At 35.1% G+C, this 71256-nt stretch overlaps 5 protein-coding genes and 1 pseudogene across 12 annotated transcripts; 2 read left to right on the forward strand and 4 right to left on the reverse strand.

Annotated features, from left to right (window-relative positions):
• Nucleotides 1-7968: 7968 nt before the first annotated feature.
• On the reverse strand, nucleotides 7969-11090 carry LOC137839045 (uncharacterized). Its single transcript, XM_068648173.1, has 7 exons — nucleotides 10938-11090; nucleotides 10303-10866; nucleotides 9134-10213; nucleotides 8828-8944; nucleotides 8441-8632; nucleotides 8305-8362; nucleotides 7969-8081 (listed from the first exon to the last, which is right to left on the reverse strand). Exons 1-7 carry the CDS (start codon nucleotides 11088-11090, stop codon nucleotides 7969-7971), a joined length of 2277 nt encoding a protein of 758 aa, XP_068504274.1.
• A 1357-nt stretch (nucleotides 11091-12447) lies between these two features.
• On the forward strand, nucleotides 12448-19316 carry SNI1 (negative regulator of systemic acquired resistance (SNI1)). 7 transcript variants are annotated; one of them, XM_068606691.1, is made up of 17 exons: nucleotides 12475-12761; nucleotides 13307-13454; nucleotides 13700-13766; nucleotides 13934-14027; nucleotides 14129-14197; nucleotides 14294-14377; nucleotides 15148-15219; nucleotides 15967-16036; nucleotides 16114-16163; nucleotides 16394-16609; nucleotides 16696-16766; nucleotides 16873-16942; nucleotides 17462-17527; nucleotides 17650-17802; nucleotides 18440-18576; nucleotides 18862-18968; nucleotides 19045-19316. In XM_068606691.1, exons 2-16 carry the CDS (start codon nucleotides 13337-13339, stop codon nucleotides 18932-18934), a joined length of 1410 nt encoding a protein of 469 aa, XP_068462792.1. In that variant the 5' UTR covers nucleotides 12475-12761; nucleotides 13307-13336; the 3' UTR covers nucleotides 18935-18968; nucleotides 19045-19316. The 7 variants fall into 7 exon arrangements, 6 of the variants coding, with proteins under 6 accessions (XP_068462789.1, XP_068462792.1, XP_068462791.1 ...); XM_068606692.2 differs by lacking the exon at nucleotides 12475-12761 and adding an exon at nucleotides 13093-13167; XM_068606688.2 differs by having other exon boundaries at nucleotides 12448-12761; nucleotides 18862-19316.
• A 676-nt stretch (nucleotides 19317-19992) lies between these two features.
• On the reverse strand, nucleotides 19993-24078 carry LOC137806514 (Peroxidase superfamily protein). 2 transcript variants are annotated; one of them, XM_068606693.2, is made up of 4 exons: nucleotides 23777-24078; nucleotides 23035-23224; nucleotides 22470-22670; nucleotides 19993-20803 (listed from the first exon to the last, which is right to left on the reverse strand). In XM_068606693.2, the coding sequence occupies exons 1-4, from the start codon at nucleotides 23881-23883 to the stop codon at nucleotides 20225-20227; spliced, it is 1077 nt and encodes a 358-aa protein (XP_068462794.1). In that variant the 5' UTR covers nucleotides 23884-24078; the 3' UTR covers nucleotides 19993-20224. The 2 variants fall into 2 exon arrangements, with proteins under 2 accessions (XP_068462794.1, XP_068462796.1); XM_068606695.2 differs by lacking the exon at nucleotides 23777-24078 and having other exon boundaries at nucleotides 23035-23506.
• Nucleotides 24079-32383: 8305 nt separating this feature from the next.
• On the forward strand, nucleotides 32384-44763 carry LOC137806517 (Apoptosis inhibitory protein 5 (API5)). The gene is made up of 17 exons (XM_068606697.1): nucleotides 32384-32742; nucleotides 32904-32999; nucleotides 33104-33265; nucleotides 33728-33827; nucleotides 33912-33977; nucleotides 34886-34983; nucleotides 35075-35149; nucleotides 35248-35397; nucleotides 35567-35632; nucleotides 35716-35781; nucleotides 36730-36840; nucleotides 41773-41862; nucleotides 41942-42048; nucleotides 43348-43462; nucleotides 43549-43614; nucleotides 43698-43798; nucleotides 44229-44763. Exons 2-17 carry the CDS (start codon nucleotides 32913-32915, stop codon nucleotides 44422-44424), a joined length of 1656 nt encoding a protein of 551 aa, XP_068462798.1. The 5' UTR covers nucleotides 32384-32742; nucleotides 32904-32912; the 3' UTR covers nucleotides 44425-44763.
• Nucleotides 40037-40953, reverse strand: LOC150028669 (uncharacterized; annotated as a pseudogene).
• A 1-nt stretch (nucleotide 44764) lies between the features above and the next one.
• Nucleotides 44765-48587, reverse strand: LOC137806515 (glutamate receptor 2.7). The gene is made up of 5 exons (XM_068606696.2): nucleotides 48283-48587; nucleotides 46768-48041; nucleotides 46180-46486; nucleotides 45687-46084; nucleotides 44765-45477 (listed from the first exon to the last, which is right to left on the reverse strand). The coding sequence occupies exons 1-5, from the start codon at nucleotides 48542-48544 to the stop codon at nucleotides 45031-45033; spliced, it is 2688 nt and encodes an 895-aa protein (XP_068462797.1). The 5' UTR covers nucleotides 48545-48587; the 3' UTR covers nucleotides 44765-45030.
• Between the last annotated feature and the right edge of the window lie 22669 nt (nucleotides 48588-71256).

Below are 71256 nucleotides of genomic sequence, written 5' to 3' on the forward strand. Positions count from 1 at the left end.
CTTTTGTTGGTAACGTTGTCCTATATATCACATTTGTTTGAAGAGAAAATTAATTTGTAATCAAAATCTGTAGTAATTTTCGAGACAAATATCAAATTAAAGGCAGAGTTTGGTACATAGAGAACATTGCTAAGATCAATTTTTTTATTAAAGACAACCGTGGCAGAATATTCAGCCAGAACATGATGACCATTCGACAGATTTATAGGAACAGGTTTAATAGGTTTATATGAGATAAAATTTGATAAAGAAACATATACATGATCAGTGGCTTCTGAATCCAGAACCCAACAAGAATTAGTTTTGATAGAAAGATTACCTGTTGAAGGTTGGTCAGTCACTTGGTGAGTTGAATGTGTGGAGAAAGATCCCACCTGATTCACTTGTGCTGGATTAACTACGTTGTTGTCATCAGTACTACTTCTACTTTGCTTGAAAATGTCTGAAAGAATCTAGTACTGCAAAGGAGTGAGGGTAATCTTGTCTTCTTCTTGACCTTTTTGACATTTTTCAGAAGAAACATCATCAATAGACACAATACTATTAATCTAACTGGGTTTTCCACCATTGAAAAATTTATATCCAGGTGGGTAACCATGCTTCTTGTAGCAATTCTCAACAGTATGTCCATTTATACCACAATGAGTGCATATTTTTTTATTATTGTTATTTTGTATTTCCTGTTGTCCTTATTGGGAAAGCCATTTTTTCGAAAACAAACTTTTTCTGTGTGACCAATCTTACCATAAAAGTTACAAGTAATAGAAGCAGAACTAGGGTTGCAATTAACACTAATATTACTAACAACACTGTTAATATTATTGGTGACCAAGGTATTACTAACCAACTGATGTTCTTGTTGTACCACCAGAGAAAAGATCTTTGATATGGGAGGAATAGGTTCCATCAAAAGAACATGAGACTTGATGTTATGATATTGTTCATTTAGCCCACGAAGAAACTGCGTTGCCTGATCTTCAAACTTTCTCTTATTGAGAAGAGTCATAACAGCACAATAACAAGAGCAATTTGTCTTATAGGCACAAGTCGGGTTAGGTCTAAAATTTTCAATTTCATCCCAAATAATACGGAGCTTAGTAAAATAATCGGTAACAGATTGATCTCACTGACATAGGGTAGCAGCTTCCATTTGCAGATCAGAAATTCTAGAAAGATTACCTTGGGAATATCTAGTTTTGAGGTCGTTCCACACATCAACAGCCAAATTCATCCAAATGATGTTCTTCCTTATCGGAATAGAGACCGAATGCACTAACCATGACTCCACCATGTTGTTACAGCGATCCCATGTTACATAAGTAGGATGATCCTTCGATGGGCAGGGATGTGTGCCAAGGACAAATTCAATTTTATTTTTCGCACTCAAAGCTGTCATGACTGATCTACTCCAGGAATGGTAATTCGTCGACACAAGAACTGGTGATACCAAGCAGATTCCAGGATTCTCACTAAGATGCAAAGACAGATAGGTTTGATCATATGTGGATTGATCAGTCGTTTCTTTTGTCACTTCTGCCATGCTTGTTGGGGAAAGAAAACTTGAACAAGATGAGATGAAAACGAAAAACAAGAATCAACAAAAAAAATGAACAAGAATAAAGGAGATATCAAACGAAGAGCTCTGATACCATATTGAAAGAGATAAAAAAAAACAGAGCGGAAAAGAGAAGCGCTTCCTTTAAGATGAGTCGATGATTATATGGTGCAAGGATCATTCCTGCAACTCAAAGATTAGCCCAATGCAGTTGAAAAAATAAAGCACAATTATAGAAGGAATAGAAAACAAAAAGGGAATAGAAACCCTAGAAAAAGAATGAACGTAACATAATTGAAGCAGAGGAAAAAGAAAGTTGAACGTAGAGAGAGAAAAATTTTATTCATCTTATTATGAAATTGGGTACAAGAAAGAGAATATATAGCAAAGGTGTAAAAAGAAAAAGTGGGCCTGAGAGCTACATGCATGCAACCCAACAGCCCAAGAAGAAAAAACATAAAATTTATCAGTTTTGGTGTTGTTTTGGTGCAGTTTTGGTGCTGGTTTTACTGGTTTTATGATGTACAAATGCTGGTTTTCTGCTGCAGTTTTGGTACTGTTTTTTGTTGGTTTATGCCGTATAAATGTTGATTTTATGCTACAGTTTTGGTGTTGGTTTGGTGTTGTATTGATGTTGTTTTTGCTGCAGTTAAGGTGTTTTTTGATGTTCTTTTTGTTGCCTTGGCTCTGTTGTTTTCAGGTTTAGTAGCAGGGTGTTAAGCATAGTTTGTTTGATTGTGTGTCCTTGTTCTCTGTGAATGTTTGTAGTCATCTGTTATGTAGATGATCTCTTTAGTTTTAGTCTCTTTCTTGTTATGTTAAAACCAGAGCTAAAGGAACCTAGATCTTTATACTTGTTGTTTTGTAAGCTTTCTTTGTATAAGGGTTGAGACACCCCTGAAATGTTCCCTTTAATTCATTTGTCTGATAAAAAAAAATAAAAAAATAATGACAAGTCAAACTTGGGGAAAGAATACTGGAAATTCACGAGTTATAAAGTCCTGCATTCATAATAAAGGACCAAATGAGTAAAAATTACTCAGACTCATTACATTAAATTGAGTTAGGAATGTAGTCTTAGGCCTATCTTGAGTCAAAATATTTTTATAATGAAAATTTCCTAAATTTTTTTATATTTTATAAAGAATGACAAGATTTTCAATTATTATGGAATTGTTATTTGTTATAAGTTCTGACCAATTTTGTTTTATGCATTTGGTTTGGCAGTGCTGGTTGTGGCTGAGTCTTTATTAACTGTGAACCAAATATATGCGTAAGTTTGGTTGTTTATATATATGCCAGTTTATAAAATCTATGATTTAGTTGTTCACTTTGCTGACGTGGCATGGTTCAATTGGTCAAGATCTCCATGTTGCTTCATTTTTATTGTTGTATGTAATATAATGTACTTAATTAGCTGAATTATTATTGTTGTATGTAATATAATGTACTTAATTAGCTGAATTATTTTTTCATATGACCATGATAATCAATAAAGGAAGGTACAAAGATACAAATAAAAAGGATAGTTAAAGCAAGCCTTAAAGGGTGTCACTCGACGCTCTTTTCTTATCAACATTCAAATTTAAAAATGTTTGGTTGTCTAGGAAAGCAAAAGCAAGAGAAGAATGAGGATTGGAAGGATTACACATGCGACATATGATGAAAAAATGGCAACCAAACATGGTTTAATAAAACACAAGAGCATTCATTCTAGACCTCCAATGCCTTCTAAAAGTTTCGTATGTCCTCAATGTGGCTTAGCTTTTGATATCCAACAAGGTTTAAATGAACACAAAGTGATTCATAATCTTGGTAATACTGGTAATAAAATATGATGTTTTAGATCGTGATTTTGATCTTGATCAACCACCACCTAATTATTGATTTCTTATGTTATTTTATATATTTAATCTTTTATGAACATTTTGAATAAAATTTTCATTAATAGTATTGATTAAATAAAAGAAAAGGGTGTCACTATGTACAAGATCATTTGGAGCTACATGTTTTTGTTTATCTAGCCAAGACCCTTTTTTATTGATGTCAAAAGTTGTAGAAGATGGTGTCCAAATTCCAATCTGCAAAACAAAAGTTATAAAGAATGATCTCAACTCAATAAGGACATCTGTGAATATTCAACAAGTAGGAAGCAAGGTATACAACTTAAATATAGTTGTCATTTGGTGTTGCCATTTATCTAATAATGTTAATGTTCAACTTCTTGGCCATCACACTTTTATACTGCCAGTTTTAGTTTTCATTGCTTGTTAAAAGTATCTTATCCTTTTTGTTCCAAAGGTTTCTTCAAATAGCAGGTAGTGCGATCGAGTTACTTTGTGTTCTAAATGTGCATCCTGTTCATGAAAACAAACCATAATTTAAAAATATTATTCTTCCATAATTTCTTCATTTCATCATTACATAATACTGTGTTAACGTTGACATGATGTTCTACATATAGTTGGATTGAAGCTATCTAATTTTTCATTTTTATAATGTACAAGAGAGTATGATCTTGTTATGAAAACACTTTATAAAACATAAGAAAATATATAGTGTTGTATTATCTGGTGGATGAGACATTTGTCTCTTATGTTATATATTGTTAAAACTAAATATGCTTTGTAACTTTCAGCATTTAACCAAAGGCCATTTCTTTTAACACAATATCAATTTTAAGGCATCCTATCATTTTTAAAAATTTCCAAAATTATCCTTATTTCGAATTTGAAAATACAAAATAATAAATAAAATTCAAAACTAAAAAAATACATTTCGGACAAAAAAATACGGAACACAAAATTGAAAATGCATTCTAAATAAAAAATTCCAAAATTCAAAAATGTGTTTTGGAAATCCAAATCCAGAATATTTTTAGATCAAAGGTTTCGAAAGTAATTTTTATCTACACCTTCCTTTTATTTAAGATTATTTTCATCATTTTTTAGGGATATTTTTGTTATTTTCAATAGCAGATTGGTACATGTTAGAATTGATATGATGCAGGAAAAAATTGCCTTAACCAAAATTAGGCAGTTTCTCCCTGCACCATATCATTTAAAACATGTACCCAACATAAATTTTAAAACCCAACATTGCTCTTATCTTTTTTGAAATGCTACAAAGGAGTGTTGTGGTACTGTGGTGTGCCTTTTGAAGCCCTTATCTTTTTTGAAATGCTACAGAGGAGTGTTGTGTTACTGTGGTGTTCATTTTGAATGGAAGTGGTGGTGGTGTAGTGAGTTGCAACAGTGGCAATGATGTAGTGATTTTTTTTTTTTTTGCAACAGTGGCAATGGTGCTCACTTCTCCTCCAGTGACAGTCCTTCTCTCTACGCAGTCATATTCCGCTTCGTTGATACCATGCAACAAGCTCAGTGGTTCATACAGTGTTCAGTGCATATGGGTTGGGTGCAAATGCAGTGCTATTGGATGCCTAAATGAAAGTAGGGTTTGATATCATTAAGGACAAATAAGTCTTTTCAAATAATATTATTGGGTGCAGTATTAATTGATATGGTGCTGGGAGAATCTGCCCCAAAATTATATTGTATTAAGTTTAACCAAAAGTTCAAGCCTACTAAGAGGTAGCCCATGTAAAGATAGACATGGGCCTACTATCTGCATTATAGGCCCAACCTTCAATGATTCTATGACAGATTCTCCCTGCACCATATCATTTTTAACTGGCACCTAATCACGCATAGGAAAAGTCCAATCTACCCTTAATGAATCTGAAAATACCTTAAAATGTGATAGGCACCCAATGTCATGCACCCAACCCTATTCTTCTTCTTCTTCTTGTTCGTTTGTGCTTGAAGAAGCAGCAGCCGCAGCCACCGTCATCCAATGTCGTTTCCCTTGGTTTGCTTCACCATCAGTAAGCTTCATCATCACAGGCAGAGCAGCAGCCGCCACGGTCAGCTTCTGAAGTCGGAGGAGGAACCATCGTCGAAGAAAGGTACTCTGTCATGCATACCAGATATTTTTATCCGTAATTCATTATTGAGTTCCGCACTTTTTTATCCATAGGTCATTATTGCATTCTGGATATTTTTATCCGCAGTTCAAGACTGGGTTTTGGATTTTTTTATCCGCAGTTGGGCACTTGGCTTCCGAATATTTTTATCCACAATTGTGGAATGGCCTCTAGATATTTTTATCCGCAAGAGGCATTTGACATGCGGATAATTTTTTTCGAAATGTTGTTGTTGTTCTGCGGATATGGTTATCGGTATTAGTGTTAGGTAGTTTAAGGCACTTGGCTTCTATGGAATTTTTCATTTGGTTTTTTATACTATGTGTTATAATTTTTTATATATGTTGAATTGAATGTTATTTTGTTATATATGTTGTAAGATGGTGCGGACTAGAGGTGGAGGTAGTTTTAATTTGGACCGTGTGCGAATAATTGCATTAGTGAGAAGAAAACGGGGTGGTCCTAGTACTTCAATTCCAAATGAAAATTTTGAAGATTATGTTGAACAAGAAGAAGTTGAAGTTAATGATGAAGGCTACCCAGGAGGGCCATTGGATAAGTCCTTACTCGTTAATTATGAACATCATGTAGCGAAACAATTGTGGGATGGTTTGGTAAGTAATGAAAAATATTTTTTTTTGCATTTGGTATGTATTTATTTATTGATGATATATGTTGATTATTGTAGGATCGTGGTGAGCTGAAGGTCGTTTCACATGGGAGGAAGATAAATAAGTTAGGAGCACCTCATGAGCGCATACAGGTTGCTGTAGAATTGTCTGGCTTAGGTGGTCTGCTTCGTGATAGTTATGAGAGTTTAAACTGAGGACTGCTATGTGCTTTTGTAGAGAGGTGGCATGCAGAGACAAACAGTTTTCATTTACCGGTTGGGGAGATGACCATCACTCTTGATGATGTGTCAAATTTGTTGCATTTACCCATTGTCGGTCATTTTTACACGCAGGAAACCTTAGATTCAGATTCGGTGAATGATTTATTGGTAGAATCCCTCCGTGTTGACCGTGGACTTGCATCTGAAGAAACAAGACACTGCCGGGGAGCTCATGTGCGCCTGAGTTGGTTAAGAGATGTGTATGAAAACGCATGTTCAAGGAGGCAGTGGACTGTGGCTGTCAGAGCTTACTTCACCTTGTCGGTTGCACTATTTTTGCGGACAAGAGTGCTACATCAGTCAATGTGTTTTATCTTGGGTTTTTTGTTGATTTGAGGCTTACCGGGGGATATTCTTGAGCAGCAGCTACCCTAACTCACATGTATGAGCAGCTAAGAGATTATAGTTATGCAAACACTAAGCAACTAGCTGGTTATGCGACATTGTTGCAGGGGTGGATTTATGAGCACTTCCCGACTATAGGGATGAGACGTATGCAAGCACTGTATTTTGAAGACCAACCTCGGTGTAGGCTGTATGATGCTGGAAAAGGTACTTCAATTGTTGTTGTTAGTTGGATACATGACACCAGCTTCCATTCGGTTTTGTCCATACAACGAGCACAGGGAAGAACGTTCATTTGAGTGAATTTCCTTATTCTGTGGTTATTTGAGGCTTGGAAATTGGACACAATTGCACATGCCAGAACGTGTTCTGCGTCAGTATGGCTATACACAGATCATCCCTCGCAACCCATCTGTACTTGGACATGGTCATCCGGATACAAATGAAATGGACCGTCGATGGTTACATTTCAATGATTGTCATACATGATTATGCCATAGCACCTCATCCTGGTGCTTGTGTTGAAGAGTACATGGCTTGGTTTAGATCTGTATCACATCCATATGTGATTAATACGAATGAGGATGAGCGTCCTGTACCGGTACCCTCAGATGCACGTGATCACGAAGCAGTGCCAAGTCATCCTGGGGAGTCACATCCTGCCTGGTATGCTTCTAACCTTGTTAACGTATTAATTTGTATTATCTTTTTCTAATAGTATGTCATTCATGCTTGTAGGGTATTTTTCGTAGAATTACAGAGACATTGCAACCATTACTTAATCATGGCGATGTCATGGAGGGCAGCCCTGTTTGGGAAGGCATACAAGCAGCCATTATGTTAGCATGAGGAGCGACTGATGATAGAGTTGTATATGTCAGGAGACATGCACGTAGGAATGTTTGACAATGTATTAGGATAATGTATTAGGATTTCTTTTTATGTAATATTTTTATCCATGACAAAGTATTTGAAACTTATCTATATGTTTCAATATGGATTTTAATATTGTTATTAAGAATGTTTTCGATTTCTGCTTCATGCTACTGACAATGTTTTAGTAGACACCTCACTCACTTCCGGACATTGACATTCGTAGACACCTAACTGGCTTCCGAATATTTTTATCCGTAGACACCTCACTCTCTTCTGGATTTTTTTATCCACAGACAACATTTTGACTTCCGGATATTTTTATCCGTAGACAAAATTTTGACTTCCGGATATGGCCATCCGCAGGCACTTCACTGACTTCCGGATATGGCCATCCGTATGCTCCTCATAATTGTGTAGAACAGTTCCAAAAGCTATTCAACATTGCAAATGTACTGAATACATAATCATTGCAAATGTACTAAATACATAACCATTGCAAATGTACATTCAAATACGCTAAACATCCATAAACTTAAACATTAAGTATCTATTACAAATGTTATGATTACAAATATCGTCTAATGGACATTAGTTGTGTATAAACTTGTATCCAGCTAGTGTAGTATGTTGACCAAGTTTGGGTCGTAGGATAACGATGTGATGCCCACAATATATCCGTAGGTGGAACTGGACAACCATCTTTGAGCTTGACCTATAAAGGTAATAAATATAAGGTACATAAATCCTAATTTAGCAGTACGAGAAAGTTTTTTATTGGTTTAGTTTATACCTGCACAAAATGATTTCCGTGGACATGCCCAATTGCAATGATTCGGTGATGACGGAAGTTACTTGGTGTTTGGGTTCTTAAAGGAAAAATACTCAATGATTGCAACATGGACAAAGAAACAAGAATGACATTATACCGATTTGCAATAACATATCCCATGTCTGGAATTGTCATCCACTTATATGTTCCTGCCTGCAAGTACAATTGAGAAACAAAGTTAAATGAAGAAATGCAATGTAAAATTGAAATGATGTTAGTGGTTGGTACCATAGACATGTGCTCCACTAGAAGTGACTTCTTCAAGTATTCATATCTATCATCACCACCAAAGAGTTCAACATATTCTTGTCTTTATTCACTTAGTTCTTTTAACAAATTCATTCGAACAATAGCCCATGACTCATCTCCCATTCCCAATTGGGCAGCAACAACACGGTAGCCACAATGGCCATCAGCCTTAACGTCGACAACATCAACAATGTATGGATGATACCCTACAGGGAACTGATCAAGGAAAGGAATACATTTTGCTGGTACAATTTCTGGTAAACTTTCTTCATTAGATTTTTTGCTTGCACAACTATCATGTTGTGAGTGTAAGAAATCCACATGTTCAAAATAAGAAGGGATTCACTTAGTTGATCTCATGAATTTGGTAGGACGAGACATCTTTACAGCACCTTTTGTTTTCACCTTATGATTTGGTGCGTAAATAGATATCTTCTCTGGAAAGACAATCTCCTGCAATTTACTTTTGATGTTAACCTTACCTGCAACATCCAACTTTTTGAACAGCTTCGCGATGACCTCAAACTCTTTATCAATTGACAACTCAGATGAAGATTGTTCAGTTGCATTGTCTTCAAAGATTAAATGAGTCCACATCACATGTACTGATTTAAGTGGTATGCTACCAACACCAAATGAAGCCAATTGACACGCACAAGGAAGACCATGAGTACATGTAAGACTACATTCACACCTACTTTTATCAAACCCCATTGATTTAACCCTATCAACCTCTTTTGAAATAAGGTTCAAAGCATATTTAGACACAAAACCTAACAATTTTTTGTAAGCTGTAACCTTAAACCGATGTCCAACCACATGCAAATTCTTTTGGAATGAAGTTTTGATTGTATTATGTTGTAAAATAATCATCTTATTGATGGAATCCCAACATAAACATAAATCCTCCATCGAATTCAGAAGAACTCTCTTTAGGCTCCAGTGTGCCGCCTTAACTTTGTTACTTGTTGTGTTTCCTAAGTGCATCACCTTATCTATCCATGCCTTGACAATTTTTTCTTTATGTGGACGTAACCATGTATCCATCACATAATCAACAAATATAGGCCATGGAGAACAGACAACTCGAAGAGTATTGACACGATCTTCAAAGACCTCAACAATATCACAGTCCACAACAGATCCCCACACTTCCATTACTTGATCCCATGCCTCTCTTGGATGCACCAACATTTTACATTTTGCTTTCACATTTTTATCAATGTGAAATCGACAGAGCAAATTATAAGCTTCAGGAAACACCATTCTAATTGCATTCATTAAGGCAACATCTCTATCACATACTACCACCCTAGGGCATGAATCAACTCTCAAAAACAACCCTTTAAGTCTGTCAAGGGCCCACAAAAAAATATTTTCCTTTTCTGCTGCTAGTAAACAAAATGCAACGGAGAAAGTCAAAACTGTAGACGTAATCCCAACAACCTCAAGTAACGGCATCCTATACTTGTTCGTCTTGACGTACTATCCATTAATGTGACAATATTAAATGAGTTCACCAGTTTTACTGAATCTGGGTGTGTCCAAAATATATCTTGCACACTATTCAAGACCTCATCACACCTACACCAATGCACGTACCTGTCTCGCTCCAGTAACAACATCAGTTGTTGCATTTCTGTTTTATGACCTCGTTGTGATCTTCGATGAACAGTGATTGCATTATAAACCTGCTTAATCGTCGTCACATTCTTCTTATTTCTCTCTTTCATGGTTAGTAAAATATTTATTGGTTTCACCGAAGTTTTAGTCATATCCTCATCCATAACCTTTTCCTCTATACTTAACCTTCCAGCATACGGATGACCCACCATTGTCTCTGCCAAGTCATGATTGTGAGAACCACAAATTAATTCAACCATCCACCCTTGACGACCTTTGACTAGTTTGCCTCGTAATCGGAAAGGACACTCACATTTCCTACTTCCCGTTCGACTGACATCTACTTCTTTTCTATATCGTTTGTATTTACATCCTCTCTCACAACCTAACAATACGTAGGTCATCCTTCCTCGTTGGCCCGTCCATGTATCCGACCTTAATATAACAATAACAAACCCATAACTATAGCCAACACTTCTCGCCCACTCTAACAGTTCATCTCGATCACGAAATACCTACAATAACATATGCCAAATTTTAAAATAATTCATAAAAAAAAGCATTCACAACCCAACATTGACCATACCTCATCTGTAGAAAATGTCTCACTACACTCATGTGCCCTATGTTCATTATCTAATGCGTTATAACTTATTGACTGCTCCAGATCAACATCATCTAATTCATCCCACACATCAATCTCCCCTAAAACTCTCATGTATGACTCTGTTGTATCCATTGGGCTGCTGAAAAAAATGAACACTTAGCTTCTGGATAAATAAATCCATAACAAAAAAAAAATATCAACAGTTAGCTTCTAGATATATACATCCGGATTGCATAAAACAATTTCGGATATGTACATCCATAAGCCAATTATGACCTACGGACATGGGTGTCTGGAAGCAACGAACCACACTTCCAAATGTTGATATCCGTAATTGAAAAATTTGAATTCCGGATATTAATATCAATAGTGAAAAAAACAGACTTCCGGATGCCGATATCCGGGACCAGCTGAGCTCGAACAAAAACCAGAAATGACTGAAAATTGATTACTTACCTCATTAACTTGGCAAACGAAGCTTACACTGAATGTTCGTGCACAACAATGAATGTAACCTCCTCTTTTGCAGCTCAAAGCAAAGCTTCAAACAACAATGAACTTTTTCTACCTCACCATACAATATTTTTTAAAATGAAGAAGACAAATACATGATGGAATTTTAAAAAGTTCGTCGAGTGCGAGTCACAATTGATCGGGTGGAGGAAGCAATTGCCTGATTCTATTGCCATGCTTTAGTTGTGGGTCCCTTAGTTCAAGCTCCCCCATTAGAACATCACTTTGTTTATATGTTTTCATTTAACTATTTAGTATCGTCTCCGCATCAACTATAACTCAAGGTAAATGTTGTTCCATAATATTCTTATTTTAAAAGTGACTTTGATTTTAAATAATCAAACATTACCTATTAAATTTAAGAGAAGAGAATTATCATTGATTATAATTTTTTACTATAGCAATAAATAAATCTCAAATGACATACAAATTACATAATCAATATTTTTTTTTATAGTAAACTATTTAAAACTTTATAATAAATATATATTAGATTTAATTTACAACATTAAATTATTTTAAACTGGTTATATTTTAAAGTTTTTAATTATTTTATATTTTTTAAATATTTTAATTTAAGGTTTTCAAACTCGTGAAAATTTCATATACTCGATTCGTAAATGTAAAAAAAAAATCTAATAATAAATAACTACATTAGTCCTCAAATGAGCACTATATAATTTCAAAATATTTTAAATAAAGAGATTTATTCAAGTCATATAAATTAAATAATTAAAAATAAAAATATTATGTTTTTATTTTTATGTTTAATTCTCTAATTATATTCTCTCCTCAATCATCTCTATCTTCATCTTTATTACCATCCACATTAACTTAAAAGTTATATTTTTAAGATAAATGTAACAGTTGAATTTGATCCACTCCAATATACTGTTTAAAATTCAATTTCTGAAAAAAATATCGGAGCAAGTTTTCTCCATTAAAAAAAACACAGAGAGCATTCCAAACAAAAACTAAAATCTGCAGCCCAGTAAAAAAAACAGAAGCCTAATTTCCTAATTCACACCACATAACAATTCAGTCGAAATTCCACACCACACCACCCATCTCTATCATTATATGACGAACGGCACCTCCGGCACCACCGTCAACCCGCGACCACCGCCGACCTGCAACCCGCGACCACCGCACGAACGCACGAACCGTCACCACCCCGCGACCTAACCGTCACTCCCACTGCACTCGTTCAGAGAAGACGCACCACCTCCGCGCACTCCACAGAAGACGTAAAGGGAAACCAAAACGAAAACGAGACCCTAAACCCTAAAGGTGGGTTTATTTCATTTAATTTTCTCCATTCAGAACGACACCGTTTTGGGTTAAAACGAAAATCCGGTTGAACTCGTCAACTCGGAATATACTCGCGAGTTCACCGAGTTCACTCCGAATTCACTCAAAAACCGAATTTACTCAAAAACCGAATTTATTATCGAGTTAACTCGGTAAGTATGTGAAAACGTAAACTCGGACGAGTCAACGAGTTGACTCACGAGTTTGAGAACATGGTTCAATTCTCGAATCATTAATTATATTCATCTAATTATTTATTTTATAATTTTTGTGATTCATCATCATCGTAATCATTTTAATTTATTTTCGTCGTTGATACACACTGTCAAACTAGTATGTAAGTAAATAAATGAAGGTTCCGGTTCGATTCTTCTTCTCGTAACCAGTCAGTAATTGTTTGCCAAATTTTGGCGGGAAAATATATATATATATATATATATATATATATATATTATTTCCAAATTACAGTTTCACTAAATAGTTTAGGCTCATCAAATTCTCAGAGCTTTTTTTTTTTAGTGAAGAAACGAGAAATTGCAAAAGTGGAATTGAAAATGGAGTACCCTGACAAAAATGAAAGATGGAAAAGAGCAGGGGTGGATGATAACTTGTTGGCCATGTTTGATGCCTCCGACGAAGCTAAGGATGCTCACCAAGATACTCTCGATGACAGTAAGAAAAACATATTTTTCTTTGTCTTTTTTATTTTTTAGTTATATTTGTTTTTTTCCCCGATTTTCACTTCACCTTTCCACCGCATTCGTGTCCTAGAAGAAAAACGATGTGCTTTAGCTAATTGGACTTTCGGGTAACCTGAAAAATTAAAACTTGAGTATTTGGTTTGGGTTTCTTTCGAAAAACAAAATATATACGAATTTTAAATCACCAAAACAGAGTTCTATGGTTCATATGTGCAGGGATTGCTTTTCTTGATGTTGTTCGCGCTTCTTCAATTGTGCCTGAAAATGGAAAACCACCGACTTCGTAAGTGTTTTTATATCAATGTGTGAAGGCCTAGAACTGTGATACCCCCATTCCTGTTCTTTTCCACGTTTATGGTTTATTCTCCATAAGCAGGTTTTGTTTTGGGAGAGTAAATTGCATTTTGTCTCTAATAATGTCTACTGAGGTTTAATATTTTACTTGTGAAGAAAAATTTTTGGGGCAGTCTTTCACATGCTGAGGACAGGGAACTCTCTGGAAATTATTGTGGGAAGTTATAAGCTTTTGGTAGATTTAGACAAGGTATTTGAATGCAACTTGAGACATTACTTTCTATCTTCGTATCCATAGGTCCTTAATGTAACTGATACCCCTTTACATCTGTGACTTCTTTTTGGGTTTAGCACTTCCCTCGTGTGTATTTATCCCAATCCTCATCTAACTCTCCACCGAAATTGGTTGTGGTTAAAGAGGTACAAATAAGTATAAGTAATCTCAATATGTTATTTTTGTTCTATTCTGGGTTAGTTAGTTGAACTTATTTGCAAATATAAAATATTATCTGTCAGGCATGGTCTCCGTTTATTGATTCCCTAGATAATGGCACTGCTGAAGCAGCTGACAAACAGTTCAGTAGACCTCTTGATCCTTCTGTGAGTTTATTTCTTCTGTATTTTCTCCTGTAGTGGTTTTAGTTCTTTCATTTGATTGTAGCATCATGATTGCATTTTTTTCAATCCTTATGTGAGCTAAAATGGTAAAAGTATTTCTTAACTTCTCTTGAAAAATTTATTGATCTAATGCTTTTAAAAAATTAAAAGTACAATATAGAGAATTTCTTATTTTTCCTTAACATTTTCTCTTTATCTCTCTTCTTGTTTGGAATATTCTTGTCGTTCCTTTTTTATTGTTACAAAATTTGTGAAAGTCTATGAAGGGCATGCTTGTGTGATTGCTGTAGTTGAACTATATAACTTTAATTTATTCTATAACAATTCGTCTCTTTGTCTACGAAGTTCCAACTTCCAAACCGTTTCTCAAAACATTTCTCTGAAATTGCCGTGCACATGGTAAAATGTACCAGTAATACAGGATATCACTTATGTTCACCTTTTACATGTTTTGTAGAAATTCATTATATTCTAAAGTTATCTAATTCTGCCACTTCACTTTAGGTAATCTATACCAACTTTTATTTTGTTGCATGATATAAGAAATGACGCACACGCATTTTCAACAGCAGCTTTGTGATTGATAAAAAAAAGCAGTGCAGTTCACTGAACTAATATGTATTTTTAAATTTATGTAATTTTGTTTATCAAATTTAGCATCAACTGGGTTCTCTCAGATGTATTTCTGTTAAATTGCATTTTGATATTGAATTCTTACCCATTTTTGTCCATTATGTTCTCCACCTACTTAGAGCTTTCACCTCCTGATTGAAGACGTTGCTGAAATAATATCTGGGACCAAATTTCAAGCAGCCAGCATGGAGGTTAGTTCACCAATGTTGTAATTTCTATCTAGAATTTTGCAGATATTTGTTCTACATTTATCTCTTGAGAATAGAGACAATCTAGTAAATTTTCATTTCGTACTGAGATTATAATGTGTACGTGTGTTATAGGACGTAATTAGTGAGAAAGTTATTTTTATTTTTATTAGTTAGAAGAATGAACTTAGTTGTACAACCATCATGGATGGTCAAGATTAAAGGCTATTTAAAATTAAAGTCACATGACTTTTATGTTTTAATCTTGATTAGTGAGATCTAATGATCAATATTTTCTCCTACTCTCAGAAGGAGTCCTCTCATTTGATATGCTCCTTGTATAGGTGTGTTAGAGACGGTGATAGGACCAAAAAAGAAGTAGGAACGACCTTTACAGGTCTATTATAAAAGAAGAAATAGTAAAAATAGGTTAAATTGTAATTAGTTGTAACTAGTAGTTAGTATACTATTTCGCCTAATAAAGAGGTCTTCTCTTGTAGTTTTTTATTTTCAGCTTACGCTTGTTACATTGATGTACTGGGATTTTCCAGAGTGAAAAGGACAGTGCTCCTTTTTGGGGTAATTTTATTTACCCTGAATGTGTGTTTTGCTACAAGTGTTGTAAAAGAATGCAAAACTCTTTCTGTTACTCTGTTTTTGTAGCAGAGTAGGTGTTGTGTTAGGATTTTAGTTTCTTACTTCCTATGAAGGTGGATGGGTGTTTAATATCTTTACATAATCTTGTTGCAGCCCTTGAGGAACATGTTACTCTTTCAGTACCTTGTCATTGTTTTTGAGGATGATTTTCTACCTCGCAACGGTAATGTTGAAGTTAAACTCATCCCCGCTATCACCATGCCTTAATAAAAAGTACTTATTCTGTCTATTTTGTTGCAGCAACCTTGAAATGGAGCATGCAGAGGGAGTCTTTGCTTAGCCTGCTAGTGGTATATTTTTTTTAAGAAAAACTATACTGATCATACTGTGTAAAAGAAGACTTTTTGAGTAGCCAATCAACATATTGATTTTGGTGCTATGTGAAAACTAATAATACTCTTATACTCTTTTTTCCATGTCCTCTTGATGGGATCTTTATGCATCTTGACTCCATCACCTTGAAAGCTTTCCTTTCCTTTTTGGTGTTTTCCAAAATATATATTTTATCTTGTTTTGCCAGGGATCTAGGAAAATAAATTACAAAAGCTTGATGAAGGATTGCATGGCAATTATTTGTCAACTATCTCAACTTCTTCAAGGTGAATTCAGTAAACATCTAGAGCTTCAACAAAGTTCTCAATCTAAGTTATCCAGAAATTGTCATGTTGCATTATCTCTTTCTTTATTTGGAGTATTAAAGGACACATGTGTTTCAATGGAGAAACTTCTAGTCATGGTAAGTTCCTGAACAATTTGATTCATTGTAATACATAAACATCAAACAAGTTTTCTGTTTTTTTCTTACATTCTGAGTGATTTTAGATTATGAACCTTGATATAGCAAGGAAGAAAGCAGATATGGAAGGTCACACTTCAAGAGCAGACAGTCCAAGGTAACTTGTAATTTTTTTTCTTCACAAAGTTGAAGCTGAGTTTATTTTCTTGTTTCTTTAGAGGCTGAATGCTTTTGATAAATTAATTTCGGTGCGTTTGGTGCAGAACACCTCTGATGGAGATAATTCTGGATGAACTAGCTTACAACAAAGATAGTGTCCCTCTTTTTTTTAAGGTGGCTCCCAATTACTGTCTGTGCCCTTCCCCCCTTTTCCTCTGTTAGGAACCAAGAATTATAAAGAGAAGAAACAAAAGGTTTTTATTGAATAGAAAGAAAAGAACAAGAAATAGGAGAGCACTCTCTCCTCCAAGGGTTTCCCCTTCACAAAGAGCTAAAGCTCAATCTACAAAAATATTACACACTCCCCTCCCTCTCCTTCTTTCTTATTTATATCTAACTAGCATAACAAATAACTAACTCGTGACTATTCTAATTCTAACTAACTCCTCCTCTCTGTGTATCCTAACATCCTCTCACCCACCTCTCTTTCGTTGCACATAACTGTCTGTATATGCGACTTGATGAATTATATGCATAGGATACAAGGGTTTACCACATAATAGTATGTAATATTGGTTAACTAGACAAGTCCTACTTGTGTAGCTACTTTCCAAGTTCCCATTTCAAGTCATTTTTTGGGGGAATTATCTAGTGGATAATAGTTTCTTCTGCTTTTCATGAGAATGGCTTCAGACCTTCAGTGAACCGAAGTTGAAGCTGGAAATAGTTGTGCAGTATCTGTGGAAATACATAACCAAGGTAATCAAAAGGTGGACTTAATGGCATATTTTCTTCCTTCTGAAAGGGAGGCTCTGTTGTTGTATGCTAGTAGCTTTTGATAATCCCTTGATTTAACTATCTTTGTTTTCACAAAATTGCAGCCTTCTGTACGCACTCGTAAGACAAGTGATTATATTGAAGATGCAACATTTGTTGGGGCTTTGAAGTGCTTTTTAAATAAAGCTGGCACTAAGAGCATAATGAAAAAAATTGGTGTAGATGTAATTCAATTCCTTCTGGCCCATGGTTTTCAGGTACTTGTCTTATTCAGCAAATCAATGTGCAATATATATTGATTTCAACTACATATAGAAAAATTATCATAGAGAAAAGGAATATAAAGATTGAGGACTGTGATACAAACTGAGAATAGTAGGGCGTGAAGAAAGGTCTTATGGACAGAATGAGATTTACGGAAAATAGTCTAGACTAGAGAGATGTCTCCTCTATGGATTTCTCCTTTCAGAAAGAGCAAAACTAAATCTGCAAAATAATACAAGATAAACAGTATTTCCCCTTTTACAATCTCCAACATATTTAACTGCCTAACCTCTTAACATACTAACTATGGTAACTATCCTAATTAGTGGTCCTTTTTCCTAACAAATTGGTAATCCTCCTAAAGAAGAAACAAAGACGACAAATAAAGAATATCACAAAGGCAAACAAACCCCTTGGCATAATAGTCAAAGAGCTTCCTTTCCTATGGGTGGGATACCGATCACATTGATAGCTATTTATCACATGGGATAGGGAGACTAACTAGAGGTTTTGTCATCTGATATTTTTGAATATGAAACCAGTCAATGAAGCACTTGAGAAGCTAAAGTATTAGTTCCCTCTCCTTGAAAATCTAATTCCTTTTTAAAATGGTTTTTTACTGGCTTTCAGGCTCAATTGTCAATATTGTCAAATGGAAAGGCTGATGCCAACATTTCTGGTGGTGACAAAGAAGGGGGAGTCAGTGCTCTTGTGGATTTGTGCCAGACTTTTATTTCTGCTTTTAATAATTTTAGAAGCACGGATGCGTAAGGGAACCATTTGGATTTTAATTCTCAAAATCTTGCATACTTTTCATTTGTGCGTTTTGGTATATTATGATTATTGATCATATTTTATTTACTTACAAAAAGTTTAAAATTTGCATTTACTATTGGTATATAAAACTACACTAATTTCCTTCCATGCTTGAATATTACCAAAACTTGGAACTGGTCCTATAATTTTTTTATTTCTTGGTGGGTGGAGGAGACCCGTGAAGTCTCTGTTTACGATGTTGACAATTTTCTAATTTGTTGTTTGTCGTGGTGTAGGCAAATGGAGATATTGTCGATTGGAAAAGAGGCACTATTTACTGCCGCAACTATTATCTCCGTGAAATCATAGGAGTGCAAGTAACTTCATTGACTAGTTCTGCTTGGTAAATACCAATACGGGATAAACTCATTCTGCCCAAAAATAACTACTTTGACTTGATGAATTCATTGTTTATTCAGAATTGATGGCTTTGTAGCTATTGTTGTTAAATAGCTGCTGTAGTGCTATTGCATTGCGAAGTTCCTCGGTTTTGCCTCGCCTTTTGCGGCTGCTATGGGTCTCATGGTGAAGGCATGTCTCTTGCTTTCCCATCTCGTCTCTAAGGAGTCTTCGGCTAATTGAACTTTTAAGTTAATGTCATTCTGATTTTTATGCATTATAGTTTAATTTGCATACAACAATTTTATATACATGTATACTTGGTATATATTTCATTTCAACCTTCAAGCAACTTCTGCAATTTGCACACGACGCTATCCTTCATATGATATTGAAGATTGTCGGCTTTCCACCATTTTCCACTATATACAAACAATTGATAACGCTGTGCTCTAATTGAATGCACGAGGTATACTTTACCATGGCCAAAGTTTGACATCTTTTCTGACTGAAATTATAATATACCAAATCATTATGATGAGTCCAGCTAGGCTTCATAAGATCTTTGTCAAATGATATCTAGAAGACATGATTGTGACCCTTGATATGAAATGCTCGTCTTCAATAACAAATTTAATTCCTGAAATATATTATAGTGAGAACTGCATGACAATCATCGAGTGACTTAGAACGACTCAATGAGTATTTATATACTCAAGACAACAATGTTTTAATAAACATTGTTGTTTCAGTCTGTAGAACTGCTTAAAGTTTGAACTTTGAGCAGGTTGGCTTGGCTGTATTATATACATTGTTGGTCCTAGCGAGAATAGCCATATGTTTAATTGTTCATGTGTTCTGAAATAGGAAAAATGGCATGCATATGTTGTTTTTTTACTGCTTACATTAAAGTCTCTGCCGGATGTATAGTGGCAGCTTAGATGTCGCTTGTTCAAGGTTTGAGTGCATGTGCTCAGATCTAACAAAAATAACATTGGTTTTCTTGGTGAAGATTAAAAAAAAACATATTTCAAACCTATTCTCCTAATGCATACTTTTAAACAACCAGTTACCTACAACACTGACTAGTGAGTGAATGTACAATTACAGAAACTGAATCTTGACAGATAATAATATCCAAACAACTATTGCATTTATAACTGTACAAAACACTATGAAACTTAATTGACGTTGCAGTGATGTTGTCTGGTATGAGTTATAAATGCAAGAATTGTGTAAATTTGTATTCATGAGATTCACTCACATGTGCATACTACAATCTCTCCGTTTCTCCCCGTGCCTTTTACCTCGTACCACTTTGACTGAGCTCAATTTGTCCATGGCAGCCACAAAAGCTTGGAAAAACTTGTGGTTATCCTTGGCAAAGTCTAGGACAAAAGGCTTGGTTCGTGGGTCCAAGGCCAAAGCCTGGTCAGAGGCCAACAAGCCCATTTTGTTTTGCAAGTTGCCATAATAGGCATGGTCGAACAAGAAAGGCGTAGTGGCATCAAAAGGGGCAACGATGTCAGAGTTTCCACCGAAGTTTGGACAGTACATTCTAAGTGCGTGTAGGAGTTTTGGGTCCATGTCTGGGTCCGGTTGGCCCTTGCCTCGGTAACTGTAGAGACGGGCCACAAAGTTCTTGCAATGGGCAAACCCAATTGTATGGGCCCCCGATAGGGCTACTAGGTCCTGTATGGTTAGGCCCTTGGAATTGAAGAGTTTTATGAGTTGATCGACGGTTGAGTTTGCATGAGGGATGTTCGATGCCACCCTTGATGCCGTTGATATCTTTCCGTCCCATCTTCCCTTCTTCACTGGGTAATAAGGCCCTCCTGCCTGTCTCACATAACACCTTACTGTAATGCCTCTAATACATTCTTTAATACATTTTTTGAAATATTTTTTTATTGTCAAATCAAAATTATAAAAATTTAAAGATTTCACTTATTTAGTTAGTCTCACTCATTATTTTATAGCTTCTAACACAATTTAACAGATAAAAAAAAATAAGAAATGCATGACAAAGAGTGTATTATAAAAAATATGCCTTTAATATTCTAGACTTAGAAAAACTAAAGTATGTTTGAGTGTTTTACCATAAACACAAACAGGTACTAACTTATTGTTTTTAATGTGACAATCTTGTCACTTATGGTAGCAATTGGATTAAAGAAAACTTGTCAATCATTGAAATCTTTAGAAGAAACAGTAACTATTGAGGAGCAATGTGCATTAAAATATAAAGGAATAACATGATTAGCCACATATTTTTATCATACTTAACAATGATAATGAGTTATTGCATTTGATTTGAATGACAACTAATAAAATTTTATGCATCGGCATTCACCAATTTGTTTCTAATTACATAACCACATAAAACCAAAACCTTAAATAATTCAGTTTGGTCCGGTCAGCTTGTTTTATACAACTTTTTTTTTCTTGAATAAACACAACTTTGACTTTACTCTCTCTTCCAAATAATAAATCAACTTTTAAAACTCAATAAAAACAATACCAAGTTAAAATACAATTATCTATAAACATGTAAATTGTAGAATAAATATATAATTAGTTTTATTATCGATGGTGCAAAATTTGTTCATAAATCAATATGTATAGCACAGAAAAAGACACGAAAAAATAGACCTAAGATTAAGACGCAGCGTTGTGTCTGGTGCCCAAATAATCCAAACATATAAGTACAAAAGTTGGGCTGTTTTGGACTCTAGCATATTATGCCCAACTAATACTCAGCAATTGATTATCATATAAAAACAAATTTAAATTAACTTTATTCAGAATCCATAATCCATGAAAAAACACCCAAGTTTTCCAACATATATGACCAAACACCCTTTGCATTAGCTCTTTTGTGTGTTTGTTTAGGAAGAAAAAAATTGGGTATGTTTTCTTTCTCAATTTTCCTTTTCATTCTACAGTGTAAAGAAGCTCTTTCCACCAATTAATACCCAATTTCATTACACATAATTATATAATATCCAATGTCATCACAAGTGGCAGACAGATAGGCTACAATAAATCTAGGACACCTTTTCACTTGTACCATAAGTCTATACGTCTAAATTTTATAACATTTTTGGCACTGGAAGCAAAACTGCTATGTAAGAAACACAGAATATGCATCAGTAAAAGGGAAGAAAATCAGAAGAACCACTCAGAAAATAGAAGGGGATAAGCATAGTGTGGATTTCTTTCCTCATAGTTTAATGGTCCTTATTTCAGTGGACCAATTGTGGCTAGCACAACAACAACAATTGTGTGAACTGAAACCCTTGAATTATGTGTGGCAAGAGAAAGAAATCAAGAAACCAGAAGGCAGAGGTGAATGAAAAAAATTAAGATATTTGATAAATGAAGAGGAAATAAATATAAAGTATAGATTTTGATTAATTCAGGGTTGAAAATGCATTGAATTAAACTGATAGAGAAAATATATGATAAGCATGATGGGAATTGCAACAAAACAGCAACAACTTACCAGGTGAACATAATCTCTGGCGGCAATTACAAGAATATCCGCACATGACACCACACCAGGGCACTTTCTCTCCACTAGTTCCTTAGCTTTTCTCACACTCTCAAAACCTTCCACCTTCAAGTCTCTATTATCCTCTGCATCCTTCTCTGCCAATTCCTTGCTTCCACCCTTTGATGCTATTAAAATTGAGGCATCACACCCCTGCACTCACCCATTCAGGAATTAAGATACTCACTACACAAAAGAGACCACCACACCACAAAAGTCACTACCAAACATGGATCAATGCTGAGACTGAGACATTCCTTTTAGACTGCTGGATCAAGACAGGAAAACAAGATTTGCTTTTTGGTTTTAAAACTTTGACAATATAAAGAGAACTCACAACACATTTTTGTCACATACCTTGTTATTGGCTAAAATTTGTTAGAAACTAGAAAACTATTACTGGGATTCATACAATATGAAGTAAGATCTAGAAAATTTTGTGATTGAGAAAACAAGTCTCTGCATGCATGCAAGTCAAAGCTAAATCCTTTTTTTGAGGGGTTGGAATTGATCTTACTCCTACGAAGCAATCATGGAAGAGGAGGCGAATGGTGGCAGGGCCAGAAACAGGTGATTCTTTGAATTGTTGAGAAGTGACTGAACCAACAAGCTGCTCTACCTGGGGGCATGATTTGGCATAGTAGTTTACTGAGAGTTGGCGAGGGGGCCGTGTAGTGTTGGCATGTGTGGCTAAGCAAGAAGTTCCACTGAAAATGAAGAACACAAAGAAAGATGTGAATGGTAGTGAAAAGGAAGTGGATGCAAAAGAAGGTAGAGACATGAGTTTAGATGATGGGGCAGTTTAGGAGAAAGAAAAGGAGAGTAGTTAAGAAGATGAAGAGTGAAGGCAAGGATGAATGTTTTTGTGTGTGTATGGGAATATGGGATAGTTTGTCAGATCAAAAAATGGGGGTTTAAATATTAGAGGGAATCAATTCCCGTGAGTCTCGTAGAAGAGAAAAACGAAGCTGAATTAATTGCTGCTATCTACTGCAGAAAGGTCCTGACACCTCAGAAAAAGAAATTACAAAAATCAATAAGACATCCCTTTGAACATGTTTAAACTCTACATGAAGTCCACCACCTGAAAACACCACATTTTTGCTTCAATCATGCATAATAATAGGTCTTGGTTTGGACAATTGCATATAGGTTGCAAATTATGCTCTCTAGCTCTACTTTTTTTGCACACCACTTTTATTATTTGGTACAAAACTAGTTTGAGAAACGTAATCGAGTAAAGAATAATATAAAAGTACCATTTTGAATGCAGAAAGTAGGGTGAAGCAGTAATTAGAGGGAAGGACACGATAGAGTGAGTCAGTGAAGTGTGAAGCCCACAAGAAGATGACATTGGTGCAGCCATTGCATGAGTTATTAAATGCAAAGCATGTGCAACCAAAAGAGCCACTAGATCATAAATAAATGAAGCTCTTGATAGTAATTAATCTAAGTTTACTGATTTCTCCATCCTTTGGGTGCTTTTCCTTTTTCAGGTTGGTCTTAAGTGGGAGCACCCTTTTGCTGTGATTGCATTAAAAAGCTGGAAAATCGTCTCACCAAATTCATTCTTTCTGTAAGCTTAGTATTACAAGCCTTACAAGGTACTTTTGCAAACTAAGAATTGTGGTGATTCATCTTTACAGTGGGGCCTCCCACCCTCCACTTTCTTTTGGGCTCAACTGTTTGTTTCAATGTTACTAACTACTTGTTGGAGTCTGATGTCAGAATGCCAATTTCTGATCTCATGCGGTGCAGAAATAATCAAGATTCACAAGTAAAAAATGTCACAATCTTGATAAATTGAGGAAATTCACCACTTTTAGTGACAAATTTAAATATAAGAATCAAAAGTTATATTCAAGAACTCAGAGCGTTTCTCTCAATTAAGTGCAAACTTTGTTCAAAATGAGCCTAAACTTCTAAAACAGTCAACATAAGTATATTTATACCATGTATTAAGACTAGTAGGTTCATCCAGTAACAAGACCCATTAAATAAGTCCCCTAGTTAACTAATTAGAAAAATAATATCCATAAAAGTCTTCAATTACAAAAATATAGATACAATTACAAAGGCCAATACAAGAAATTAAAAAAATTAAATCTACATTAATTTTCATCTTATGTTAGATCATCTGTCATTAATATCTATTGGTAATTACCAACAAAAAATACCATTTTGTTTGTTAGGAATTAAACTATGTTCACTTCACTAAGTTATACTTATTTTTAATATTCCAAACGAGTTATACTTATTTTTAATATTTCAAATTGAATAACAATATCATTATTCGGGCACACTTATATCGACACTATAAATTTATAGTTCATTATAATAAATATAAATACAAATGTGAAGGCGGAGAATTTTTCTGATTGCAACTACCTATATATTGTGATCAAAACATAATCAACATAGTTGTTATATATGATAAATTTATAAATGTTATGCAAAATTATAACATATTTCTATATACATATGTTCTAAAGAAGAAAAGACTAATTTGTAATGTCATAATTTTGCAGTAATAAATCCTTTCCTATCTACCCCTCTTTCATCTTGCTCTCCAAGTCACTCCTTCCTATATAAAGGGTGTCTTAGTTCATGTATTCTCACCTTGAATTTTGAAATAGAAAAGAAATCTTAAATCCTAAACCCTAAAACCTAAACTATAAACAAGTGAAACTCCTTAAAATGTTCAATCTTAAAATTAGCTCACATCACTATTTGTCACTCCTTTTTATTTATACACCCACAAGATTTTATTTTCTTAAAGAAATTGTGGACTCATACTCTTTGGTCCAATGTTTTTGCTATTTGCCATGTATTTTTCTACATATACAATGACCAATTGTTTTCTTTGTGGAAAAGTAAAAAATAAATATAACATTTTGACAATATCTTTATGCGCTTAAATAAAATTTGATGATCACACAAGTCATTTTGTATTTGATATTTTAAACAAATAAATAAATACAATTTTTTTCAAAAAAATAAGTTTTCTCGAAATAAATTCATGCAAGTAGTTTATAATATCGGTGTATAGCTTACATTATCTTTGCTTATTATACAATTCGCAAAGGAGTATAGTCGCTCACACTATTTTATGCTCCAATTAGTGTAAATTATAGAAAAATATAATTACTTAAAATATAAAAGTTAAAAAATATCAACACAAACATCTCTTTGACCTTTAAAACTAAGGGTAGCAATGCGGACTGACCCGCCCCACATAGGCATGTCCCGTGTTTAGTCTGCAAAATGCGGGTTGGGTTGGTTCGCCCTGCACAAGGAGTGCGAACTCATTTCACTGGTCTGCCCCACATAAGAGGTAGCCTGCGGGGCAACCCACATAAGAAAAATATTTATTTTTAAATTAAAATTTAATTATAAAAAATTTAAACATTCTTAAAGCAAGGATTTCCTATAAAGAATAAAGGTGGAAAATAGAAAATATAAATAATATGTTACAATTTACTGATGACACTATGTTTGTATGTAAAGCTAAAACCCAAAAACATTTTGATCTTAAAAAATATTCTAAGATATTTTTGGTTAGCCTCTAGATTAAGAGTTAAACTTCATAAAACTAGGATTTGAGGGATAGGAATGGAACTCATAATCATACATAGGTTCTCAACGATATTGAATTGTGCATTATGATAATACCTTTTACGTATTTAGGAATACTCATAGGAGAAAATCTTAAAAGAAAATATTTTTGGCAAGGTATGAAATAAAAAATAAAAGAGAGATTATCTAGGTGGAAAGGAAGACACATCTTTCTTGTTGGAAGAGTGAATTTAATAAAATCAATGTTATTTGTTATGCCTATGCTCTCAATATTTGAAATGCCACACATAGTAAGAAAATAAATAATTAAGATACAAAGAGATTTTATGTAAGGATAGGAGCACGAGGGTAGAAAGATTGCATGGGTAAGTGGGAAAACATATGTAAGAGTAAAGAGGAATGTGGCTTAGGAGTAAAGGACCTAAGATGTTTTAGCATAGTCCTTTGATAAATGTCATATTTCAGTAATATTTCATACTAAAAGACAAACACTTATAGATATTTATTGATAAAATAACTATAATTTAACCCCTAATTTATGAATTTACACTTTTTTACATATTTTGTGATTATAATATGAATAAGAACGATTTATTCCCAAATTTGTGTTAATTTCATGATTCTAGGAGAAAATGGAGATGAAAGAGCTAAAGGAGAATATACAAGATGAAAAAAGGAAGTTGGAACATTGAAAACTCGCTCAAAACTCATCCAAACTTGTCCAAGCCAGATTACTCCAAAGGAACTCTCCCAATACTCGCCCAAGCGAGTTCACTCTAGAGAAGCTAAGCTTTTTTTCTCCTCAAACTTGCTCAAGCAAGTAATAACTCATCTAGGTGAGAAGTCACTTAATCCAAGTCCAACTAGGTAAAATGTGAAACATAACCCTAGACATCATTGGGAGAATAGAAGGAGATAGACAACCTTAGAGGAGACAGTCGTCAAGGAGAAACATCTTGCATCTTCTTTTCTTGCTTTCCATGCTTGTAATGGCCAACATGAGTGGCTAATTCTACCCTTTGAGATTGGAAGTAATTTGTTCAAACTGTATTGAGGTGATATTTAAACATATTAGTTTGTTCTTGATTGATGATTGATATTGTCATTTTATTCTTAATGTTTGAATTATCATGATTTTGATTCTTAGATTTGACTGGAAAGTACTTTTAAGCATCGTACCTAAATGATAATGCTTAACATATTTGAATGTTAGGAATAAATTTGAAATGTTAACTGCTATCAACATTTGTTTGTAACAATAAGAAGTTTTTATAAATATGTGAGGAATCGATAATTAGGAGACTATCTTAATAATTTTATATGCGAGAAATCAATATTTAGGAGACTATCTTAATAATTTTATATGCAAGGAATCAATATAAATAGATTTTATTGGGCATCAATATCTATCAAAGATAGAATATTACATGTTTTTCAAAATACAAGAGTGAGAAAGATGAACCCCAATCCCAATTTTCCCAATTAAAACAAAACAACTCTTTACTTTGCTTTATTTACATTCTTGCAATCTCATGCATAACAAACTTCCAACAAACTTATATATATATATATATATTATTTTCTATTTAATGAATATTGTACTTTAGAATTCAACTGCTCCTTGTGGGTTTGATATTCGTCCTGAGGGACAAATTTATTACTTCTGACATAGTACATTTGTCGTAAAATAGTCATCAGCCTTCTAGGCAAGTGAAAATTGAGGTTAGGAAAGGAATAGAAGGGTCTGTGGATAGATATTTTAATTTTAAAATATGGGTCATGGAGAGCCTTAAACAAGTGTAAGGATAACATTAATGGCTCATGGTGGTGGAGAGACCTTAGGAATTTATGTGGGAAATGGAGAATAGGAAAAATGGCTTGATAACATTATCACTTGGAAAAGAGGAATGAGAAATATAATTTTATTTTGGGATGGCATATGGTTAGGAGAAACTCCCTTAAGGGACAAATTCCCTAAATTTTATGCCAATTCAACCCAAAAGAGTGTAACAGTGGTAGAGGTTGGAGAATGGTTTGAAAATAAATAAAAATGGAATATAACATGGATAAGATAATGGTTCGAATGGGAGAAGTCAATGTTAAACGAACTGCAACGGATACATAGATGTACAATGCAAAGGGACAATGAGGGTGAATGAGTCTGGAAAGAAGAGGAAACACAAGTGTATATAGCGAGGTTTGCGTATAAGAGGATAAGAAATGAAATCAAAGGGGATGATGAGGCCTTGTATGAAAACATTCTGGAAAATAAAATTTTTACCCACAACTTAGCTTTATGCATGTAAAGTCTCTCATAATAAATTAACAACATGATAATTTATATAATAGAGGAATTTGGCTGGGTAACAGAAAGTGTATAATGTGCGAGACAAATGATGAATCTATAAGCCACTTGTTCCTTACTTGTAGGGTAGCTAACACAACTTGGAAGATGTGTGGTGCATGTATTGAGGTACAATCAATATATCATAATATAACCAAGGATAAATTTCTAGGATTCGAATTGTTAGGTTTAAGCAGAAAATGTAATTGTGTTTGGATGATTGTGTGGGTCGCCTTCATATGGAATATATGGACCTATAGAAACAACATTATATTTAGGAATCTCAAACCTAATGGTGTGAAAGTTTTTACCTTAGTCCAAATCAAATCATGGGCATGGATCACAAGAAAGTACACAAAAGCAATGTTTTCATATTTTGATTGGTGTTTGAATCCGATCACTTGTCTTAAATATGTGTTAAGAAGTGTTTTCATCGTAGAAGGGGTTGACTTTGGGTAAGACGATTGGAGATTAATAATTACAAGTTCTCTAAATGAGAGGGAGTGATGGAATTGCCCCAAAAAGACATATGTTGGATTATATAAAGTAATAAGATAGTAATATACATGTCTCGTATGTAATATATGGTGATTCACTCACATAGTAGAAACTATAAGAAAATTGTATGTAAGAAGATGGAAAGAAGAAGTTCTTATTCTCTTGTGTGTATATTTACATCACTTCATGTATAAGAAATATATACTAGTGTAGGGAGTTTCTCTTTTCAAATTACAATCTAATTAGGTAGGGATCCACTGATTATGGGATTCTATCATTATTAAATTAATTGCATATAATTAGGTACAATATCGTACAATATTGCATACAATAATTGCGTATAATTTGATAATTATTATTTCTTTAATACTCCTCCTCAAGTTGGTAGGTGAAGATCATGAACCCCCAACTTGTGTCGTATCGTCAAAAATCGTTCCTTGCCCAATGCTTTCGTAAAAATATCTGCGAGCTGATATTGTGTCGGTACATATGAAGGACTGATTATCCCGACTTGTAATTTTTGTTACACAATGTGACAATCTATCTCAATGTGTTTTGTGCGTTCATGAAATACTGGGTTTGCTGCTACATGTAATGCCGCTTGATTGTCACATAAAAGTTGAGCTGACAAGTTACATGACACCTTTAAATCCTGCAATAGATATTGCAACCAAACTATCTCCAAACAAGTATTGGCCATCGCGCGGTATTCTGCTTCTGCTGATGATCCTGATACGTTTGTCTGTTTTTTTTTTTACTTTCATGAGATAATAGAAAAACTAAGAAAAATGCAATACCCAGATACTGATCTCCGAGTTGCCTGACAACCTCCCCAGTCTGAGTCGCAATAGCTGTCAATGTTAGATTGTTCTCGGATGGCAATACCAATCCTTGTCCCGGTGATCCTTTGATGTACTTTAGGACTCGAATTGCGACATCCCAATGAGGTTTCCGTGGAGTCTGTATATATTAACGTTCGAACCAAAAATGCTATGTCAGGCCGAGTAACCGTGAGGTATATCAGTCGTCCCACGAGTCACCTGTATTTGACTGGATCCTTTAATAACTCTCCATCGTCTGGTGTGAGTTTTAGGTATTGCTCCATTGGAAATTTGTCTGGACGAGCACCTGTGAGTCCCGTATCCTACAAAATATCAAGCGCATATTCTCTTTGAGACATGTAAATACCAGCTTTGGAACGGGAAAATTCAATCCCTAGAAAATATTTTAAGTCTCCAAGATCTTTAATGCGAAATTGTTGTAATAGACAGTCTTTAACACACTGAATTTCTGTCAAATTATTTCCTGTCAAAAGAATATCATCCACATAAATCAAAAAGGGAGTAAATGATGAGTTATTTTGTCTTGTGAATAGAGAGTAGTCTGTCTTGAACTGTTGAAATCCTACAGATTTAATCACATGAGAAAATGTTGAAAACCATGTCCGAGATGCCTGTTTGAGACCATAAAGAGATTTGTTGAGTCGACAATGTTCTCCCCGTTTCGATGATGCCCAGGTGGCAAGTCCATGTAAATAATTTCATGCAATGTGTCATGTAAGAAGACATTTTGCACATCTAGGTGGTGAGTAAACCAATTTTTTGCTGCTGCAATGGTGAGGAGACACCTCAAAGTTGTTAATTTTGTTGTTGGTAAAAAGTTTCAGAATAGTCGACACCTTCAATCTGAGTGTACCCTTTGCGATAAGGCGCGCCTTATATCTGTCGACGTTGCCATCTAAGTTGTGCTTTATTTTATAAACCCATTTGCATCCGATGGGTTTCTGCCCAACGGGTAACGGTGTCAAGGTCCACGTTTGATTTAGCTGCAAGGCGGAAATCTCTTCGTTCATTGTTTTTTGACAATTTGGATCAAGGATAGCTTGAGCATAAGTGTGAGGTTCTTTGGTGGGTGTGATGTTAGCAAGATATGCACTAGGTGTAGAAGAAAATTGTGAATTAGAAAGAAAATGATTCATAAGATACCTAGTTCCATTCGGCCGGTCTTGGGCAGTGGTCGAATGATTGGCTTGTGATCCCGTTACGTAGTCTTGAAGCCAGGAAGGTGGGGTTGATGTGCGACTGGATCGTCGAACAAAAAAGTCGATTGGAGAAGGTTTGATAATGAATGGGTGTTAGATTTCTTGGCATATGAGAGAAAAAGGTTTGTCTGCTGGAGGTTCAGGTGCATTATGATAGTAGGAGAAAAAGGTTGGTTTGATGGAGGTTCAGGTGCATTGTGACGAGTAGGAGAAAAAGATTGGTTGGATGAAGGTTCATGTGCTTTGTAATCTGACTAAATAATCTTTTTCTCATGCACCCCTGAATGAGTCTTAGTATTTACTGTAGTCATGATATTGAATTAGAATGAAATTGTTGCACAAAGGTATGTTGTAATCTAATATGTACGTGGAAAGAAATGATGAGTGACTAGAATCAATAAGAAGACTAAAATGAGTAATTTAGCAAGAGAAAAACATCACGAGAATGACCAAGTCAAGTTCTCTAAATGTTAGAAATCATGTTAGCAAGCTTGGAAGATTTTTTAATCTGTAGGGTTGAAAACTAGTCTAGAGAAAACAAAATAAAATACAAAGGAGTTATCCTTTGCATAATAGTGATGAAAGAAGGAATTAAAGCAACTTTGAGAGAAGTAGGTTGCAAATCCCAAACCTTTTGTCCCTTAGATGTTTTTTTTTTGAAGAGTATAAAATGTTATGTCCCTTGTATTTTTTTTTAAGTATAAAATGCTATGTGAATTTGATAGAAATTGAGACTGGTGTTTTAATTAAAGCATTTTTATTTTTTCCAAGTATTCCATACTTAATATATTATTTATTGTTGATGAAAACAAATGTGTTTTAAATGTCTTGTATATCAATATTTCAAAATTATAACATCTTGTTTCAATTCAAAGTTCAAATTACTTCAAAACAAAACATTCAAGTTGAACCCTTATTTATAGTGGAGATATATTTTTATAAACCTTAGTTAGTAGTCTCTTGTACACTAAATCTTAACTAATATCTAATATTTAAAATCTGTATTATTATTGACTATAATTAATAAGTCTTACAACCTAATTATGATTAATAAGTCTTATAACTGACTTTATATAAGTTAAATTTTTTCAAGATCATACTAGTAACTACTAATTAAAATAAATTTACGCATTTAAGAAACAAGAAAAAATAAACAAAAATAAAATAAGTTATGATGAGATTTATGAATAAATAATAAAACAAAATAAAAGAAATTGCAATATTATACATAATTTTAATAAAATTTTAAATTAAATATGAGTATAATATTTAACAAATTAAAAAAATTCAAAAAAGAAAATTGAATATTTTGGTGTGACATAATTCAATTATGCTTTTTATATCTTCTTTAATTTATTTAAAAAAATATTTTATTTATAAATTAATAAGTCGTGCTCATTCCTATTTGAGACATTATTTTTTTTTTCAAAATTTACCCGACTTAAGTAAATATAAAAAAATATATCTAATTGGTAAAAATATTCCTAATTTACATATTTAGTCCATTCTCATCGTTTAAGGTAGGTACCGTTGTGAAACGACATGTCGTCTTGGGCAGTATCTACAGAGGTAGAGTTTTTCGATAGCAGAGATAAGAGAAGAGAAGAAGAGACAGTAGAGTTATATAGTGGAAAGAAAGTGTGTTGTGTTTGTTGTGTGTTTGTGTGTGCGGTACGGTTAAGGGGAACTCGTCCCATCGAAGAGCTACTTGACCTTAACCCAGTGAATCATTCCCAGTCAGCAACACTCTTCACTTCATCCTTCAGGTTTGTTACTCTCTTTCTCGCTATTCCCTCCCTCAACGCAACACTGCACAAAACCCTCTTTTGTTTTTTCCCCCTCTTTTGTTTCATGCTATTCTTGATTTTGTTATTTAATCCCAATCGTCGTTGCAATCGCAATCTCCAAATCGCTGCTGCAATTGCAGAGCCTTCCGATGACTGACCCTGCCGAAGAGGCTGCTTACATCGAGAAGCTTTACGAATACGGGGAGCAGCTCAACAATGCCAAGGATAAGTCTCAGGTTTGGAATTCGCTTTTCCATACTCGTTTTTCTTGGTTTAGGGTTTTGGATTCCGATGTTCGAGCTTGCAATTAGGGTTTTGGATTGTTCTGTGGTGTTCGCAGAATGTGCAGGATTACCAGGGGATCATTGATGCGGCGAAGACGAGTGTGAAGGCGAAACAACTCGCTGCGCAGCTCATTCCCAAGTTCTACAAGTTCTTTCCTGACCTTTCTGGCCCCGCTCTCGATGCCCATCTTGATTTGGTCGAGGCTGAAGAACTCGGGGTACGTATTTTTCCCTGTTCATTATATATCATGTTATTTGTGATTTTTTATGAGTGTGTGGCTAAGAAATGGCGTCCTGTTCAAAATGGAAACAAAAAAGCAAGGGAGGTTTTGTCCCCACTATCATCAATATCATATTGCTATGATACTTCTCTCCAAGTCTTACCGATGGTTTTAAAACCAAACCAGGGGTTGAACTGGCAAGGCTTTCTGGGTCATGGTTGTGTTGGTTCAACGGGCTAAATAATAAAGGGTAGTTGGAGCGAAGATAGTTAGTGGAGGATAACTAAAGGGAAATAATGACATTTATCAGATTTAAACCAAACATTGGGAAGTGGAGAAAATAAGTCTTCTGCTTTGCTGTATCTTGGTGGTTCTGTTTTCTCTCTGGATTACTTCTAGTGAATTCTGTATGTACTGAGGTTTGTTTCCACTGTTTGGTGTTTTTCTGTTTCTTCCCAGGTTCGTGTGCAAGCAATTAGAGGACTTCCTCTTTTCTGTAAGGATACACCTGAGAATATTGGGAAGATGGTTGATATTCTTGTCCAAATTCTTGGATCTGGTAAGTTGGGCTCTTTGAAGGTTTTGCGGTTGAGAACATAGCCATGATTGATTCTAATGTTTTTTTCCTCTTTCATTCTTGTAGAGGAATTTGTGGAGCGTGATGCTGTACATAAGGCTCTTATGTCATTGCTGAGGCAGGATGTGAAAGGTACTGTGATATATATATTTACCTTGTTTGGAAACTCATTTGCAGCCTTGTAACTAGAAAATACCACTTCCCAGTGCAGCAAACATAGAAGGAACGGGACTTTATTGATTGGCATTTCGATGAGCTCAACTGAGTTCCAAACACACTCTTAATAGTATAAATTTTGCTAAGGAAGCTGAGTCCATCAATGCTAAAGTAAAATAACTTATAGTTTTGAGTGTTGCACTAGTATGATGATTGACGTGTGCTTAATGGCATGTTGTATTTTGTCATGTAACAGAAGTATATCACCAATGTTCTAGAATGATTGTAAACTGAATGAACATGAATTCAAGAGCTTTGTATCTCAATCTTCTTGATCTTTTAACGGTATTTTACATCGATGGTACATGCAATTTGATCCTTCTGCAATTCTTTCCCTTGTAGTTTGAATAATACTGGCCATTATCATCCATATAAACAGAAAAAATGCATACCATTCTAACACTAGTCTTATCTATAGTACATATTCAGTCGGTGAAATACTTTTTCTGAACATTGGTTTATGCATGGATGATATCCTATTGGTGTTTCGTGCCCTGCATAATTTGCTGAATTTGAAATTATGGCTAATGTTCTTTTTAATGCCTCCAGTAAAGAGCTGCACATTGGTGGTAATAGAACTTTTAAAGTTTGTGATTGTAAGATTAATCGCAGAAGTCCAATAATTCTGTAGAACTGTTGCATTCCAAACTGATGGTGCAGAGTTAGGCTAATTGCTTTGAATGATGTACTTGACAAACTTTTTGCCACTGAATGCTCAATCTTTTGACAACCATCACACATATGCTTTCCTGATTGCTGACATTTGATATTTATAATTAGTGCTTCCTTTATGTTTTCTCCTTATAGTTTAGTTGTCAATGCAGCTTCTTTGACGGCTTTGTTCAAGCACATTGGCAGTGTTGAAGAGCCAAGTACTGATGATGTTATCCGTGAGAAAGTTATAAACTTTGTTAGAGATAAGGTAAGCAGAAAAATGTTTGATTAATGAGACCTTTATTTATTGCTTCTTTAACATGGAAGTGAATACTGAACAGTAAATATCTCCATTATAGGTTTTCTCTATCAAAGCTGAATTGTTGAAGCCCCAGGAGGAAATGGAAAGACACATAACTGATCTCATAAAAAAGGTATTCATTACTTTTACGATTTCAGTTAATGATCTATTAGTGTTTAATTTGTGTAACTTAAGCAGTGTTGATATAAGTTGAGGGTAATTTAATTGCAGAGTTTAGAAGATGTCACTGGCATAGAATTTCGAATGTTTATGGATTTCCTGAAGAGTTTGAGCCTATTTGGTGAAAAGGCTCCGGCAGAACGAATGAAAGAGCTTATTGGAATCATTGAAGGGCAAGCTGATTTAGATGCGCAGTTCAATGTGATTATTACTCTTCTCTTAATACAAATACAGTCATTTTATATGTTAGAATCTGTTATGTTTTAGTAAAATAATCTCTTGATTTTAGGCTTTACTGCTGGTAGAAGTTAAAGTAATGTATTTTTGTTTTTGAGGTCTCATAACGGGTTTTTAAAATGGAAATTCTCAGGTTTCAGATGCAGATCATATTGACAGGTTGATATCATGCCTTCATATGGCACTTCCATTTGTTGTGGTAAGGACTGTTTATACTGCTTAATGTTTCTCATTGTTTTCTGTTTAGTTTTTTTATTCAACAGTATTATTTTTTTCTTGTAGAGGGGTGCATCAAGCAGCAAATTTCTCAACTATATAAACAAATATATAATACCTGTTTTTGACCAGGTATTACTTCAGATAATTTAGTTTGAAAGAATAAGAATGTATTTTTATTGTTTGTTCAACTCGTTTAATATTTTTCCTTTTGCTTTGTTCAACTAGTTTAATAATAATATTCTTTTATTTTTGATAAGAATGTATAATATTTCTGCCTCTTTCCTTAATACTTTATGTCATTGGATAAATTGATAGATTATTCTATAACTTTTTATAAGATACAGAATGTATAGATGTAACTGTGAAAATATGTTATATAATTTTGTTGTCATGCATGTCTTTTAGGTAGTTGAACATTCACGAGAATGGAATCTTATAGCCATGAGTTCTATTTTGAAAATTGTAGTATATGTTAAAATAAATTGATATTATCAAATAATTTTTTAGAATATGAATTTTGTATACTTGATCTACTTAATGAAACTTTTTAAACCAGCAGCTAGTTTAATGCCTTGGAAAAAGTTATTAAATGGACTTATGGAATAAGTGGATCCCTTCCCTATGTGTGTGGGATTAAGGATGCTCATCTGAAAAGATGAAAAAAAGAGAGTATTTAAAGATCATTGATAAAGGTGGATGTTTTGAGCCTTTCAACAAGATAGTGCCTTTTCTACTCTCTCGTAATGGAAGCAATTCTGAACGTATATACAATGTTTTCTTACCTTACAAATATCTAAATTCTATTTGTTGGGCTAGTGACAGAACAGGCTTCTAAATTACAAAGAAAACTCTTAACTGGTCACCTGTGGTAATATTATTTTTTTAGATGTATTCCGATAAAATAATTAAGGAATCTTATCTGTGGTAGTTTGACTGGTTACCTTTCTACATCTATTAGCTGGTGAATGTTTTTGATTAATGAAATCTTTTTGGGATCATGTTAATAATTTTTGTCTATTGAAGTTTTCTTTTGGTTGTTAAGAAACTTATTTGTATGAATTATTTATTCCTTGTCAGCTTCCTGGAGAACGGAAAGTAGATTTACTCAGAAGCCTTGCAGAATTTTCCCCTTATACAACTCCACAAGATTCACGCCAAATGCTTCCTTCTATTGTTCAGTTGTTGAAGGTAAACCTTTTGTTGAAAATTGGCTAAATTAGCACTTTTAGTTTGTTATACATAGCAGTATGTTTTCTGTCATATCGATTGTTTTTTTAGTTTTAGTTTATGCTGTTATTTCCAAGCGCATTGTTGACTAACAGAAGTGTGATTTTGATGTGGCTAGCATCGTATTGTGTTAAATCCATATTTTTTCTTGAGCAACTGTTCTGAAGACTTCTTCTATTATTGTAGTTATAAATTCATAATGTTATTACTTGAGATAAATAAAAGAGACAAGAGAATATATTTTAGAGGGCTTAATCATGCTTCTTTTATAATGATAGAATTATGATACAATGAGTAGAGTGAAGAGCAAAGATCAAAAGCTTGAACTATATTCCTAGATACAAAGATATTTTAGTTCATAGGTACAACATGAAGCAATTTTCCAATTCAACTACTTTCTACCTACATTTAGTACCTATTCTAACACTCCCTCTCAAGCTGGAGTATACAAATTGTATGTACCAAGCTTGGAACAAATAAGTTCAATCCAAGATCCCCTCAAGGACTTTGTTAACACATCTTCAACGTGTTTAGTTCTCTCATGAAATTTTGGATTAGAAGCAATGTGGAGAGCAACTTGGTTATCACAATACATCTTCATTGTCTGAATCTCGCAAAAGTTTAGTTCTTGAAGGAATTATTTCACCCATACAGGTTCTCAAGTAATAGACGCCATTGCCCTATATTCGGCTTTAACAGTTGTTCAGGCCACTACCTTTTGTTTGTCACTTTTCCAAGAAATAATATTTCCTCCAAGGAAAACAAAATATCTTGTAGTAGAGCATTTGTCAGTAGGGGATCTTGCCCAATCAGCATCACAATACCCGTAGATTTGGGTATTTCCTTTGTCTTCATAGAGTAGACCTTAGGATACAAATGATAGCATTCTAATGGCCAATAATACAATGAACTTGCATGAACTGACTCACAACACCAATTGCAACAAACACATCATGTTTAGTAATAGTAAGATAAATAAGTTTTCTAATGAGTCTTCTATATCTTTTTTCGATTGGAGAACAATTCACCTTGTTGTGTCATTAACTTTTGATTTGGGTCTATAGGACTATCCATTGGTCTACAATCACATACCTGTCTCTTTTAGGATATCTAAAGCATATTTCCTTGAGAGATTATGACACCTTTTGACTGAGCTACTTTAATGACTATATAATCAACATATACTATTAAGTAAATACATTTTCCAAGAGAGGTATGACAATAAAAAACTGAATGATCTGTCTCACTACATTTATCAGTTAAAAAATTTGAACAAATGTAGTTAAATTTCCTAAACCAAGCATGTGGCAACACAACTTACAAATCAAACCAAACATTCCCTGAGCAACAAACCTAGAAGGTTCTCCATGCAAACTTCCTCTTCTAGATCTCCATGAAGAAAGACATTTTTAATTTCCAGTTAATGAAGTGGCCAATGACGAATAGACGCCATGGCAAAGAAAAGACGAAGAACAATCATTTTGGCCACCGGAGAAAAAGTATCACTATAATCAAGGCCATAAATATGAGAGTAGAAACTAATTGTGCATTGAGATGATTAACTTCATCGTTGGGGCCAACTTTTATGGCATAAACCCATCGGCATCCAACTGACCCCTTCCTAGGTGGAAGGGGTGCCATTCTAGTCAAGTGTCTACATCTCTGTAATCATGGCCTGTTGCCATCCATGATTATCATGTGTTTTATTCACATTTTTGGGAATAGTTATTGGCACAAAGGATATAAAAGAACAATAGGAAGGAGACATATTTTGATAGTTAAGAGAATTATAAATAGGGTTGTCGATTATGGATAGAATGAGTACCTTTTTGGGGGCCAATGGGCTAGGCTTAATCATCATTACTACGAGTCGTGGTATTGAGCAACGATTGAGAAGAACTTGAAGAAGATTCTCCTTGGAGGATTGGACTAGTCATTTGGATCTTGCATAGGTAAGAAGAGGAGGTGACAATGTTTCAAGAGGATTTTGAATAGGATTGGGATTATCAGAAGCACTAAGAATAATAAACTCAACTAATGGCATAAGGATGACCTACTGGATGGAATGAACATCTTGAACAAACAAAGAGAAGTAAGGAGTCTGTTAAAAAAGTGAGGTTAGCAAACATGTACTTCTTGGTTTCAGGAGAGTAATTTGAAGCTTAAAATAGCCCAAGAAGACACATTTAACAACAGGGGTAAAGAGTTTATCTAACCTTGGAGACAAATCATGAACATAACATACAAAACCAAACACACATGGGGGAATATGAAAGAGCAAATCAGTTGGAAAAAGAATGGAATAAGGAACCTTATGCTGAGAGAAGATGACATTCTATTAGTAAGATGCAAGCAATTAAGATAACATCGCCTCGATGATGGATTGGTATATTGGCACCAAGCGATAGGGTTTAAGTAGTCTCAACCAAGTGTCTACTTTTCCTCTTTGCAATACCTCTTTGGCATTATCACTTCCTAAAATTTTAATTATTTGGCCAAATTGATTTCATTCAAAAAGCATGTAAATATAAACAATAGTTTAGAACGATCTTTCATAAGACATAAAGGATGTACATCTAGAATATTCATCAATGAAAGTAACAAATCCCCAAATATCACAATGGATAGTAGAAAAAATAAGTACATCTTGATTCATACCTTTAAGGGAAAGAAGATCTAACATGTTTTCCTAGTTGACATGACTCACATTCTAATGTCTGAAGATTACTAAGTTTAGGGACCATTTTTATTAGTTTTGACAAGTGAGGATGTCCCAAACGATCATGTAAAAGTTTAGGAGATGGAGATGCAAAACAAGATACATGTGGACTCGTTCCAAAATAGTATAAACCTCTCGATTCATGTCCTTCTCCAATCAATTAACCCATACCACGTTCTTGTATAACAAATGAATTGGCATCAAAAGTTATTGAACATTTAAAGACTTGGTTTAATTGACTTAATGAAATAAGATTGAAAGGACAAGTAGGAACAAAAAGAATATTAAGGAAGGAGAAAGGGAAACTTGACCAATACCCTTTCAGGAAACTTTAGAACCCTGGGCTAAAGTTATGAAATGAGGATTTTTTAGGAAAGAAAGGGATGAGAACAAAGAGGTTTTATTGGAATTGTGATAAGAAGCACTTGAGTCAATAATTCATGGGCTTTGACTCTCCACAGCTTGAGATGCAAGATGTTGACAAGTTGGGATTTGTAGATGTTGTGCCAAGTTATTTGATTTCAACCTCAAATATTCTTGGTATTCTTCATTAGAGAATTTGAGCTCAATAACTACAGCTTTAGAGATATTGTCTGTCTTGCCAGGAAAGTTGTGCAAAGAGAAGCTCTTCTCTTGAACGTGACCCATTCTCTTACAGTACATGTTGAGGATGTCTCGTTCCACCATGTCCTCCTCTAGCACTGCGTCCTCCTCTTCCATGTGTGGAAACCACAACAAAAGAATACACATGTTCTTGAATAATCCTACTTTGAAGTGTTGGAACTCGAAGGAGCCATGTGATTAAGCTTTACATGGAGGGGACTTCGTTACCTGTTAAAAGTTGATTTCTAACATGTTCAAAGTCTAGATGTATAACATGGCACCATATAGAATTTCCCTACCTTTTTCCTGATCTCGACTAATGACTCAACCTCCAAGAACATATTTAATTCTTCAATAGAAAATTGAGCTTCACTCATGGAAGACATCATGTCATGATCTCTTTGTTTAAAAGAGAGCCTATTGGAAGAGTTGTAAAGTTGCTAAATATTGTTTGAAAAAATATTTTGAGCCTTATTCCAAAAAACAGTTGCATGTTTTAAACAATCTAAGAGTACCCAATAATTTGGGTTCCAAATGCTGTCATAGCAAGGCACATAGCTGAGAATCAGGTCCTTCCCCTGTTCAGCTTGATCAGATGACGTTACTCCCGTCTTGTTCAAGGTGATCGTGGAAACCTTGGCCAAGGAACCACATTTCAATTGAGGCAAACCAAGAGAGATAATTTTTCCATTCAGTTTTTCAGTGGTAATGGTAGGAGTTCCAGAGAAGGAGACAATAGGTCCATAAGACATTGTTGTAGGAGATCATCAAAGAGAAAGAAACAACCAAAAATAACAACAAATAGAAAACCCTAGGTTTGACCTTTAACATTGTCATAAAAGAAGAATCTATTGTCAGAACGTCGAGGAGGTCCAACAAGCGCGACCTCTCTCCAATGAGAGGAAGATGAGGCGTGGACAACACATTTAGAGCAACAATGAATGGAAAGTGTGCGCGTGGTGGCGTGTGGAGCAGAATATGCTTTAGGGACCGGCAAGGGGGTGGTCGTTGCTCAAAGAGACTCCCCAGATTCGGTGGTCACTGGTGAAATCTGTGATGACAGCCGGTGGCGTACGGCGACATACAGTGGTGGAAACTATGCCAGAGAAGAAAGAGACCAGCATAGCGGGATCAACCCACTTTGATACCTACTTGAGATAAATAAGAGAGACTGTATTTTAGAGGGCTTAATCACACCTCTCTTATGATCTCATGTTTATAATGATAGCATAAAGCAATGTTACAATGCAACTACTTTGTACCTACATTTAATACCTATTCTAACATTATTCATATAATTTCAGCTCTGTTCTTGCTCATTGTCTGAGCAGTATATTTTTAGCTATATGTTGATTGATGCAAACCCAAATTTTGCTCAATTATGTTCACTTACTGAGTCAAATTCAAAGTGTGATGTATACTGCTGTGATTGATCTTTGGAAATTAAATCAAATTAAATGCAATATGTCAAGGATTAACATATGGATTTTTTAATATTCTATTTAAATTAAAATGATTTCTATCTTCTACTGTCACTGTTTCCATTAAGCTGTTTGCTTTTCTTTTTTCAGAAATATATGACTTGGAAGAAAACTGGAGAAGAGATGAACTTTACCTATGTTGAGTGCTTGTTGTACACATTTCATCACCTAGCTCATAAGGTGGTTTACCTTACCTTGTCTAAGCTAATGTTATGAATAGTTAGTTGTATATGGTGCTTAATTGAAGTTGGTGATATAGGTTCCTAATGCAACAAATAGTTTATGCGGATACAAAATTGTTACTGGCCAGCCATCTGATAGGCTTGGAGAGGACTTTTCTGAGCATTATAATGATTTTACTGAAAGGTATCAGCTTTCTTTTGATAATATTATGTTGTCTTGTCAACTATTAATATAATTTGGTCTAGTCATATATGCAAGTATTACAAAAAAATTTACGATGGGGTTTCCAATTCCAAAGTTAGCATATGCTGCAGGTCTTGATAAAGGCTTACAGTAGCACTTACTAGTGACAGACCAATGAAAGCCCCCCGCTATAATCAAGTCCAAATAATTCCAAGTTTAAGGGAATAATATTGTTATGTAGATATGGAAAGTGAACCGGTTATGTGTGTCTTTCAGCTTACTTTTGAAAAATGATTGTTTTTCCCCGTTTGCTAGCTGGGAGATCTTTCAAACATGCACTATGGTGTTTAAGTCTAAGGAGGGGTTAACGCCGTTGCGGGTTTCATTTGGATGCACATCCTTATATAATTTTTTTTTTTACATTTCGTTTGGATGCACAGTAAATTTTTGTGTAAACTGCCGTGTCTGAAGTTGAAGTTCTTTATGTAAGGTTCAAACATGCTTGTCGTAGAGATAATGTGGTAGGACATTGTCTTTAATGCATTAGCTTAATACTTTTATCTGTATTCTTGGGTAGTGTGCAATAATTGTTTGTTTGAGGTCAATGAGTAATAGCTTGCCTTGTTTATCATGTTTTGGGGTTATTAGACTGAACAGTTAGAATTGCTACTTCATTGATATTTCAACTACTCCAGATATGGGTTCATCTGTCGTCCACTCCTACAAATTCTCTTATCTAGTTCACTTTTAGTGAGGATGTCAATTGAGTCCAAAGTTATAGCAATATTTTCTATATTTTCAAAAATATGTTGTACAAGGCATGTAATGAGCAACAAGGTCTGATTGGATTTTATCATTAAGAGGCTATATGCAGAGCATCAGTATAAACTATAAACATCTAATGCGTATGTTTGTAGCAAAATCTGGCTTGATCAAGAAATGACCGCCCCTGTTCTTGACTGTGTTTATGTGATTGTAATATGGATCTTACTTCTCCTGAATCTTAAATACAGTAGTTTGGGAAGGATTGGATTCTCTGCTGTTTAAAATTAACAGCAGCGTCAGTTTAATAATTCTTAACCATTTATTACTCAATCTAACCATTAAAATATAAACCAATTAAAACTATAAAAGAATAATGGGAAAACATGAGTGTCTCTTTTAGTGGGATTATGAGTTGGTTAGCTTTTATTTCAACTGTATATATAAGTAATAACGACAATGAATGGTTACATTTTATTAAACATGACTTCTCCTGTTAATCTGGTCACATTTTTTTTGTTTATTTTCTTTAATTAGATTGAATAATGTTGAGGAGTTCACCCGGGCTACAATCAAGAAATTAACCCAAGGAATGGATGAAAACAACAAATCTATGGCAGGTGCTAAAACTGACGAAGAAAAGGAAAAAATTGTGCGTTCTACTTCTTGTTTGATGGTTCTTTATCTTGCCTTTCTCTTATTGACATGTCATGCTTACATTTTTACATGATTATGTAGAAAACTAAAAAGCAGAATGCCACAACTGGGTTACGGACCTGTAATAACATTTTGACAATGACAAAGGTAAGAGGGATGGTACCCTTTTTACTTGACCAATTAAGTTATTAAAATAATAGTGATTCACTGTCTTTGATTTGTGTGTTCAGCCATTGCGTACTAAAGTGCCTTCCTTTATTGGAGATAAGAGAATCAATCTTTCTTGGAAAGAAGCAACAAAAACTTCATCTTCCAACGCCCCTGCTTCTGGGTATGTTATCTTCTCTTTTGCTCTTAAAGATCATTTATAGCTTGTTTATTTTGAGTTTTTCTTAAAATAAAAGTGAGGTACTTCATTTTTTAAACAGTCAGAAAATTTCTGTGGAAATAGAGCGGAAACCTAATGGTAAACTGCTTTAGTACATTTTCTAGATGCTAAGAAAAAGTAGTTTCTGGAAAGCTATATTAGTTATATCATAAAGCATTTTACAAAATTTATCCAATCTATACACGCTACTTTGTTCTTTTTCCCTCTTGAGAGTGAGTATATGTTTCATTGTTCTCTTGAAAGTTTTGATCCTTAGCCTAATTGACTGTTCATGGAATAAAATGATTTTTTTAAAGATATAATTTTGCACTGGGAGTTGGGAAACAGTAGTAATTGAAATTGATAAACTTAATAATTTACTAAACTTCTGCAGAGCAAAACGGCCTGCTAATGCTGCCAACGGGTCCAACAATATTGCATCAAAGAAAGGTCGAGGTGGTGGTGGTGGTTTGCAAAATCAACTTGTCAATAGAGCACTGGAAGGATTATCTTCTGGTGGGAGAGGGGGTATGAGGGGCAGAGGCCGGGGCTGGGGTGGTCGTGGAAGAGGAAGAGGAGGGTATCGGTAACTTCGTTGCATGATGAAAACATCAGATTTCACGAGATTGTACCAGAATACGAATAGGACCTGTTGTTAATGTACTAAAATTCTTTGTCGGAGGAAGTTTTGAATATAGAGGACTTTAAATTTTAATGTAGTCGTACTTTTTACAAAGGTTGTTTATGTAGAATTCTGAGTTATTGATCATTTTCTAATCGATTAGTTGCAAGCAGCAGATGAGAACCAGCTGACGGAACTTATGTTCGTTGGTATGTATGCATGTAATTTAATGACGAGTGCAATTATATGAAGACCGTATGTTACCCCTTTCAAGCAATCAGAAATTAAATGGCTAATTCTTTGTAAAGTTGTCCTTATCAATGCCAATCAATCTGAATGTATTCACTTCCTACCCATTACAATAAGCAATTTACAAGGTTCATATTGCTGTTATTCTGAAGTTCAAAAATGGTGTTGTTATGCTTGGAATCCGTAAAAATGTTAATGACTAAGATACAGAAGCCGGATAATGAAAATGGGTAACGACTGAAATACTGTGTATGCGATTACCTAAGTTACCTTCCTAAATCTAGAATTAGGTGAAAAAGCTTATTGTTGGTTATGTGCTAGATGATCAAGAGTTGTGAACAGTAACTGTTGGTGGGGAAGTCACCGTTATGATATCTGGTAATTGTGGAGCCATTGCCTGCTGATGCTCGCGTGTAAATGGTGGATGCTTCCTGCTATAGATATGCTTAGCTATATCAAGTATCCTTTTCCATTGGCTTTCATCACTAAGGTTGCCATTACGTTCTTCTGCCTCATGTTGCAATGTGTGACTAGATTTCAGCGACTGGATGGTGTAAAGGAGAAAACAAATAGTAGAAGTGACACCAGAAAGGACGTACAGAACCCAGAAACTTCCAAGCCTCAAACTTTGTGTTCTATCGGAGGTCGAATTGTTGAAGCACTCATCTGTGTTCAACCATTTGTCTTCTAACTTCTTTAATTCTCCCTGCTCTAAGAGCTTCAGTATAGCTCTGGAAAAGTCCTTGGCCACTGGGGAGCCTTTCTGGAACATCTGCATGATGATTCAAGAGATTTTTAAAGAATTAGCGAAACATATTTACCACTTTTTGTTAAAGCTACAGCTCACAGTAATCCGCAAAGTTCGAGTTCTTTTTAAGTTTTCTTTGGTCTCCAGGGCTTAAGGATTGTTATATTATACTTATAGAAAACAGTTAGTTAACATATATGGTAGTTAATAGAGGAAATTCTACGGTGACTTACAAATCCCAGTCCTCCGAATTTGATGGTAGGCACAAAGGCAGAGTATCCCTTGCAATATTTACTGATATATACTTTTTCATAGGGGACTTCGAGAAAAGCAGCTGCTATTGTGTTGTTTTTGAATGCATCTTCATAACTATATTCACTATTAATGTGTAGGATGTTCTCTGGCTTGAAGTCTTCGACTTGCTCCAGGTATGTCCTAACAAATGAGTCACCGTCACAACCAATTTTCATGTTGTTCTTCTTCAGACACTCAATGTCAGTCACATTTGGTCGCAGTCGTTGAACTGTGAGCATGGAAGAAAGACTAGCAGTGTAGCTTGAGTTAAGAATCAAAACTAGAAACAGCCATGATACCATCACCACTCGAGTTAAGTTATTATAAATTTTCTCCCCTGTAACATTAAACCATTGACATCAATTCAGTTTAATACGAATCAGAAATAAAGTTGATCATTGTTTTTAATTGAAGTATGAAGATGATACTTACTGTGAGCAAAGAATAGAGAGGAGAAGGTAAACATAAGCGCAGTGCTGATCTGGCTCTTCCAATTGCCTTGAAACTCAGGATTGGGTTTCCGCTCCAGGCACCAAACAACTACCATTGTGTACATCAACACGGCACCAGTTGCCACCCACATTTGCCAGGTGAAGGGCTTCATAAACATCCATGTCGATTCTTCAGACTTTTCCGTAACTATCATTGACAACCCTGACTCTGCATATGGCATCGTAAAATCTACATATTGCAATCTTTCTTCTAATATGGTCACGTCGCCAACAACAGCATCGTAAGTCTTCAAGTTCATCATTATTAAGCCACATCGCAAACATACAAGTATTAGGTTAGTGAAGCAAGAAAAGGGAGTTAAAAAAAGAAGAATTCTACCTAAAGTTCAAAATTAACAAGAACCAACATTGCATTTTGGACAAGTGAAGGTTTCTTAATTCATTTATTTATTTTGCTGATTGTAAAGGAACTTGCTCATGTAGTTATGTGAAGTGGTAAAAATATAAGCATCTTTAACCATCTCTACAAAAAATAAGAGGCAGAGTAGAATGAGTAATAAGGCTTTACCTTGTTATAGACCAGTTGAACCAGATCGGGATAGGTTCCATTGACGGGATGAAAGTCATATGGCAGGTCATACCCCAAAAGGGGTAACACCTTCTCAAAAATGTCAATGCAGAATCCAGTGTATTTATATTTATTTGTAAGCTCGTCACGATCAACCTTGACAAACTTGGAAAAGGAGGTTCTTCCAGGAACCGCTATTTTCATTGGTTTTTGTTTAGTAGGCAGATTCCATCCCTTTGGAATTGTTGTTAGTTTCCTTGGCCATATTACAACGTCACTTAAACTTTTGGTGTTTCTAGAAACACTATTTGAACCTTGTTCTGTAGGAAGGCTACTCATGAACCCACCTTCTGGAGTCCAAAAGTCCAACTCTCTGTAACTCTTCCTATCTACATTTACAATCCTGAAGGTAGAATTCTGAGAGAGCTGCGCTGCTTCAAATCGAATTTCTCCACTTAAGCCAACGAAATTGCTAGAAAGTATTTCTCTTAGCAGAGTGTTTCTGTCACTCTCCATTCTATCTATTGCTTGTGCAACAATTTTAATGCTATCATGTGCTTGCAGAGCATAAAATCCCGGGCTGCTGTTGTCCTCCTCAGGATACTTGGCACGAAAAGATTTCCTGAACCGAACCTCAAAATTTTGATATTCACTGCTAAGTTCAGAGTAGTAGGTCTTGATTCCTAAAGCTCCTTCCATGTAGGAAATAGCAGACTTGTTGACAGAATCAAGCAAATTAGTTATGCTCTCTGGGATTATCCAAGCTGATTCTCCATCCACAAGTCCCATTTGTGAAGCTTCTCTGAACAAATGAATCACCATTTCCAATGATGATTGCAGAACAATGAACACCCGGGACTGTGTATTTTCAATCACCTTAAACAGCTCTTCGCGAATGAACTCTGCAGGATTAGAAAGATAAGAAAGAGATGGAAGAGCCAAACGGTACTCGATCAGTGAACCAACATCTTGGAGGGTCTCAGATAGCAAGGCTAGCATCTCATAATCTCCATCTTCATAAATGACTACTACTCTCTGCCAACTATAAGCATGTACCATATCTGCAACACATTTTGCATACGCAGTACCATTGTTCGCCATTCTTACCAAGGAAGGCCACCGAATTGGCATCAATGGTGGGGTAATGCTAGGAGCTGCAAAGGATATGACAGGAACTTGAGATTTGCGTACTAATTCAGCTACTGAAGCTGCTTCTTCCCATGTGTGCATCCCTATAATCACTTGCATCTTTTGTCTCATAATCATTCTTCTAGCTGCAAGAAATAGGTTCACATTCAATACTTCACATACTTGGCAAGGTTAAACCAAAATGATAAAATGAAACTTAAATATAGTTTTCTGATCAGAATTAGATATAACCTTTAATTAAATGTTATACGGATTATTAAGATGAAATTCTAATTCTAACTTGGCAATAACATTAAAAACATTTAAGAATTCATATCAGAAAAAGCATGAAATTTTTTGATGTAGCAAATGACTGAAATTACTAACCAAGGGAAGTGGGTCTGAAGGGATCTTTGATGGGTTGCTGAAAATGAAGAGCAAGCTTGTAGGTGTTGGAAGTGGTATTGTAAGTTTGAACTGCAAGGTCCATGGCTACACGCTGTTCTTTCCCAATGCGTGAGTTGACATCAATTATTACACCAATAGATATGACTTGGTTTTCTCCATCTGTAGCCTCAACTTGGTAATACGTAATGAGAAGAAAGGAAAGGAGTAAATAAGAGAGGCAAATAGTTGATGGCAAATTCATTTTGCTTCAATTACTAATATCATTCATTTGTGTGCAAGCTTAGTTTCATGCAATGCAATATAAGAGTTGAGTTATGAAGAAAGGTGCAATGAGAAGAGAAAATATATAGCACTGGACTTGGACCCAAAGATTCTTCCATTTTTGGGCTGGAGTTTAGTTTGATTTGGTCAATTATACAGTTTTGACTTCACACTTACAGACAAAGTTGGGTCTGAGAAGAACTGGAGTATACACGCGTCGATTCATGGCCTTAATATTTTTAATAAACAAATATTGTTCATCAGTTAAAATAATATTTAAAGTGAAGATTGTTTTCCCTTCACAGTTTCATTTTATTATTTCCCCTCTTATAGTTGGTAATTATTCTATTTATTTGCTTAGTTGAATTTTTAATATTAAAGATAATCTTGATGGGTAGAATCTTAATTGAAATATACATCTTTTTATTATTAAGCGTATTTAATGGTAAACTTCAAGAATGTTATCAACCAGCCTTGTATTCTGAAATTGTAAGAAAATACTATTGAATCGGTCTTTGTCTAATTTCCTTCTTTTTTTCAATACTCCTTTTGTCTTTTCAATACACAACTATGATAATAAGTGAAAAAAAATAGCAATAGTAGGCGTTTCAGGAATGGAAAATTTATATTTATTTTCAGCGTTAAGATTTTCAAATACAATGGATGTATTACTAATAAAAAATAAAATATTGTTAGGAGTTACATGTAGTAACTACAATAAAAACATAAGTTGAAATAATAAATATATACTTTTTTTAGAGAGAACTACAACTACTAAAGTTTTAAGTATATTTAATAGTTGGTGGCTAGGAATAGTGAGTTGATATCCACTTGCACAAGTGCATTCTCCTTGTATTAAGGAAGATTTTATATTTATTCAGATTGATTAAAAATCACCTTTATGAAAAAATAATACTATCCAAAGGTGAAAAATCTCTTACTCATATGAATGTGTTCAAAAAACTGGATATTAACTGGAAATCTCTAAGATCTTGGAAAGCTATTTCTTTAGGAAAAGAATTTTATGAATTTGTTTTTTCTTTCCTTTAAGACACGGTAAGAGTCCTAGGTAGGGTATTGGAATCTGAATCTAGGTATTTTGTAAGTTTTTGCTTGGACTAAAATTTTTGTGTCATCTTCCATGAAACTTACCAAGCTTAATGTTGGGTCGGGATTCAAGTCTTTCTTGGAGTATTGACAACTAAAAGCAATTTTCTTTATAAGAGAGATTGATACTTCACTTTCTCTTGATGACTGCACCATAAATAAATCTAAATGTTTTTTTTGCTAGAATGTTGTTGATATTGATATGCAATCTGCTTTGCCTAATCAAATTTTGGTGAAAAGATTTGATTTTGTTGATATTGAATTTGAGAAGCTGTCTCCATTTTACTCTTCATGCAAAATGATAGGGCATGATATTTTTAAATGTAGACGACATCCTGATAATCTCAATAACACGATCAAATTGTCTATTGTTTTGTTCAAACTTGTTGTTGTATAGTTTAAACATGTGATTGCCCAGACCAAAGAAACTAATGATGTCCCTCATAAGAAAGTGGTTGGTGTAACAGATAAATAGAATCTACAATAGATGCACAAATATATAATATGTTTGTTCTTAATGTAGGAGGGGTGGAAGTTGAGGGACTTGCTATTGATCTTGATACCTTTTTGAAGTTGTTGTTGGTCAGATGGAGAGTGGATCTCTTGTTGGTCAAAAGATTAAGAAATCAGTTGGAGATATAAAAGCTGGTTCAGGATCTCAAAATGATATTTTTGCTGATATGCCATTTTTGGAAGATGTCCATGAATGAGATGATTTGTTACAAAAAAAGAACTCCTTGCTTCTTGAAAATTCTAGTCTTTTAGAAGGATTTTCTCATCTAAAATCTGCAACTAATGCGACAAGTCCTAAATTAGTTGTTGTCAAACAGGTTACTTCTAAAACTGTTTCACTAGATTTAGTATTGCAAAATTGTTTTAAATCTCTTTAAGGTGATACAAGAGGCTCAAGAGTCATGTTCGACCATCTTTTCAATAGATACATTTGACTCTTTCTCAACTGGTGTTATCTTAGAAAAGGACAATTTGGTCTCTAAGTTCTGAGTTGGAAAGATGAAAAAAGAGGTACAATTGAGTAAAGACGATAAATTAGTTCAACCTTCAAGAGATCGAGACGTCCTCCTAAAGTTGAAGTGAAAGTGAATAAGATAACCTCAAAAACAGGTCAACCCAAGAAAAAATAATGGTAGTGGTATACAACAATATCATATAATTTTATTAGCCCAAGTGAATGTAAACGAGGGTCTATCTGATTGAATTTTTGAAATTCAATCGTTCCTCTTTATTTATTATCCTTGGGAGATAATGTTCTTTTACTTTTTTGTCTTATTTTTTTTGTTTAAACTTCCAATATAGTTGCTTAAGCTAATTTTGACACATTCTTTGATTATTTTTTTTAAAGAAAAAGAAAACTCCTATTTTAAGAGAAGAATTCAAAACTACATACAATAAAATCTTTATTAAAAATGTCTAAAATAATTAAAATAGATTAATTTAATTATTGATCGAGAAGGAATTGCTAAATGAAATTAATTATCAGGGTATAAAAAAAGTTAAATTAAGTATGATGGGATAAGTATTTTTGCTTTCTAGAAGCTGAAAAGATAAATTTTATATTGTTTTTAATATGTATATTTTCAAAAGTACGCCCTTTCAAAATTTGCTTTAGGTCCACGTAACTTGGAAGCAACTTGTGATTATAAGAAAGAAGAGGGTGGAACTTGGAAACCAACAATAAGATTCTCGAGAATAAGCGTCAAATTGAAACGAAGCAAAAATTTGAACAGGACAATGGAAAATATTTTGCTATAATTGCTCTGCACTTTCGTAAATTTCAGACTTTTATGGGATCTAGAGACAACCCTATTGTCATAAATATTATTCATTACAACTTCTAGTTTACATATAGACCAGTTCAAAATTCATTTATAATTTTTTTTTTTTTAAAAATAGCATGAGAATGTATCAACTATTGTCTTTAGTAGAGGATACTTGTGGTTTATGTAAAAAATAGATATTTCAACATTAATTGGTTTGAATTCTAAACTAGATTGATCAAGATTTTGAATTTAAGTTTGGTTGATAAAAATGTCAGAAAAAAAAACCCTTCAATGAAATTGATATGTGAAAGTGGTGACTGAGATAGGAAGTGAAAATTTTCACCAAAATAAGACTATTCCTTTTTATTTTTATTTTTATTGTTCGCATTATTTTAGTCAGACAACATGGTTTATTATTAAAGTTCAAAATTTGGTTCTTGGAAGTCGAGTTCTGAAATATGATTGGGTGCAGCTTGGCTGAAAAATTAGTTAGAATTCGATTTGTAAAGAATTAAATCATGAGCTGATTTGTGATTTTTTTAATTTTTCATTTAAAAGTAATTGATGGGTAGTTTTTTTTGAAGAAAATATATTTTTTATAAAAATAATTGGTTTGGAAAAAATTGTAAACCAATAGTTTTATTTAAACAAATAAGTGTATGATAAATATAAATTATAAAAAATGAATAAAAACATATATTTAAATGTATATATATAAGGAATATAAATTATAAAAAATATGTACATAAGAAAAATGTATGAAAAAAGAGAAAAGAAAGAATTATAAAAATAATAATGGAAAGTGTTTGATATAGTTGAAGTTAATGAGTTGTAAAAAGTATATTTATTTAAAAAGTTGTATAAATATTTAGAGAAGTAAATAAATAATTATTCAGAAAATACATATATTTGAGGGAAATTTAAATGGAAAAGGGATGTAAATAAGAAAATTTATGAAGAAAAAGAGAGAAAAAATAATTGTTAAGAAATAATGGAAAGTATTTGATATAATAGAAATGATGGAGTTATAAAGATTATATGTATTTTAAAAAAAATTAATATAGAGAAGTAAAAATTTGAATAAATAATTATTTAGACATATTTTAAAGAAGTTTGAATGAAAAAGTGCAAAAAAAAATTATGAATAAAAATAGGAAAAAAAAAATTGTAAAAAGATCATAGAAAGTGTTTGAAATAATTGAGTTTAAAAAATAGATAACATAATACAATATTGATAAAATGGGAAAAGTGGTTTATATATAGAAATAGATTTTTTAATTAACATCACTTATTATTATTATTATTATCATTATTGTTATAATGGTAGTGATTATGAATATAAATATTTTTTTTAGAGAAAAGTTCAATATCCTTAATTTTGATTAAGTATTTGAATACAATAAAGTATAAAACATGATTGTGCATTGTCTCTAAGACATATGCTCTGTTCAACAACATATCATGTAAGACACAAGTGTTTCATGTGTAAAACGATACAACATTGTACAACCTAATCTCCACGTCTAATAAGACATTATAAATTCAAACAATGCGCACACAATCTAAGCTAACCTCGTACCTCTTGAATATTTATGTGCTCATTCTTTGTTGTAAGAAATAGTTGTTGCTTTCCTCAGTCAAAAAGATTTATTCAAACACAAATCACATCAAATGGTCTTATGAATAAATAGTTAAAGGTGCTGAAAAGGACTAGAAGCCTGTCTTCACAAAAAGTATCAGACGATTCATAAAGATGAACTCACTAGACGATGTTCAAACATGGAAGAAATATACAATGTCTCATGGAAGACGATGTCTCATGATTGTTCAAATTTGAAGATGAATGAAGAAGAACGATGATGTTATGGAAATAATGGGTTTGATTTGGTTTTCTGGGGACAAATTGTTATGGCTTTCTATCGTTAATTTGGTATTGGTTTGATTTATAATGTGGACATCTCATTAAAAGTCACTTATGTTCAACACATGTTCCCAATTACGTTGACAAGTCGTGCATGCATCACAGGGTGCATGTGTATGTGATGAAACATTGTAAGAGTAACCCCAATTACCTAGTGAATGGCAGGGTAACATCCCATTCAAGGTAACTTCTATTAAACATGCTTTCCAGTGACGTTGACAAGTCTTGCTCGCATGACAACATGCATGTGTCTGATGACATGTCTTGAGCCACCCCAACCATTTAGTGCATGTTAGAGTAACATCCCATCTAAGGTATCTTCTACTCAATACGTGTTCCTAGAGATGTTGACAAGTTCTGTCCATGTGGCAATGTGCATGTGTATGTGATGACATGTGTCCTAAGTCATTCCAACCACCTAGTGCATGTCAGGTAACATCTCATCCAAGGTACTCGTTAAAGCAAAAGACCAACACCTTATAAGTTTTGATTAAGTGCTAAAAACAACTAAGTACAAACATGGTCATGTTTCGTTTTAAAGACGATGGCCTAGTTTAATAATAGATCATGCAAAACGTAAGTGTTGCGTATGAGAGATGATGCAACATTGTGCAAACATTTTCTTACGTCTGATATGCATAATTGGTTATCAGAAGATACATGCATAGCTTAAGCTAACCTCGTATTACTCGAACATCTGTACGCTTATGCTATGTTGCAGGTAGTGTACTTTGCTTTCGTCTAACCAAAGATATTCGTTCAAGTTAAATTACAAATCAACATCAAGATCCCTTGGAGCACGAGTTAAAACTACTTTCTTAAATTACTTTCGAACACAAAAACATTTCAACTATAACTCAACTATTTGTCTTGCATGGTGTGCTTTTACCATAAATTGGTGCAAAATGCTATGCTACCTAGGGAGATAAGCACTACTAGAGATCAACAATATTGAATAAAATAACGGAGACAACTATATTCAAAGCAATATAAAAGAACTTTTACTTTCCTTTTTTTCTTTCTTGGATGCAATGATGAAGTGGATTAAAAAGGATTGGTGTTTTTAGATCCTGGTGTACCACTTTCATTTGGAGTCAAATTTATTCGATTAAGACAAAAGAAAGATGGGTGAAGGAGGTGCAACCGACTCATCATCGTTTTTCTTTTCCAACTTTCCGAACGGGTTAGGCGAAAAGGATATGGTTAGGGTTTTCCAAAAATGGGGAAGGGTGAAGGATGTCTTTATCTCAAGAAGACTGAATAAATGGGGGAGGAGGTTTGGATTTGTAAGGTTTTTCGGTATAAGAGATGTAGAGCGCCTGGAGAGAGAGCTGGATCAGATTTATATTGGGAGCAGAAAGCTGTATGTGAATATTCCGAAATACAGGCGATACCAATATGGTTTAGTAAAGGAGGACCGGCAGCCGTTGAGAGGAAGTAAGGAGATCGATAGGAAGTGCTACAAGAAGGAAGATGAGGATGATAGGAAAGATGGAGGAAAGAAGATATGGGTGGAAAAGAGCAGGAACAGGTCCTACGCAGATGCCCTTACAAGTGAAGTTCAAGACGAGTGGAAGGGCTTGGCCTTCCAAACACAACAATTGACTCTTCCTTGGCTGAAAAGAAGCGTTGTAGGGACCCTCGGTGATGGGATGGACTTTGGTAAGTTGGGAGAGGAGCTTGTGAAGGGTGGGATGACAATGGTAAGAGCGAGATCATTGGGTGACAACCTTGTCCTGATAACCCCATCAGAGGGAGAGGTAATGGAGGTTATAATGGAGAACAACAAAGAGTGGTTTGATGCCATATTCACTGGAGTTAAACCATGGTCGATAGATAGTGGTGCAAGTCATAAAACTGTCTGGGTGAAATGCTTTGGCTTGCCATTAACGTTCTGGAATAGGGAGTGTTTCTCCAAAGTGATTGGTGAGATATCCAAGACAGCCAAGTTGGTCTCCATTGACAACGCTACTTTAACTTGGGAGGTCCTGGAATACGCAAGGTTGAAAGTCCATGTTCAGAACTTTGGCAGTGTCAGGATGGCGAGGAAAATGAGGATTAATAAACATGTGTGCAATATCTTCATTGAGGAGGAGCTCGTTAGTTGTGAAGGATGTCGATGTAATGGCAATCCTTATGCGGTTGATTCTACTGACAGTGAGTCATCCATGGATTCGTACGTAGATGATACAGATTTCTCGGAGATGGAAGGTGAGGAGAAGGGCAGATGTAGGGAAGGGGACGGAAGATGGCCAGACCGGAGGGACGGCAGGGGAAAGGAGGGGGGAGACGGTGAACAGTACAGATCAAAGTCAAATCTCCAGTTCGAGGGCTCTTCTTCGAAAAGCAAAGTGTGTCAGGGTAAAGGTGTCTCATCATTCACGAATGAAGGAAGTATGGGACAGAAGGCCATTATAGGTTATGCGTGCGACAGTCTATTTGCCTCAGTCAGGGATTGGGCTAGACATAGCAATCCTAATATAGCTGATTCGGCTAAGGTGGTGATTGACATAGAGTGTTTGAGTAACCATAAAGTTTCCTCTAAGGCTTTGGGCCGGGTCTGTAAGAGTGTGGCCCATTTGGAAGGGGGTGGGCCCTATAATAGTGGCCAAAAAATCGAAAAGTTTGAGGGGCCAGTGGTCCAGTCAACAATAGAGGGCCCTGTGATAAAGGTATCAGAAAGTGAAGATGCTAAAACGTATTCAACACAGATAGAGGGATCAGTAGTGGGAGATAGCTTAGAAGAATGGCAGGCACACAGTGGTTACTCAGACTGTAAAACGGTAAAGGAAACACAATACGGTGAGAGAAGGGAAGAATGCGGGCAGCAGGAACACGTGGTGATGAAAGGCGATAGTGATGAAGAAGAAGGTGCAGCTATAACGGAATCAGTGGCGTGGGTCTCTAATTTAGAATGTGACGAAGATGGAGTCGTCGAGAGAAGTAAGTTCAGTTCACCTCTGCGTCGTCGTAAGAAAAAAGGTCTATCAGATTTGGGGGATTCTTGCTCGTTGCCGAGGCGGTCTGGAAGGATTAAGGCAAGACTACCTCTAGTTGAAACATTGGCCCTCAATAGAGACGAAGTCTCATCTTCCTCTATTTCTGACAAGAATATTATCTGCTGTAATTACCGCCTAGCGGAACCTGTTAATCTGGCGGGACCATCAAATTTATGGGAAGTGGGAAAACAAGCTGGGATCAGGTGTCGAGGGGATGAAGAGGAAGTTGTAAGAGAGTATGGGAGCATGGAGGTACGTGATTCAGAGGTTGTAACGATCTCTAAGGAGGGTACCAAGAACTTGTCTTAATGATAGTTGTGAACTTAAATATTAGAGGTGTGGGGGGAAGTTCTAAAGCAAGGTATTTGAGACATGTCATAGCTTGTGAGGGGGCGGATTTTGTGTGTCTACAAGAAACAAAGGCTAAGGTGTTTACGGCTGCAAAATGTTACTCTTTGTGGGGGGATAATAAGGTGGGTTGGCTTCATAATGAAGGCGATAATGGTAGAGGCAGCCTGTTATCTATGTGGTATGAAGAAGCTTTTAGCTATGAAAGCCATGTTTCGGGGAAGGGCTTCATTGCAGTTTTTGGTAACCATGTCAGTACCAATATCAGCTGTGTAATAGTTAATGTTTATGCAGCCTGCTCTTTGGGGGAGAAGAAGATCCTGTGGGAGGAGCTGTCCAATGTAAAAGTGGCATCTCAAGCCTTGGTCTGGTTTTTCTGTGGTGACTTCAATGCCATTAGAAACCGGAACGAAAGGAAAGGAGTAGGGGAGGGGGTCAGCCAGTCAGGTGAGATCTGTGGTTTTAACAACTTCATCGATTCCAACTGTCTGTTTGAACTGCCTGTAGTAGGAAAACTTTTTACGTGGTTTAAGTCTAATGGATCGGCAAAGAGTAGATTAGACCGTGTTCTCGTCTCGGAAGAGTGGATGGAGTCATGGCCTATGTGTAAACAATATGTGCAGCGAAGGGAAGTCTCGGACCACTGTGCAATAGTGGTAAAAGCTGTGGATAAGGACTGGGGACCAAAACCTTTCCGCTCTATTGATGCCTGGTTTATGGAGAAAGGATTTAGAGAGATGGTGAAAAACAATTGGTTATCTTACTCTGTGCAGGGGAGTGCTTTTATAAAGATTAAGGAGAAATTGAAGTCTCTGAAAGGAGATCTGAAAGTATGGAATAGGGATGTGTTCGGAAATCTCCACACAAGTAAGAAGAGGATATTGCAAGATCTGGAGGCCTTAGATTGCCTGGATTGCAGCAATGATCTAAGGGAAAATGATAGACTAAAGAGGTATGAATTGGTAGGTCGTTTGAAGGAAACTGAAAGGAAGATAGACTCTCTCATTTGCCAAAAAGCTAGAGCAAAATGGTTTAAGGACGGGGACTTGTGTACCAGATTCTTTCATTCATCTTTGAGGTGGAGAAGACTTAGGAATGAGGTGAAGGGAGTTGAGGTTGGTGGCATTTGGTGTGAGGAACCCGGTACAGTGCGGCAAGAAGCCAAGAATCTATTTCAAAACAGGTTTACGGCTACAAAGGACTTTGGTGTAAGACTTGATAAGGTAGAGTTTATGTCCCTCTCGGGTGAGGATAATGTATACTTAACAGCTGCGTTCTCTGAGGAAGAATTGAGAGAGGTGGTGTGGCAATGCGATGGATCCAAGAGTCCTGGACCAGATGGATTCAATATGAATTTTATTAAGGAAAGTTGGGACGTTCTAAAGGACGACATAGTAGCAGCGGCGGCCAACTTTTATGAAAATGGGTTTATTCCAAAGGGGTGTAATGCCTCCTTTGTAGCTCTCATCCCCAAGGTAAAGGACCCGGTTACATTGGAGCAATACAGACCAATCTCCCTTGTAGGAGCTATGTACAAGATACTGTCGAAAGTACTGGCGGGAAGGATAAAGAATGTCCTCTCTTCAGTGATTGACGATTGCCAATCGGCCTTTCTAAAAAATAGAGGGATTCTTGACAGCGTGCTCATGGCTAATGAGGTGGTAGAGGATTTAAGAAGGAGAGGGAAGAGTGGTTTGTGCTTTAAGGTGGACTTTGAAAAAGCGTACGACTCTGTCAGATGGGAGTTCCTTTATGACATGTTGAATAGGATGGGGTTTGATAGCAGATGGGTTATGTGGATTAAAGGGTGCTTGGAGAGTGCAACGGTGTCTGTGCTGGTCAATGGTAGCCCTACAGAGGAATTCAAGCCGACGAGAGGGCTAAGGCAGGGCGATCCCCTTGCTCCTTTTTTGTTCATTGTGGTTGTGGAAGGGCTGGCTGGACTAGTAAGGCAAGGGGTCAAATCAAACATCCTATCTGGGATAAAGATAGGGAGAAAAGAGGTAGAACTTAGCATCCTCCAATTTGCAGATGACACCCTATTCTTATGCCAGGACTCTTTTAGTAATATAATTACCTTAAAGGCTATTCTTAGGGGCTTTGAGCTAGCCTCAGGGTTGAAGATTAACTTTCACAAGTCAAAGTTAGCAGGTATAAATGTGCTGAAAAGCAATCTGGATTGTTATGCAAAGACTCTGAACTGTGGTCAGATGGCGGTACCCTTCAACTATCTAGGCTTAGAAGTAGGGGGTAATCCGAGGAAGAAAAAGTTCTGGGAACCGGTTCTTAACAAACTAAAGTCAAGACTTAGTGTGTGGAGAGGGAGATTTCTCTCAATGGCAGGAAGATTGTGTCTTATAAAATCTGTTTTATCTTCTATGCCGCTCTATTACCTGTCCCTGTTCAAAGCTCCAGAGGTGGTCTGCAAAAGTATTATAAGTATCCAAAGGAGGTTCCTATGGGGATGGGGAAAAGAGAAGACGGCTATCTCATGGATTAGTTGGAAAGACTTATGCAAAACTAAAGAGGAAGGTGGTTTGGGAATCAGGGACATCAGGAAGTTTAATTATGCTCTTATGGCTAAGTGGAAGTGGCGGATTAGCTCTAATGACAAAGGTAGGTGGAAGGAAGTGCTGGAATCGAAGTATGGGCTGGGTATCGACGGGTTGTTGCCCATCAAATATCAGTCGTTGTGGTGGAGGGATCTAACGAGAATATGTAGGGAGGGAGGAGGAGACGGGTGGTTCCAAGGTGAAGTTCACTGGAAAGTAGGGAGTGGAGATAAAGTTAGGTTCTGGGAGGATGTGTGGGTAGGAAACTCAAATTTGAAAACCGCTTACCCGAGATTATTTTCCCTGTCGTTAAATCAAGGACACAAGGTGGAAGAAGTAGGAGGATGGGAAGGCTCGATGTGGAGGTGGTCCTTGAGTTGGAGGAGAGTCAGATTTCAGTGGGAAAATTTAATGGAAACTGAGCTGGGAGCTCTCATCTCCAGGGTCAATATCACGAAGGATGAAAAGGATGTGCTCGTATGGAGAAGTGAAGCTACTGGGCAATTCACAGTGAATTCTGCATATGAGTGCCTAGTCTCGACGGCTAGGGGGCCTCAATTAGATGTGTTCAAAGACCTGTGGGAAGCGAAGACGTTCCCTAGTGTTATGTTTACAGCCTGGAGGGTGCTGCTGAATAGAATTCCAAATAGATCTTGTTTGAGAAGGAGAGGGGTTTTATTGGACACCATTGTATGTGCTATGTGTGAGATTAAGGAAGAGACGTGCCAACATCTATTCATTGAGTGTAAGGTAGCCTGTTATGTTTGGAATTTATGCCTAAGCTGGTTTAGGATTCTGTATGTTCCACACAATGACGTTCAGAACCATTTTGAAAGTTTTAGTCTACCTCAGGGCAGTTACAAACAAAACCAAATCTGGAAGGGGGTCTGGGCTACAATCGTATGGTGTTTATGGGAGCATAGGAACTCAATAGTGTTTAACTAAGGCGTTGTAGATGAGGAAGAAGTGTTCCAAAACGCTCAGCTAAAGTCATGGTTATGGCTAAAACATAAGGGGAATAAGTTTACTTACTCCTTCTCAGATTGGGTGTTGAATCCATTGGTGTGTATTAGTAGCTATAAGTAGCACCACGGAAGTTGAGGAAGTCTGTAGGAGGTTGGCTGGCGGTGGAACAGATGAAAGAAAAGGGGAGTAGCTGTTGGTGAACATTCACGGCACACCATTGGCGGTTGTGGAAATAAAAGAAGGTTGATGCAGGAGCAGGGTCTGGTCGAACGCGTGTATGCTGCCTGGCATGACCCCGATGATACTGGTGGGGCCGTGGTGAATGATGCTAGCAGGAGGAACTAAGGCCTTGAGGAAGGTACCTCTAACGAACCGGGGTTACACGACTCCGTATCAGGCCTTTACAGTTACTATGTTACGCTGATCATGGGTTTTGGAGCGGCCAGTTTTACAACCTGGCTAAACCCCTGATTTGGTGTTGTTCCTTGTTGGGTTTTGGTTGACTGGTGAGGCAGGTTGTTTGGAGTCTTGAGCGTAGAAGGTCAAGTGATCTGGCTGGGCTTAACCATGGAGTGTTGAGTGGAAGGATGGATGGCGTGGTGCTTAATTAGCCGAGTGAGGAGTTCTTTGGAAATCTGGATGGGGGCTTAAGATTGTAACTTTTGACCTTTGGAACTTGTTGTCGACAATGAAGAAGAGCACATTGGATGGACTGGTATGGATGTACTGCACTTAGCTAGCTGTAAGTGGTGCCTAAGTTGTTACCTCTGTTGACTGACTGTCTTTAGCAGTTGTTTGGGGGGTTAGGGGCCTATGGGTCTGGATGTCACTTTTGATGTGGCTGGGTGCTGGTTTGGATTGGTGCCCTCTGCAGTTGGCTCTTTGTTGGTGTGTTGTTGGAAGGTTCTGAATGTCATAGAATGTTCTGGTTTGGTTGCTGGTCTCAGTATGTGCATTAAGACGAGGCAATTGTGAATAGTGTTGATGGGACAAGATGGCCAGTTGCTTTCTGTGATTCTTTGGTTGGACGTGATGAAAGGTGGCTTGAAGCTGAAGTGGACCAGGTTAGCGTGCTTGCAGGGCCTTGGGCTCGTCAACAACAACACTTTCCCCTTAACCTCTTATTTATGAAGTTCAAACGTGAACAGGGAGGTTACTTTGGTCAGAGGGTTTCGAGAAGCAATTTGATGTTTTTAGCTAATCATAGCTGCTATGCTGGAGATCTCCCCATCAGCAATTTTTAGTATTTTTTGTGTTTTGATTCTATGCTGATGCCATGTATCTTATTTGATGTGGGGTAAGGGGTTCTAAATAGCTTAAGTTTAATTTTTGTTTTTGTTCTGTTTATCTTTCACTTAAGTCATGCGTACTCTTGTATACGGGTTGGGACACCCTTTAAGTGTCCCTTTTTATTATTATATTTATTCTTTGCTGATCAAAAAAAAAAAAAAAAACAATATTGAATAAAGGACAAGAGAATTTAAAGTTGCTTGGAGTGGATGTAATGTAATGTTTATATTCCAGCTCATAAGATGTAGAAAAAATATACCTGAAAGTTGAACTTGCTTAACATCCAAACATAGACCCTCAATGAATATCTCCTTCTAGTGCCTAAATAAATCATTTAAAAAATAAGTAAAAAAATGTAGTTGAGGATGCATTATTAAAAAATGTTGCTAAGATATTGAGCTCCCTCAAATCTATCAAAAAGAAGAATGAGAGATCCTCGTGCATAGAGTAGAAACTCTACAAAATCTCTGGTTTGGAAAAAGCTTCAAGAAGAACATTGTGAGTGTTCATATACCCAATTAGGAGAAAACACTTAAGCCTTACATTGACACAATCCCTTCCTGGAGAGCAAAATCAATGATCTGATATAGGATAGAACACCCAATCATTTTTTTATCATTCAAACACTTGGCATTTCTACCTTAGTCAAGAGAGGGTATTTGGAAAACAATACTTAAGGGAGTAGCCAGAAATGGCTATGAACCCAAAGAATACTTGCTGAGCAAGGAATGGCTTGGGAAAGAATACTCAACGGGGTAAGCTAGAAGTGGTTCTGAACCAAAAGAATACTCATTAAGTCAGGAGTGGCTTGTGAAAACAATACTTTAGGGTATTAACACACTAAGCGATTTGGTCACTGTTAGACGATCTAACACCTGCTAGATGGTCTCATGACAAGAGAGTCTATAATTTTTAATGATAGATAAGACGTGCTAAAGGTATATCAAAGTTAATTGATGTGCATATATCAAAGATTAAATTTAGATACAATCTATAGTTTCAACATACTATATGGTTTCATAATAACCTATTAGATAGTATAACTGTGCAAAACATGGTAGATGGTCTTGTTGTGTTAAAAATGTTATACAATCTCTTTATGTTAGACTCGCTAGATGATCTCAATGGATTATAACTTACTAGACGACCTCTAAACACTAAACGCATTAGACGATCTAGTCTTTATCTTTGTGTTAGACGATCTAGTCTTTGTCTTTGTGTTAGACGATCTAGCCTTCATTTTTGTGATAGACGGTCTAAAGTGTCAAGGAAGTTTCTAAACTTAGTGTTTGCAATCTGAAAATGTTTTCTAATGATCCTTGATTATTTTCAAAACTCGTTTTTATACTATTAACTCAATCAAATCAAATATTTCTCTCATATATTGAGAGGTCTTAATCTCAAGGGAAGATTAAGATTATTGTACCTAGAGAGATGTGAAAACTCGTTATTCTTGGAAAGGTGTGAAAACTCAATGTACGTGGGGAGGTATGTGTACTTGTTGTAGCCAAGTGTTTTGTGATGGAAAATCACGCAACTAAAGGAAACCACCACAACTTAGGTTTAGAGCAAAAGAAACAAAAGCATACATTTATTCACTCTGAAGCCTTTTATAAAATTTTAATTAGTACAAATAGGATTTTCCTTTTTCTTTGACCTTGTATTTTGGGCCACAAATAGGATAGAATGAAACCCTAACCCTGGACATCTAAAGGCACAAAGGATTCTAGAAACCCTAACTTACATGGCAAGCTACTAAACATTAACCTTAAGCTAAGCCCAAGTTTAACCCTAGGCGGTCAAAGACACAAGGAAGAGTAGCTTGCACAACAAGATAGGGTAAATACCCTAACTTGGAGCACAAGTCATTCCTAACCCTACCTTGGTGCCTAAGTTAGGGTTTCCAAGGTTGGGAAGGAATCTCCTTTCTATTAGGGTTAGGTTTTATGAGTTAGATTATGCTTGGCCCAAATACAAGGCCTAAAAATAAACCCTATACTAATGTGGCCCAGAATACAAGGTCCAAATATCCCATTCTACTATGAACATTTATTTACAAGACTTTGGAGAAGGAATCTTTATTAAAAAGGAGTTATATCCTCTCAGTGTAGCTCATCTCCTGAGTCTTCTTATTTCTGGTTCTTGGTGGCAAGCAGGATTGCATCAGGGCCTTCCTCTTAAAAGGATTTGTCCTTAGATCTATAGAAAACACAGGGGTTTGCCCACCTTTATTGGCTAGATGAAAATGTTTTATTTTCTAGGGTCATGAATCCATATGCACAAGACAAAGAAAAATAAAGCCTTGTTATTTTGAAAAAAGAATTATGCAAACAATTTGGGTCTATTTTGAAAATATTTTTTGGTTTCTTTGTGAAATATTTATTTATTTTGTATTTTTTAGCCTTTATGGGTGTCATCATTCCCCCTGCTTGAAAAAGATGTGTCTTCAAATTTGAGTGATGCATAATGACAACAACCTCTAGCATTTGATATATTGTTTTTCTCCAAGGTCAAATATCAATTTAAATTAAACATCAACCAATAAAACAAATGATATATGTAAAAATAAATAAAAATACAATATGAAGAAGGACCTGTCTTTTGAGGTCAATGTACTCCTTATCTGATAGATAAGCATAGTTGATCCAATGAGTACCTTTATTTTAATTTTTATTGTTATATGTTTTCTACTTTATGAAGTTGTTAAAGTTGTTGATCTTGTTATTTCATTTGAAGCATGTCTTCACAAATATTTTCTTTAAAGGTTTTAATGTTCATGTCTAGTGTAACTCCAAACAAAGGTTTTTCAATTTTCAGTTGTGTGTGTAGTTGGTTTTCCACTGCATGTGAAGGTATTGAAAACTAACCACATACTTATTTCCTTTGTTAGTGAAAGTGATTTTATTATAACAGCCATGGTAAACAAAGTTATGGTAAAATTGCCCATGTTGTTCACAAGCTTCTGAGTACAATGTAACTTAAAACATTTTTAGCAGTGTCTTATAGAGAGCTTGACTTTCAGTTGTTGATTCACAACTAGATTTCCATAATTTTGAATCCAAGGAAGTTCAAAAAAAGGAAAATGGGTATCTAGTTTGAGTGTCAACATTTTAACTATCCAAGTGTTATTAAATTTGTAACATGATTTATCATCCATGAGATAACAACTTCTAAAAGTTTGACAATTTATTTTATGACTATTCTCTATGTGGGTAGTAGCAAAGCAAGAGTAACAGGGAACAATGTGGGAAGAACTAGGTTTAGACTCTTTTTCTTCTAAGGAATCAAAAGAAGAGCTAGATTCATGTTGCCCTCTACCTATATAGTGAATACTATTTTGTTTAATTGAGGTAGGTTCTAAAGGTTTTTTTTCTACAACATTACCTTATGTGAATTTTCTTTATATGTATTTTGGTTTTCAGTGTTACTGTCCTTTAATGCTAAAGTACCTTTTTGGGAACACTCAGAAAAGTAAGGTCCCTGGTTAGTTGTGATTTCTTCATTATTTTCAATATTTTTATCTTTTTCTTGTGAGTCATTTTTTATGGTTTTGGAGGGTTAATCCTCCTATTTGAACTCTTTTGTAGACTCACTTGTACTAGGGATGATCTCTATTATAGGGTTTTAGTGGGGAACTTTGTCCGTGAAAGAGTAAGCTTGCTTATGATAACTCTTTTGTTCTATCTAAGACTTCTTAGTTAAGAATTATAAAACTAGAAGAACAATTACTCATGTTAATATGTTTATTCGATTTTGAAAAGACAAGTTTACAAAGAGGTTGAAAGGTAAAAGTGTTTCCCAGTCTTTCCTAGCTAGAGTTTCCTCTGGTAGCTTTCACCAGTATACCTAAGTGAAAAATCAAATTAATTTTTCTTAAAGAAATAAAAAATATACGCAAAACACTAAATGCTACTGAAACTAGTAAATCTACGCTAACATGTCCTATGTAAGGCTCAAAAACACAAAGGACTTCTTAAGATGCACTCACTAACTAGATTTATGCAATGTAAATGGCTAAGACTAAACTATCCTAGGTGAGGATCAATGGCACCTATGGACCTTTGAGACACATTCACCGTCTATGCTCATTTTTATTCTTTCACTATGTTAAGATTACAAGTGGAAATACAAGGAAAAATACAACAATTAGAATGTAAAAATAAATATTATGGTGTTTTGATCTCTTTGTGTTTGCATTATTTACTCTATTTGTATTTGCTATCTTCCTCACTTCAGTTGTACTTGGCGTGTACCCTTAGGTGTTTGTTTCTAACCTGAAGTTTTCCATGATAGTCCCAAACAAGAGGTGGTTTATCACTTTCTCAAACCAATGTGTTCTTCCACCAAATAGTAGCACTTCCAAGAGGTCAAAAGTATAAAGCAATAAAGCACAATGTGAAGAACTAAACTCAAATAAGAGTAAAATAGTGTCAAAACTGAAACAAATTCAATAAAATTATGACAATCAATCAATTATAAGGCACAAAATAAAGTTAACACAACAAAAGAAGCCTAAGAATGACACTAGAATAGATTAAAAAAAACAAAAAAGTATACTAGAGTATTCTAACAGTGAGACTTCTAGAAGTTATGTAATTTTTTATTTTGGAATTTGATGCTAAAATTTCATCACAACTATCCAAGATGTTAGGGAACACGGTCGCATAAAATTTGAACCAAAAACAACATTGGATTAATAAATTGTTTTCCAGAGATCAACCGCGGAATTTAGTCAACAATTTTCAGCATTGGTATCCTTACTTTTGCGATTTATCATATTTTTCTATTTTGAATTAGGATACACCTTTTTAACACAATATTGTATAAAACTTTAAGTGTTCAAATATAAAATTTCACACAATTTTACCTCGGTAATTGTTCAGAGTAAATTGTGTAATGCAGTGAAAGTATAAGGAATTTATTAGTGAGAACATAAACCTAAAGAATGCAAGGAATAGAACAAAACAAAAAGACAATAGATTTTTATGTTTTTTGTGACTTACTAATGATTTAGTAGTAACTCAAGAACTCAAATACTCAAAATGAAAAGGCATCAAATGCTTATACACTGAAATTAACAAACAATTTATCGAACATGTTATGTGCACTAAGCTAGGAAATTTCACAAACACTTAGCAAACTACACACAACTCAAGCATTGTTGACAATTGTTGGAATTACAAGACATAGGACATAACATGCAAGGATTATAATCTGTAAAAGAACTCCTAAGAACACTTTTACATCGATTAAACTTAACAAAATGTAAGAACAAAGCACACGATACAATAACAAATAATAAGGAACCTATGTAGACTTGATATAAACAGTTCAAGAACAAAATTTAGGATGTTTGAACCGATTAAACGGTAAAACTCAATAATTAAATTGTGGAAATGAATTAAAACAAGAAAAAATAGTGATAAACAACACGACATTATGAAACACAACACAAACAATTTGAAAAATAAATTATGACTTAGTTGGAGCGTGAGATGTGTTAAACCGTGGAATAGCTCTAGATACCACTTGATGCAATTCTCCTTGGCTTTCGATAGGTGCCTTCCATTCAGTTGGATATTTTCTTGGATTTTTTAATGAACTTGGCAGAAGCTTTGTGGAAGAAATAGATCAAGGAGAGTTCCAATGAAGCTATGGTTTCCTTTTAGGTACATTAAAAGTAGGGAGAGTGATTGGTTCGCCATATCACTTGGAGAAGTGCAGAAGAAAACCAAAGATGTTTATCCGAGAGAGGTTTAGACAGGGGAGAGCTTAGGCTAGCAATTTGGCAGAATAACACTCATAAAATTGATCTTATAAAACATGAGTCAAGCTACTCCTTATATAGGAGTAAGAGGCTGACCATTGGTTATAAAAATGATAGGGAAATTCAAATGCTAATTGGTTTGAACTTAGGCCCCAAATTAGAGTCACATGGCAAACATGATCAAGGGTGCTCTGTGTAATCTAATTAGGTCTAAATGATCGGCCTAAGGTAAATGTGGGTTGCAATTAAGCCCTAATAATACCCTAGGTAGGTTTTAGGTGCCTAACTCTAACCATGATTCACTTAAGAAAAATTATAAGTAAATTTCCTACTCTACTTAAAGCAAGAAAATAAATGCTACTCTAGAAAAATTTACAATAGGTTATATGACATTTTTAAACATATATAAAAGGGTGTCTCTGCCATTAGTAGCAGAGTCTCAATCTTCTTGTATCCTCATTGCCATAGTTCTAGTGATTGGTCCTGAGTTGAAGCCTCTACCATCATCTTCAATGGTTGAAACCTTGAAGGAGAAATTTTGGATGATGCGAAAGCGTGATTCAATGGAGAATTGATGGAGAAAGTACCACGGTTTGGTGAAGATGAAGAGATGTTAGGCCAACTCTTCTATTTCAAAAGAGGTTAGGCCAACTCTTAAAGGGTTTTCTAGGATAGTTCTTTAAGAAAGAAAACCCTAAAGGAAATTAAGAACAAGTAGAAAGTTTTGCATAATTTGACAACATTTCAATATGATATTCAAAGCTCAAATATAATGTACATAGGTGCCTTATTATAGGGAGAGGTAGCTTGCATCCCAAGCTACTAAACTCTAATACTAAGCTAACATTGGGTTAAACCTAACCTAACCTTAGGCAATCAAAGGTATAAGGAAGAGTAGCTTGCATTGCAAGATAGGGTAAATACTCGAACTTGGAGTGCAATTCACTCCTAACCCCACCTTTGTGCCCAAGTTAGGGTTTCCAAGGTTGAGAAAACCCAACTCGACAAGCAGATGACCAAGGATACCACAAACACTTCACATCTGGGTCGGCCATCTCAACATACAAAACAAGACCCAACCAAACCTCAGAAGAACCAGACATGGGCCGAAATATTAACTGTTTTTCCTTCTAGTATTTTTACAAGACAAGTTTAAGTAAATAAATTGGGCTCACTGTGGGGGTTCCAATAAAAGAATAAGCTAGGGTGTACTTAGTATCTTTTGGGTTTGTGCCAAACCCAAATACATCCCATGTGTCGCCCCATATTCACTCTTTAATCTACCTTCTAGAAGCATTCCACACAATGTGGTTTTGGCTAGGCTAGACCTAGTTTCTAGAAGCCTCTCCCTAGATATCGCCCCTACCTCTCTCACTCTTGTTCTCCAAGGCACTCTCTCCTAAAAATAGAGTGACTTGCCTAATGTATTCACACCTTGAATTTTGAATATCAAAGAAACTCTCTCAGAGTGTTTAGTGAGTCTTAAGTGCTCTCATATTTGGGTCTTATCTTGGGTAAAATCTACTTCAAGCGATGACTCTTCACCATTCATCTTGGAGGATTCCAGCACTCCAAGTGGTGTGATCACCAACTTCGTCCCTAAGCTTTCTAATCCTTTCTTCTTCTTTTTCCTTCTTCCTTTGTGCCACCTTTCCATTCTTTTTGTCTTCCTATGCTACTATTTAGCTTTCAGTCTTTGCATTGCCTTATTCATCTTTTGTTCATTTAGTTCTGCAAGTCATAATCATCTTCACTATATGCTTGTGTTTTCTCTTTTGCTCTCTAGATAAGAACCTTCACACTTACTTAATCATTTGGTTAAGTTTGTGTCCAATGACAATCTTATTTGGGCTTATCATCATAATTGCTAATTCAAAAATCATAAATAAAGTGCAACCTCTAAAATTTGCAATCCTAAAATCAACTCACATCAGGAAGGAGTCTCCACTCTCCTAGGATTAGGTTTTATAACCTAGACCATGTTTGTCCCATATACAAGGCCCAAAAATAAATCCTATACTAATGTGGCCCATAATACAAGGCCTAAAGATTCTATTCTACTTTATACATTTATTTACAAGACTTTGGAAAAGGATTCTTTATTAAAAATAGAGTTATATCCTCTCAGTGTAGCTCCTCTCCTGAGTCTTCTTATTTCTTGTTCTTGGTGGCCAACAAGATTGCATCAACTTGGCTTGAATTGTTTCATCTTAATGTTGAAACAAGTTCTTGTAAGTCAAGAAATTGATTATGATAGTTCACTGTTCTAGATAACCATGGTTAAAGAATTGACTTGGTTTGGTCATAAGGAACAATGAACTTGAATAAACATAGCATTTGTAATTAATAATAACAAAAGAAAATTACAAATTTACTTCAATCCCAACACTTGTTCTAAAATTGTTAACCTTCTCCTTTAATTGTATCACATTTCAATCTCACTAAATATAATATTCAAACTATTATAGTTATTTGATATCACCTATGCACTCAACCTTTACTATATTTTTACTTCACGTTGAAAGATATTAATACTTTGGTAGTCGTTAGTCCCTATGGATACAGCAACCCCCTTATCAACTGTAGTACAGTTGACTCGGTGATAAGTGTTATATTTTAGTAATATTTCATATTAAAATACATGTAATTATGGATATTAATTGATAAAATAACTATAATATAATCCTTAATTTATGAATTTAAACTTTTTTACATATTTTTATTATAACATAAATAAAAATGATTTATTCCCAAATTTGTGTTAATTTCAAGATTCTAGAGAAGAATGGTGATGAAATGGCAAAAGGAGAATATACAAGATAAAAAGGGAAAGTTGGAACACTCCAAACACTCGCCCAAGCCAAAAGCTCTGAGAGGATCTTGCCAGTCGAGATCACTTCAGAGACGTTGGGATTGTTTTCATCCAACTCGCCCAAGCGAGTTCAATCAGGCTCAGACAAGAAGTCAATTAGTCCAAGTCCAACTAGGTTAAATATGAGGTGTGAGACACAACCCTATACATCAATTGGGAGAATAGTAGGTGTTAGAAAAACCCTAAAAGAGGCAGTTGTCAAGGAGAAACATCTTGGATCTTCTCTTATTGCTTTTCATGCTTGTAATGGCCAACATGAGTGACTAATTCTAACCTTTGGGATTTAGAGTAATGTTTTCAAACTCTTATGTATTAAATATAATATTTTGTTCTTGATTGATGATTGATATTGTCATTGTCATTTTATTTGTAATGTTTGTTTACCATGATCAAGATTCTTAGATTTGATTGAAAAGTATCTCTAAGTTTCTGATCCAAATGACAATGCTTATTTGAATGTTAGGAATAGTTTTGAAATGTTAATTGTTATCAACATCTAATTATTATGCTAATTAAGGTGTTTTTATAAATATGCGAGGAATTGATATTTATGAGACTCTCTTAATAATTTTATATGCGATGAATCAATATAAATGACTTTTATAAGGGCATCAACATCAATCAAATGATAGAATATGATGGATATCCACTAGGAGAGGATTTTATTAATGAAGGAAGAGGATTTTCACCTACACATTTGAAGTTCTTCCTTCTAGTCTTCTCACAAATTAAAAGAAGTCAAAGAGAAGATCAAGCCTAAAGATAAAGAAGTCTACAAACTCTCAAATAATAGGCTTCATATTAAATATCTCTCTTTATAGTTTCTTTTAAATTGTAAATAATATAGAATAATGTTTAGAAAGGTGCTTAGAGGGAAACATGAGACACCTCTTTTGTAAAAGCATCTTTAGGCTTTAGCTTAGCAAATTCTAGAAGCTTGGGGAGTGAGCTTAGTAAGGGGGTGTGATCTTAGGAGTTTTTTGGGTAGCTTAGGGAATAAGCTATGTAAATGACCAGCCCTTACTCCTATAAAAGGAGGGCTTAGGTCCTTCACAATTCAGATTGGAATTTTATAGTAGAGAGACTATACTC

Source organism: Phaseolus vulgaris, chromosome 3 (genome assembly GCF_051622355.1).
Source record: "Phaseolus vulgaris cultivar YP4 chromosome 3, ASM5162235v1, whole genome shotgun sequence".
Classification (NCBI taxonomy): Eukaryota; Viridiplantae; Streptophyta; class Magnoliopsida; order Fabales; family Fabaceae; genus Phaseolus; species Phaseolus vulgaris.

Bases quoted from the DNA above. Each gene is read 5' to 3' on its own strand.
- LOC137839045 (XM_068648173.1), bottom strand. From the start codon at position 11,090: ATGGATACAACAGAGTCATACATGAGAGTTTTAGGGGAGATTGATGTG. The intron at 10,214-10,302 runs GTCTTGAATAGT...ATTAATGGATAG, and splicing joins ATTGGTGTAGGTGTGATGAG to TACGTCAAGACGAACAAGTA. The intron at 8,363-8,440 runs GTATAAACTAAA...TTACCTTTATAG, and splicing joins ACGGAAATCATTTTGTGCAG to GTCAAGCTCAAAGATGGTTG.
- SNI1 (XM_068606688.2), top strand. From the start codon at position 13,337: ATGGAGTACCCTGACAAAAATGAAAGATGGAAAAGAGCAGGGGTGGAT. The intron at 14,028-14,128 runs GTATTTGAATGC...TTTTGGGTTTAG, and splicing joins TTTTGGTAGATTTAGACAAG to CACTTCCCTCGTGTGTATTT. The intron at 17,528-17,649 runs GTAATCAAAAGG...ACAAAATTGCAG, and splicing joins TGTGGAAATACATAACCAAG to CCTTCTGTACGCACTCGTAA.
- LOC137806514 (XM_068606693.2), bottom strand. From the start codon at position 23,883: ATGGCTGCACCAATGTCATCTTCTTGTGGGCTTCACACTTCACTGACT. The intron at 23,225-23,776 runs GTACTTTTATAT...CTTCATTTTCAG, and splicing joins TACTTTCTGCATTCAAAATG to TGGAACTTCTTGCTTAGCCA. The intron at 22,671-23,034 runs GTAAGATCAATT...GGGTGAGTGCAG, and splicing joins TCCATGATTGCTTCGTAGGA to GGGTGTGATGCCTCAATTTT.
- LOC137806517 (XM_068606697.1), top strand. From the start codon at position 32,913: ATGACTGACCCTGCCGAAGAGGCTGCTTACATCGAGAAGCTTTACGAA. The intron at 34,984-35,074 runs GTAAGCAGAAAA...TCTCCATTATAG, and splicing joins TAAACTTTGTTAGAGATAAG to GTTTTCTCTATCAAAGCTGA. The intron at 35,398-35,566 runs GTGATTATTACT...GGAAATTCTCAG, and splicing joins ATTTAGATGCGCAGTTCAAT to GTTTCAGATGCAGATCATAT.
- LOC137806515 (XM_068606696.2), bottom strand. From the start codon at position 48,544: ATGAATTTGCCATCAACTATTTGCCTCTCTTATTTACTCCTTTCCTTT. The intron at 48,042-48,282 runs GTTAGTAATTTC...TATTTCTTGCAG, and splicing joins CTTCAGACCCACTTCCCTTG to CTAGAAGAATGATTATGAGA. The intron at 45,478-45,686 runs GTAAGTCACCGT...ATCATCATGCAG, and splicing joins AATTCGGAGGACTGGGATTT to ATGTTCCAGAAAGGCTCCCC.